Source organism: Pempheris klunzingeri, chromosome 4, assembly GCF_042242105.1.
Source record: "Pempheris klunzingeri isolate RE-2024b chromosome 4, fPemKlu1.hap1, whole genome shotgun sequence".
Classification (NCBI taxonomy): domain Eukaryota; kingdom Metazoa; phylum Chordata; class Actinopteri; order Acropomatiformes; family Pempheridae; genus Pempheris; species Pempheris klunzingeri.
Genome location: NC_092015.1, coordinates 22,774,748 through 22,846,836, shown reverse-complemented (window position 1 = coordinate 22,846,836; position 72,089 = coordinate 22,774,748). Strand labels below are relative to the sequence as shown.

Here is a 72,089-nt window from a genome sequence, read left to right as displayed (position 1 = left end):
GTGTGCCAAGCTTGTAGCATCATACCCAAGAAGACTTGAGGCTGTAATCGCTGTCAAAGGTGCCTCAACAAAGTACTGAATAATTTCAGTTCAAAATCAATTTAATTTATTTTTAATACATTTGCAAAAATTTCTAAAAAACTTTTTTCACTTTGTCATTATGGGGTATTGTGTGTAGATTGATGAGGAAAAAAAAGAATTTAATCCATTTTGGAATAAGGCTGTAACATAACAAAATGTGGAAAAAGTGAAGGGGTCTGAATACTTTCCGTACCCACTGTATGTGATAAGCTCATCAAAGTGTTCAGACTTAGTAGTTTAGCCTAAATGTAGGGTATAAACACCTTGTAGTGTGAATAAATTGGGGGTCCAAACCTCGAAATCATTCAGCAGAAATTGTTTCAATCATGCCAAAAATAAAGGGATTGCTTGCAATCACTTGCAAAAAAGGAAGCAATACTTGCAGCATAGATGGTGCATTTCCAGTAAGAAGTAATGATACAAAGAGCTGTAAATTCTCATCGAGATGGAGGAGAGAATCGGGTCTTAATTCCTGATTTAAACTGTTTTAGAGTATTATCATATTTCAGCAAGTACCTCTTCTGTCTTCTAATCTGCTTCGGTTTATATTTGCAGACTTAAAAAAGTCTCTTTGAGCCATACCACTGTTGGGCAATGGTAGGTAGCAGGTTTTGTTATTAGCGTCAGAATGAAGATGATTATTAAGAAAATCAATTCAATTATTAACATTAATGAAAATGTTTGATCGAACAGGACCCCACCCTGGAATCTTGAACCAATAACAAACCATAATTCAGTTTCAAAAGGAGCTCTGGTGTGATGGCGTGGGTGTGACGCCAATTTATTCAAAATTTAAGGCACACTTGACCAGAATGGCTACCACAGCATTCTGCAGCAACATGCTATCCCATCAGTTTTGTGCTTACTGGGATCATCATTTGTTTTTCAACAGGACAATGACCCCAAACACACCCACAGGCTATGCTAGTGCAATTTGACCAAGAAGGAGAGAGATGAGAGTGCAACGTCAAATGGCCTGGCCTCCACAATCACCAACCTAAACTCAACTGAGATGCTTTGGGATGAGAGTGAAACAAAAGCAGCCAACAAGTGCTCAGCACTTCTGAGAATTCCTTCAAGACTGCTGGAAAACCATCCCAAGTGACGACCTCATGATGCCGATTGGGAGAATGCAAAGAGTGTGCAAAGCTGTCATCAGAGCAAAAGATGGCGTCTTTGAAGAATCTAAAATATAAAACATTCTGGTTTGTTTACTACATAATTACATGAGTTCCTTCATTATTGTTCTTTATTTATTCTTTTTATACATGGTAGATTTAATGCAGTAAAAGAATAAATAAAGAAAAATCATTGAATGAGAAAGTGTGTCAACTTTTGGTACTGCACCAACACATTAACAAGCTGACTTATTTCCAAAGAGTAAATGGTAAAATGGTCTGTACGTGTATGACGCCTTGTACTTTACTTTCTATTTACCCATTCACACATCATTCATAAAAGAGGAATCTAACTTGGAGGAGACTATTCTTTCACACACAGAGGCTATGCTTCAGGAGTAAATTGGTTTTCAGCGTTTTGCCCAAGGACACTTGCAGACCGGAGGAGCCGGGGATCAAACCGCTGATCTTCTGATTGATGGGCGACCCGTACACAGTACACTTCCCCGATGAACTTAACTTTATACCACATCAGATAACACAGAGACTGCCGAGGTACAACACAAGCAAGACATGATACCTCAAAAACCATAGGTTGCATCGCTGAGTAGATTACTGCATGAGCATCAGGAGAGTTTGTCGAAGATCTGGGTGTGTGGTTTGTATGGATAGAAGTAAATGCAAAATAACGTGTGAATGAAAGTTAAAGTGATTTCTTGGTGCTTTGAGGCTGAAAATTCAAAAACTATTAGTGCCTTTCTTACCAGAGTTATATGTCTGTGGCTAACACAAAGTTTCCTGTGTTTTGCTGTATAAATTATGTATGTGGAATGAAAATTGTGGCAGTGTGAGCAAGTTTAATAGGAGATCTTTAAACAATTTTTTTAAAGCAATTATGTGGAAAAAAGAAGTCATAGCAGAACCCTAACTGAGCCGCAACTTTTGATGCATTTGTTGCGTCTATGCCAGCAATGTTGAGGGACAAGTTATCCGGTGAAAAACATAAAGAAGAATGAGGAAAATAGAAAGCATGATGAGTTAAAACAGTGTGCCCTGTGCTGCACATTAATGATGTTAGAAGCTTCATCGTTAGTTCTCTTCATCTCTGAACTGCTAGCCAACTCTCTTGTTAACAAGTCCACCTTCCTGCTTTTTGGGTTACTTAGCAGCGAAGACAGTTGCTGCCAATGCCGGAACAGCAGCTTTTTCTGCAGGACTATCTGCCATTCAATCAGACGGTCATCAGCATCTGAAGGGACGTGTACCCGCAACTGCATCTGTAGGACAGCCAATTTGGAAAACTGTCCCCCTGAGATAACCTGTGACTGTCCATGAAGCCTCCCATCATGGATAGATTTAATAAAGCTATTTCTAAAGTGCAGAAGTCTAGTTTTCTCTCAGACCACTTGAATTACAATATGCTGAAAGGTGATTGTTGCTTTTCTGCCCATGACACACAAACAAATTGCCTATCCCAGCATAAAACCCCAAAAATACAGAAAAAATAGAGCTCCACTGTTCCTGCCATATCAATTAGACAGCATTACAGTGGTTGTTCGTACATGAGCTGGCAGGGAGAGCAGCACACACTTTTCCTCATACACCAGTGATTTCATGTGCTCACACGAATGCATCGTGCTAGCCCATTCACCTCTCATTTGTTTACATTACACAGCTAGGCCTGCTAATGTTAGCTACCTAGCTGGCACGAGAACGATAGTATGCAAGTTCACTTGATAATCAAACGCTTTGTATTATGTGAAAGTTCAAACGTCCTAAGCCTGTCCCTTCATGGTGTATTATTTCGTAGTTGACCGACTAGGTTGATGCAAATGCCGGGACAAATGTGGGATAAAGCTGCTAATTGATCGTAAAGACGGCGCTACTTCCAAATGAGCTCATCTTCAGTGTTTTGTTGCTGGGACGTGAAATAGAAAGTGCTATCGGAAAAGCGAGTCTTCACTTCGTTTTTTTTAAAAAAGACCTCGTCAATGTTAGCGTAACGATGGCCGGAGTGGTGGGGCCTCAAGACTACCGAGCTTGCTACACCCATCCACTGAATCAACCCATCTTACCTGCTCATCAAATCTAGTAATCACGGCCTGGACCCATTCCACTGGTTTGTGAGCCGCCATGGCCGGGCGGATGGACACCGCAACGCTGTGCTGGTAAATCCAAGGTGTGAGGCCAGAGTTGACAGGCCTATTTGTGCGTGCAAATCTGCCCGGAATCGGTGGGTAAGGAGGAAAGGGGCGAGTATTTTTCTCTTGCTGTAGGTTTCACCATGCCACCGCCATGACACACCACCGGAAGTCTTCTCCAGAGAAATTGATGGGAGGTGTTGGCGACCAGGGTCAAGTTAGCCGGAATGAAAAAGACCACTTCCAGGCATAAGCTTGACAGTAACAATATTTTTTCCAGAAAATGTTTTCCACATTAATTAATGCAAATGCACTCGTGCACTTGGAAGGTTAAAGGGAAGGTCTGCACTTTTATTACAGAAACTACAACGTTTGTTTCTTTATTTTTAGCCACTTGCGTCAGCTGTTAGGAATACTATAACTGTGAAGTTGATGTTAAAACATTCAAATACACAGCAAGAGCCCACTTTAGTACGGAATTAGATAATCTGGTTCTCCAACTCCAACACAATTTGATGCTGTATGGGGTGGGTTTTTTTCGTATTTTATTTTGAAGTATGAATTTCTGTACTTCCGCTACTAAACTCTGACAAATAGGCAGCTTGTTTGCTGCGCATGCGTCAAGTAGGATCAGGCCTATCAGAGTCTTCTTAGTTCTAAGAACGGACTTTATTGTTTTCATCGACACGTTTATTCTCGTAAAAGTTTTTACGGAAACAAATGCCCGCAGCCTGGAGAGTTAATACTAGCAATTACAATCAGCCATTCAATCTTTTATATATGAATGTGTAAGAATTGAAAGGTTATTTTGACAACAGTGATACCAGCACTTGATGTCGGCTTGACATGGTGAATTAAAAGAAATACAGTTAAAGGCGTTTAGAGAATATTTAGTAGATGGTGGAAGAAACATCTCTCATGCTGATTGAGGTAAAGGCAATAAGCAAAGTTGGGTATATTTAAAAAACCCAGCATGGTGACTGTCTGGATGTTAAACTTATTTATTCAATGGATCATCACCAAACTTTAGTTTTACAAATATAGCCATCCAGTTTCATTCAGGTGACATGTCATCATGAGGACAGGGCACAGAGGTTATTTTCTCTGGGAATCAGGGAGAAAAAGTTTGCAGCATACAGATTCACACAAACTCTTGCTTGTTCCCTAATTCATTCTATTTTATATTAATTTATTTTAACACTCAATAGTTAACTCTATAGTGACCAGTAATTTGAGAAATCAGACGTTTAGAAATCAGGAGCAGATTCCTGTTTCAGTGTCAACTGCACAGTAATGTCTACAATCAGATGGAAATAACAGGTGTTTTAATGTTGTTTTGTGCAATGTATACAGTACTAAAATGCAAGAGACTTAAATGAAAATATGCGTTTCATACTGAACAATGCAGAATTCATTGAGGTTTTATCAGAGGTGTAGGTCATGACAACAAGAGACTATTTTTAAAGTCAAGGCATGGTCCACATGATGATTAAAATCTGTACATCTCGGCGAAAAGTAGCATAAGGGCTACTTAGCTGAAATTATTTAGGGGGTGTTGTCGAGTTGCTTTCCCTCACCCAAGCTCAGAAACAGATTACACATTTCAGGCCTCCTAATGAGTGAATTTTAGGATATGCCAGACCCTCAAAAACAGCTGAGGTGGATCTGATCAACCCCCTTGGACTAGTGCGTCAATTTATGATCCCCCAAATAGGCCAAAAAAGGGCAAATTTCACATTTAATTCAAAATGGCCAACCTCCTGTTGGATTTAGGCCATGGTACCAAGAGACTTCCTTGCCACACTCACACTCATAGACCACATCAGATTATCAATGTCAGGCCTCCTGACGTTTGTGACTATACCTAGCCCTTCAATAGCAACTTCCCGTTTCACGGAGAACATTGCGTTACCATGGCAATGGTGTTGGATGAAAACTCGAACACTTCATCATTTAGCATCGACCTGGTCTTAGGACATTTATGACCAAATTTGAGGTGGCTGTGGTTAAACTTCGGGGAGGGGTACGTCAAAGTAAAGGCAATGCCATCTCCTGTTGCCAGTAGGCGAAGCTCTGACTATGATTCAAAACTGGCCTGTAGATGTCTTCAGACTTCATCAAACATGTGAAATTTGGTAAAAAGTCTTACCATGTGAAGTTGTCTTACAACGGTTTGATTTTTCATGATAAAGCATTGAAATTTTGATGTATCACCATGGCAATGCCTTTCGACAAAAACCCACAATCTTCACGATCACCATCAAGGTCTCAAAGCTTTTTTGACCACATTTGAGGTGGATATGTCATCTGGCTCATTGGGGAACATCATAGCACAAACATCGCATTTCCTGTTGCCAGTAGGTGGCGCTTTGAGCATAACTGAATATTGACATGTAGATGTTTTCAAGGAAGGACCCTTATCAAACATTTTAAGATTTGATCATCTACAGTCCAGTTACGGACCACTTCCTGTTTCATGGTGAAACATCAATCATGGTTTACACAATCATGAAAAAAGAAAAACATGACATTCCATGAACTTCACATATTTATTAAAGAAACACTAGTTAAAAAACAGAAAATAACTAAAAAACCCAGCAACGCTTCAAAATTATTCAACCTCCATTGTAAATTAGGTGTATTGACAAAATTAATACACTTTCAGCTGTGTTCTGCTTCACTGTAGGCAGGGTGTTCTTTTCAGTATGTGCCTCATTCTCCCTACTCCAGACATACTCCTGATCCACAGACCCAAAAGGTTCCAGTTTTGTTTCATCACTCCACAGAACACACTCCTGAAACCTCTGTGGCTTATTTATATGGTTTTGAGCATAATGAAGCTGACTTGTCTTGTGCTTTTGGCTTAGTAGTAGTGTTCATCTTGGAGTTTGGGCATGGAGGCCCTCAGTGTTTAGTATGGACCTTACAGTAGGAACTGAAACCTCAGTGCCTGCTGCCATCAGGTCTTTTGCAGTCACTCAAGGGTTTTTGGCCACCTGCCTCCTCAGAAATCTGGTGGCAGACATTGATAGCTTCCTCTTTCTGCCACGTCCAGGTAGTGTAGCCAGTGTTCATTTAGCTTTGTGAGCTATGCTTCAAACAGTATCTCTAGAAACATTCAGTGCCTTTGCTATCATTCTGTATCCTTTTCCTTGTTTGTGCCAGACAATGATCTCCTCTATTAACTTTTTGGACAATTCTCTTGACTTACCCATATTTCTAACATGTAACCAAACGCCACTGTGAATAAACCCCTAACCAGTCTGGGTATTTATTGTGTTCTATGGGTTAGGGTTAGGGTTAACCCTAACACCTGATTTGCAACTGAGTGCTCTAATGATGAATTCTATTCAGAGGGTTGAGTAATTTTGAGACTGCAGCAGTAATTAAAACTGGCATATTGTATTGAATCACTCTCTCCAGTACAATATAACACACCATCTCATTCGCCAGTACCTGTATTAAAGGTATATCCATTTTTTTCCACAATATTTTTGTTGAATTTTCAACAACATTAAATACAACGTTTTACATTCATTTCATATATGAAACATGAATGGATTGCCAGATTGCAACAAAACAAAACAAAAGAAAAAAACACAAAAACACTCCTCTTTTTGACAAATGGCAGTCTTTGCAGAATTAATTCCTTTGTGTAAAATACCACAAGTAGGCCTATTAAGAATGGTAATGGTAATTATAAAAGCTCAGAACTGCACTGTATACATATGCTCTCAAATAATTGCTGTTTAGCTGTTTTAAAATATAAGTTATCCTATCTAACGGAAGGCTTGATAACATGTCTTATCCACTGAGTAGTGCTTGGTCTGTGACTCTTTTTCCACAACATGTTTTGACTTAAAGAAAGCTGAGATCTACAAGTGCTTGTTCATTTTTTACTATAATTTAGTTTCTCTGGATATAAACCAAACAGAAAAAGGTTTCGGTTAAGTAGGATTTGTTTTGAAATAACCTTCTTGATCACAGCTCTTACCTCTTCCCAGAACATTTGTTCCTCTTGTTCCGTAAATGTTATACATATACTACTCACAAAAAGTTAGAGATATTTGGCTTTCGGGTGAAATTTCAGGATGAACCTAAAATGCATTCTAACCTTTCCAGGTGAACTTAATGTGACCTTCTCTAAACCTTTGAATGCACATGTCCAACTGTTCAGTGTTTCAGTACTTTTTGCACAAGTTGCTGTTCTCTAACAAGGTGATTAACAGCAAAATTCACAAGAGGTTTGATCCATGAATCGACCAATACATTTCCTGCTTCAGTTAGAATTGGAATTTAAACAGTCCTCCTCATCATGCTGTTCACATTGTGACATCACGAGACCAAGACGACACCTAACAATTGATCAACAGCACCTCGCCATTGTGAGGCTTCAAACAGGAAGCCCTCAGATGGAAGTGTCCACTGAGCTTAGAGGGTCACAGAGTGTCATCAGGAGGTTGTAACAGTGATACAGAGTGACTGGAAGAGTCACAGAAAGGAGAGGAGTGGACGTCCTTTGGCCACATCCCAATTTATTGAGACACTGAAAATTTTTTGTTGTGGTATACCCACCACTGTAAAATGAAGAAATTACCATTGCATGCTTCTACTTAAATGCCCTACTTTCATGATATAATATCACTGTAGCATTAACTTTTTACATTTTCCATAAATTTCACCTGAAAGTCGAATATCCCCAACTTTTTGTGAGTAGTGTATGTCTGTCAGGTATGTCTTTGTTATACCGATTTAATTCCACTCTTGTCACCTAAATCTGCTTTAACCACTGATACTATTTTAGTTTAAGGCACGTGTTTATAGATTTAGTTTGAGCATCATGCTGCTTCCAGTCTTCATCTGAAATTTCAAATTGTAGATTTTCCCTCCAGTCACTCAATTTATACTGTGAATTTTCAGATGAGTAAGATATCAGCAGATTGTAGAGCTCTGATATGATACCCTTTCTTCCATTCTTAAACTATTCTTTATCATAATTTTTTCCAGAGGTTAGTGTGGGAGTCAGGTAAGGGCATTATTCTGATTTACTATAACAACATTTTTAGTCCATAGACATAGAAATTAGTCCATAGCTCTTAATAGCTCTGGGACATAATATCTGTCATATAAAGGTCTTGGATTGTTTTAAGTTCCCTAGAGTCCCATAGTTTGAATGTTGAATCTGCTCGTCTGATTAGCGCTATTGCATTGTATTGTGATACTGAATGTGGTTCTTATATATAATAAATAAATAAATACATTTTACATGATACCATGTCTTTATCATGTGTTTTATGAAAGGATTTTTAATGTGTTTCTGTAGGTTTTTTTGGTGTGTCTGAGCATCTGTATAGGGGAAGAGGTAATTTTAGACCACGAGATTCCATTTCAGTCCAATATGGAGAATGATTTGTTGAAAATTGAAACATTATTGTGAAACGCGACCTCAACCCACAGGAACCTGAGAGATGAGAAAAGCACAAAAAACTCCAGGGAAGATTCCAAGTTAGTAACAGACATTAAAGAGACATGGAGCGTAGAAATGGAGAGAAAGAAGAGGAGAGAGGAGCCCAGTGCATCATGGGAAGTCTCCCGGTAGTCTAAGCCTATAGCAGCATAACTAGGGGCTGGTCCAAGGCCTGAGCCAGCCCTAAATTATAAGCTTTATCAAAAAAGAAGGATTTAAGCCTATTCTTAAAGCCCCCTGAACCTAAAGTGGAAGGAGATTCCACAGGAGAGGAGTTTGATAGCTGAAAGCTCTGCCTCCTGCACTACTTTTGAGGACTTCAGGAACCACCAGTAGGCCTGCATTCTGGGAGCGCACTGGTCTAGTGGGGTAGTACCGTACTATGAGCTCTGATATATTGGTTAATAGTTAAGGAATTGCAATATTTCAAGCTGACATTGATAAAGGTGAGGACTAGTTTTTCTGCATCATTCATAGACAGGATGGGCCTGATTTTAACAACGTTACGTAGATGGAAAAAGGCAGTCATGGAAATTTGTTTTATGTACGAATTAAAGGACGAATCCTGATCAAAGATAACTCCCAGATTCCTTACAGTGGTGCTGGAGGTCAGAGTAATGCCATCCACAGTAGCCATATTATTAGACAATGTGTCTCTAAGATGTTTAGGGCCAAGCACAATAACTTCAATTTTTTCAGCAAAGTTGTCAGCAGAGTTTACAGCAAAATTGCTGGTCATCCAGGACTTTATGTCCTTAACACAGGCTTCATCTGGTTTCATTGATAAGTATAATTGGGTATCGTGCAATGGAAGTTAATTGAGTGTTTCCTGATAATATTACCCAAAGGAACATATATAAGGTGAATAACTATGTCTAACTTTAGCGTGGACTGAGGGCTCATTGTTAACATGTACAAACTGAAATTGTTCTGATAAATAGGACTTAAAGGTTCCTTTTATGCCAATTAAATGTTCCAGTCTCTGTAATAGGATGTATTGGTCAATGGTATCAAATGCAGCACTCAGATCCAACGAGACCAGTACAGAGAGAAGTCCTCTGTCTGATGCCATAAGGAGGTTGTTTGTAACCCTCACAAATGCTGTCTCTGTGCTGTGGTGCGCTCTAAAACCAGACTGAAAATCCTCAAATAGACAGCTAATTGGCTTCTGCTTTCTCAAGGATCTTGGAGTGAAAGGGAAGATTGGATATAGGTCTATAGTTGGCTTGATCTCAATCAAAAGAAAACTTTTTCAGAAGAGGTTTAATCACAGCTACTTTAAAGGACTCAGGTATATAGCCTGTAATTAAAGACTGGTTGATTATGTCCAGAAAAGACTTGTTAATTGAGGGTCGGGCTTCCTCAAGTAGCCTAGTAGGGATGGGGTCTAACTTGAAGGTTTGGATGAGAAGATCAATTGGAGAAGAGCAGTCCAAATGCACATCACGTCCATGGTTCCTAAATTTGAGGTTGAATCAGAGTCTGTTGAGGGTAGGATGTGATGAATTTTCTCTCTAATAGAATAGAATTGTAGCATTAAGAAGCTCATGAACTCACTACTGAGTTGTATAGGAATACAAGAATCAATAGAGTTCAGACTCTTTGTCAGCCCGGCTAACATGCAGACGGCTCTTGCATTGCATAGGGCCTTCCTATAGGTTTTAACATTTAACAATCTTGGCAGACTAAGCAGGATTCTTCCAATAAGGTGGCACGCCATATCCTTTTAAGTGTTCATGAAGTTTGCGGGTCTGGGAATTATACCAAGGAGCTTGTCTCTTCTGTTTTATTATCTTCTTTTTTAGAGGGGCGATGGAGTTCAACGTTTTATGCAATGCCCTTGACAGGATGTAGAATGTGAATGAATTTTTGTGAATTTTGCTCAAAACATCAACCACTATTCACAAAATTTGGTATGAACATTCTCCTCACCATCCTAGACATCCTAGACAAATTAGAAATCAGCCATTTTGAATTTACTATGACATTTTAGCCTCAAAATAGGCCCATACCTTTGTGAAATCCTCCTAGCAGTTGAGGTAGATCCAGCTCAATTTACTTCAGCAAAACCTTAAAGCTTTTTGAGTTTTCATGGTACTAAGTGGTTGTGGCGAGCAAACGATTGAGTGCTGCTTGATGAACCTATACTTATTCTATCTACCAGAAGAGGGCACTGCTGCCTTGGTAATGGATATAAATCTCTTTCGTACAAGCTGTAGAAGCTTCTCACAGACAGATGCTGTTAAAACACTTTCATTTCTATTCAAATGCCCAGTTTGAGTATGCCCAGTTTGATGATTTGATTCACATGAAATGTACATAGTGTGGTCTACATACATACACAGCAAAATTGAGTTGAGTTGAATTGAGAGTGGTGTCCAAAAAGCCACATTCTTTCTGTAATGGCAACAGGGCTGTTGCTCTCCCCCATGTGCATGGGTGCAAGAGCCCTTTCAATGCTGCTTGCAGCTTTGATTCCCCCCCCCCCCTTTTCCTGGCCTTCACATCCAGGCCCAAACTGTCCATAGAGAGGACTGAGAGAAGAAACCTGGTGAGCTGATTGGAAATTCAGGCCAGTGTTAAACTGCAATATGAAATATGTAAATCAACATTCAATCAATCAATCAATCAACACAACATTTAGTCAGTGTGCATGGCTGAGCAGTGTAGAGATAAAATGGACAGCACAGGATAAAGAGAAAAAGAGAGAGAAAGGGAGAAAAGCCCTGGAGGAGAATGCGGCTACATACACTACTCACAAAAAGTTAGGGATATTCGGCTTTCGGGTGAAATTTCAGGATGAACCTAAAATGCATTCTAACCTTTCCAGGTGAACTTAATGTGACCTTCTCTAAACCTTTGAATGCACATGTCCAACTGTTCAGTGTTTCAGTACTTTTTGCACAAGTTGCTGTTCTCTAACAAGGTGATTAACAGCAAAATTCACAAGAGGTTTGATCCATGAATCGACCAATACATTTCCTGCTTCAGTTAGAATTGGTATTTAAACAGTCCTCCTCATCATGCTGTTCACATTGTGACATCATGAGACCAAGACGACACCTAACAATTGATCAACAGCACCTCGCCATTGCGAGGCTTCAAACAGGAAGTCCTCAGACGGAGGTGTCCACTGAGCTTAGAGGGTCACAGAGTGTCATCAGGAGGTTGTAACAGTGATACAGAGTGACTGGAAGAGTCACAGAAAGGAGAGGAGTGGACGTCCTTTGGCCACATCCCAATTTATTGAGACACTGAAAATATTTTGTTGTGGTATACCCACCAGTGTTGTGAGCTTTTCTTTCAATAAATTGTTTAAAATGAAGAAATTACCATTGCATGCTTCTACTTAAATGCCCTACTTTTATGATATAATATCACTGTAGCATTAACTTTTTACATTTTCCATAAATTTCACCTGAAAGTCGAATATCCCTAACTTTTTGTGAGTAGTGTATGCTGTGAAATTACAAACATGTTGATATGAGTAAGGGACTTTGTTCATGATAGCAGGGCTGCCCTGAGCATGTTATTATATGCATCAACACTTGATCATACTACAAAAGTATGGAGGTATGGATATTACTAGAAACAATATAGAACTGTAGGATCTCCTCTGTGAGGTGAAAATTACAGTCAGCGGTACCAGAGCAGTCCAGTCAGAACTTGGAGGAAACACCAGCTGCAAAACGGCAAAATAATCATGATGAAGATGAATTCCAATGCAGTGTTAATGGTTTTGTCTGCATGGTGTCAGCCCTGTGAGTGTAGAAATAAGTTTAACAATTAAACTGAATTATTATCTGTCCAGCCCTGTTCACACCTGCACACAAACATGCACATAAACCCAGTCCTGCCGTGAACACACAGCTCCCGTTCTTAAGGGAATAAGATACTGTGAGAGTCTGTTTCATCCTTTGCTCCATGTATTTACAGAACTACGTAGTAGTGTGTCACTATCTCAGGGTGGATGTCATTGGGCCTTCGAACCATCACACAACACCGCTGTCACCAACACGCCATTGGTCGGACGCAGTGGCAATCAGTGAGCTTGCTATTACGTCATTGCGATGCGGTAGGTGATTGGTTGGCCGTCCTGCATAATCTCACCGCCGAATACCCACTGTTCCGTTCACCATGTTGAATCAACTGCTTGTTTTAGTTGCCCTGTGACCAATAGACTTATCATGTCAGCGGCGCATTGTTAGCTCAAAGTAAAGAGCTTCAACAGTCGTGGGGGGAGTTGGGGCGCGCTTCTTCTTCCCCAGCAGCTCATCGGCTCACTAACGACAACGGTAGGAATGCTGTTTTGATTTGGGAGACGGACACCGACCAGCTATCGGCTAGCTCCAAGCTGTCAGGTTGAACCCAACCGTTGTTGTTGTTGGCAGCAAGAGGTCCCGCATGAACAGGGTTTAACTTCCCTGCATCGTTTTTTTTGGGTCTCACTGAGCCGAGCTTATGAGCCGAGCAACCGAGCTGTCTATGGGGGAGTAACATGCCTGCTGAGCCGTCTGCGAGGATTTCTCTTTCATGAGTCATGGTCGACACCTCCTCACACAGAATGATGGAGGTTTGTTTCCAGGCGCGCCGCTCGTCGGATCAGTGTAATAATACGTGATTGGAGTGGATGGCCGAGGCCTGGGCCTGCCTGCCTGCCTGCCTGCCTGCCTGCCTGGGCTGGATACACCTCCTTAGCACCGATCAGCAGCATTAATTAGGACCTGGAGATAAGCTCGTTGACTCAGCTGTCTGGCCTGCGCACACACACCTGAGGAGAATTCCTTTTGAAATAATAGATGATATTTCCGAGCCGTGTGGAGGCGCCGGACCAGAGAGAATGGCAGACTTGGACGCTTGAGATGAATGCACTGCTCTCCAGGTGACATCCTGTAAATCACACTGTTCTGTCAAGACGGGAAAGCTGAACTTCATCAGAAGAGAGGGGGCGCTACCTCTATCATGAGGGACATTTAGGGCCACTGACTTTTTGATTTATTGAGGGGGTGCCGTTTTTTTAATCATTGTTGGTAGCTGTAAGATTAGGGCTGCACACATCGTTAGATTAGGGTCGACATTGCTGTCCAAGCTCATGATATGATTTTTGTTAATTGTCCCCAGGCTACATTTGGAGAAAGTGGGTCAGATCCTTGTTGGCAGTATGATGAGGCATGCCACAGTGGTTACGCTTCCTACTGATTGTTGGATCATTTAAAGCCCGTTTTTTCTGTTTGTCCAAGTTTGGTTAGTCGTGGTGTTGCAGCCTGGTGACCGTTTTCATCACTTTAGAGGCAGGTTCTGAAAGGAGGCACTTTAACATTATATGGCTCTTTGTGGCACAACGGCTACAAATGTTGCAAAGATGATGGCTGCTTACAGTGGTGGCTCCTCAACAGTGGCAGCCCATCACCCACATCAACACCACCAGGTCCAGCACCTTCTGCCTCCCCGCATGCACCACTACCACGCAGGCCAGCATCACTTGCAGCATCCTGGCTCTGCCGCCGCCGTGCACACGGTCCAGCAACACACCTCCACGGCTGTTGCAGCAGCGGTGATGCTGAACCCCGGCCAGCAGCAGCCCTACTTCCCCTCTCCTGCCCCCGGACAAGCCCCCGGGCCAGCGGCGGCTGCAGCTCCCGCCCAGGTTCAAGCAGCTGTTGCTGTCAAAGCTCACCAACACCACCATCAGCAGCAACACGCTCATCACCTACAACAGCAGCTAGATATAGAGCCTGACAGGCCCATCGGCTATGGAGCGTTTGGTGTTGTCTGGTAAGTGCACAACAATACGTTTCTTTAACATGGTACCAGTATCCATGCATGTTTCAGCCCATTTTAGTACAAGCCACATATGTCTAAGCTGTGTTGTGTTTTAGGCACATGTGGTTTGCCCAACTGCCAGGCAGCCATGGTTTGCATTCATTACAGTATATTATGAAAGTCAACCAGTAGTCTTGAGTCTAATTGAATTCTTGACAATGAAAGTCTTTTTCCGTCAATTTTGTCAGTTAAATTATGTTTGTGGTAATTCAGCTTAAATATCTGGAATTGCAACATTAATTGATAATCATGCTAACCAAATTAGGTTTATGTTAAATGTGATAACTCGGGCAACTTTCCAGTCTCTGAAGTTGATCTTTATACTGTAGTGATAGAAATGGAAGCTGATTGTTGTTGAAAGGAGGACAGCACATGTTAACCAATCTACATATATGACCAAAACACTAATATAGTGCAGCTTGCTGTAATGTTTACACAATGTGTAATAGGTGATGACAATAATCTGAGTTTTGCTTGAAAGCTACAAAGTTAAACAGAGCATGTAGGATTCATTGTTTTGGGAGCTTGACTGATACTTTTGACTAAAAGTCACAATATCTCAGCCTCTGCTGCTTTACACCAAACTAAGGTGGCAGTGTGTGTGGACACCGGTATGGATCTTAGAGCTTTGCGTTTCTAATAACTAAAAGGTGCTATATCAATTTGAAGTTTACCTCCAAAACATGGTCCTGCATTTGTCCAGCAGTTTTAAACTTTCTTCATATGACAACTTGAGAACAGGGCTGTCATGATGAGATGAGATTTGTTAAATCCAAAATTAGAGCAGTTTGTGTTAGTCATGAATAGAGCTCTTCAGTACAGTACAGTTAGATTACAGAATAGATATGTGGGAACTGGAGTCCCACTTTCCAAGTGACTCAAGAGAGATGCCTGTGATCAAAACAAACACGATCAATCATTTGATCACATTTGCTAGTACTGCAGTTTCCACCTCCGCAGCTAAGAACGGGCTTTAGGTTTTGATTGACTAAAGCCTGACATGTAGCTGCTAACTACCGTTGGTTTCACACAGTCCAAACCAATGCTGCTGTGAAGATTAATGTTACAAGAAGACACCGTAGTAATGTTACATTAACGGGGGCGTGTTTCAGTAAATATTGTACTGCAGCTGAAGCGTAAGGTAACTAACCCTATTCAGCATAAACTTCTCTGTGGCTGCAGCAACCTGCTGGTAATGTTACTTCTCTCATAACTGGAGAGACTGTCTTTGACAACAAACCCGCTAGACTCAGTCTCACACGCACAGGTGCAGCCAGGCTGTGGATGTCCTGACCACAGGGGAAGAAGTATTCAGGTCAATTATTTATGCTAATGTGCTAATACTCCAAAGTTCTGTATTCAAACCTTGACAAATTAAAAGTATCATAGCAAAATGTACTTGAAGTAGTCACATTACAGTAAAATGTTCCCTGTGAAAACATGACGATGTAGTAAAGCAGAAGTACAAAGTTACATAAAATGGAAATACTCAAGTAAGGTACATATACTTGAGTAAATGCACTTTGTCACAATCCATAAGTGGTGCTAACATAGCTTTTTGTCTAGTTACTGCTGCCACTGAGAAGTAAAATGTTAAACTTTATTTACTTTGATATTAATTATTCAGTCTATTCTGTAATCTTTTTTTTTTTTTTTTAGGGTTAGGGTCAGAAAATGTGTTATGTCACATTAATAAGTTGTTTCCTGTTAAACCCTGTGTTACTGGAACATTTTTCACTGTGCTCCTACATTTTTTTTCACTCAGAAGTACTCCTTGGGGAAAAAGTTGGCGTAGAGCCCTGATGTATCTTGGAATAATTGGATGCACCCTGTTTTTTTACAATGCTAGAGTCTTAATTCTGTAAAAGAATAACACAAGAGAAATACATCAGAAAGATAGTTGATGTTTCAATAATATTTCTTGGATATCTCAACACAGAATTCTCATAAAACACTGTTTTTCATTTACTACTATTTGTTGCAGTAGCTGGGCATTTAAAAAATTAGTTACTAGTGATGTGTGCTTGACTGGTGGGAGATTTGTTAGATTAGTAATCTCTGAAATATTTTTAATGTAAAATTTAAAGTATTTGAGTTATGAAGCCTTTTGTAAAATAGATAATTTTTTTAATATCATGACAATTTAAATGGAAAAAAATTTAAAATGTCTGACACAACCCCTGGACCCAGAGTGCTATGGACCCCTGGGACTCCCTGGAAACACGAAAAAATCCTTTTAGCTCCACTTCAGGCATCAGATCTCTGAATTACAGCACATATCGGCACAATAACGAGGTGGCTTCTTGTCAAGAACTTGTAAAGATGCACGTTTTAAAGGTACCGTGGGTGAATAAAGCTGCAAGAAGCAGTAATTTTGCCAAGGAAAGGAAGGACATTTGGTAGAAAAAAAAAAGCAAAAATGAGAGAAGTAAAGAAAGATAGAGGGCTCAAAGTCAAGAAACACTGATGGAAACAAAGGAGACAGAACTAAATGGATGAAGTGGCTGAAGTTTTCTTATAAACAAAGTTATATTTACATTCACTGTTTCTAACTAAAACATAAGTAATGTAATCTACCTCCATAAAACATTTCAAAGCTGTTTTTTTTTTTAAACAGGTGTCATCAACACCTCATGGATTACATGTTTACTAGCTAGTAGTCTTTTTCTTAGCTGCCTTTTGTTGGCACATTATAGGCACCTCTGAACCAGTGGAATAATGTGAAACAGTTGGCAGGAACGTGTAATAGTTGTCTAAAACTCATCAGGTCTCAATATGTCACAAGTCAAATTTTTTTTGGTCAAACCTCCGTTACCATTTTAACATTCTGACTCTCCCATGATTCTTTAAAAATGCTCCAAGCTGGATATTGCCAGTGCTTATATATGAAAACATCTCCGCTCAAGCTATAAAGAAGACAACTATGCCCCTCTACCCTGCTTCAGAAGCTTCAGGCAGAATATCTCTGTCCCACACTAAGCTAGTAGGTTAATAAACATGCATTACACCAGTATACACCGATACACTTCACTTTTGTTTACAGCTCTGTATTTTATTTATGACTTGTTCACAAGCTGTTTACCATCACAACAGTATATACTGTATACACCATTATTTTTTCTGTATGTATATGCTAAAATGTATTTTAACACTTGTCCTGTTATTATAATGTATTTCTTTACTTACATGTTTCTTTATACATTTGAGCATTTTACATTTGTCGGAGGGCGCCTGATATTTAAGATTTTCATTGCTAATGACTGCTTCACTGTAATTGTCGAGCACATGACAAATAAAGAACTTAAGTTTTGATCCATTGATGTCATACTACAGTCACAGGTTAACTACCTGTTGATACCATTGACAGTGACCTGAGTTACATACACGTCACAGCTAACTGACTAGGTTTACATGCACGCTAATAGTCTCTCATTATTCACTGTTTTCGATACGGGCCATGTAAACAGTATATGCTGTCTGGATATTCCGAAAATTATTTTGGATGTAGATCTTTCTGATTAAGAGATGTGGGATATAAAGAGAAATACTTATATGTTGAAGCTTTTTTGAAAGACTTGGATTTCAACTGGTTTTTGGCTATGTGTCTTTTCAAGAAGATGGTTGAAGCAATGAAAGTGAGGGGCTGTGTTCACACAGTTAAACAAGTCTGACACAGTTGGAAAACTCTGAAAAACAAATCCTACTTTGATCCAAAGAAGCAAAACACGTGAATAGCAATGGCACTTGTATTTCAGCAAATTACTGTTGCTGTTAACTTTTTTCACTCTTCCTCCTACTTTGGTGCAAACCCCTGTCACTTTTCCAGCAGTTGCCAGCAAAATAACTCCTGCAAGCTTTGTGTTGTTCTAGGGAAGGAGCAGCCATTATTCTGAAAAACCTGTGCATTTGTTGCTAAACTTGTCTGACTCGATGAACTTGGAGACGGATCGGATAATTTGGAGACAGTTCCTGACTTGAACCATTACTAGATTCCCATCGCAAGTAAGAATATTGTCTTTTAAGGATAAGGGCAAAAACCGGAGTATTTTAATGCATTTAAATGTGAACTATGTGAAATTTTCCCTCGCTACCATGAGCACGCACACTGAAGTACTAGAGAATCTGATGAAACTCCTTGGACTAGTTTGTCATTCTATGGCCTCCTCCAAATGGCCAAAAATGCTGGAAAATTTCACACTAAATTCAAAATGGCAGACTTTTTGTTGGATTTAGGTCATGGAACCAAAGTCTTTTTTTTTTTAAGTCTGGACCTGATAAATGTGCCCTCCAAATTTCATATACAGTGGGTACGGAAAGTATTCAGACCCCTTCACTTTTTCCACATTTTGTTATGTTACAGCCTTATTCCAAAATGGATTAAATTATTTTTTTTCCTCATCAATCTACACACAATACCCCATAACGACAAAGTGAAAAAAAGTTTTTTAGAAAGTTTTGCAAATGTATTAAAAATAAAAAACTGAAATATCACCTGTACAATAAGTATTCACACCCTTTGCTATGACACTCAAAACTGAGCTCAGGTGCATCCTGTTTCCACTGATCGTCCTTGAGATGTTTCTACAACTTGACAGGAGTCCACCTGTGGTAAATTCAATTGATTGGACTTGATTAGGAAAGGCACACACCTGTCTATATAAGGTCCCACAGCTGACAGTGCATGTCAGAGCAGAAACCAAGCCATGAAGTCAAAGGAATTGTCTGTAGACAAGGATTGTATCGAGGCACAGATCTGGGGAAGGGTACAGAAAAATTTCTGCAGCGTTGAAGGTCCCGAAGAGCACAGTGGCCTCCATCATTCGTAAATGGAAGAAGTTCAGAACCACCAGGACTCTTCCTAGAGCTGGCCTCCCGTCCAAACTGAGCAATCGGGGGGGAAGGGTCTTGGTCAGGGAGGTGACCAAGAACCCGATGGTCATTCTGACAGAGCTCCAGCGTTACTCTGAGGAAATGGGAGAACCTTCCAGAAGGACAACCATCTCTGCAGCACTCCACCAATCAGGCCTTTATGGTAGAGTGACCAGACAGAAGCCTCTCCTCAGTAAAAGGCACATGACAGCCCGCTTGGAGTTTGCCAAAAGGCACCTAAACGACTCTCAGACCATGAGAAACAAGATTCTCTGGTCTGATGAAACCAAGATAGAACTATTTGGCCTGAATGCCAAGCGTCACGTCTGGAGGAAACCAGGCACCGCTCATCACCTGGCAAATACCATCCCTACGGTGAAGCATGGTGGTGGCAGCATCATGCTGTGGGGATGTTTTTCAGCGGCAGGAACTGGGAGACTAGTCAGGCTAGAGGGAAAGATGAATGCAGCAAAGTACAGAGACATCCTGGATGAAAACCTGCTCTAGAGCACTCAGGATCTCAGACTAGGGTGACGGTTCACCTTCCAACAGGACAACGACCCGAAGCACACAGCCAAGATAACGAAGGAGTGGCTTCGGGACAAGTCTGTGAATGTCCTTGAGTGGCCCAGCCAGAGCCCAGACTTGAACCCCATTGAACATCTCTGGAAAGACCTGAAAATAACTGTGCAGTGACGCTCCCCATCTAACCTGACAGAGCTTGAGAGGATCTGCAGAGAAGAATGGGAAAAACACCCCAAATGCAGGTGTGCCAAGCTTGTAGCATCATGCCCAAGAAGACTTGAGGCTGTAATCGCTGTCAAAGGTGCCTCAACAAAGTACTGAATAATGGGTGTGAATACTTATGTACATATGATATTTCAGTTTTTTATTTTTAATACATTTGCAAAAATTTCTAAAAAACTTTTTTCACTTTGTCATTATGGGGTATTGTGTGTAGATTGATGAGGAAAAAAAATAATTTAATCCATTTTGGAATAAGGCTGTAACATAACAAAATGTGGAAAAAGTGAAGGGGTCTGAATACTTTCCGTACCCACTGTATCTTGGTCAAACTGAAAGGAGGGGACCATGCACAAGACCCATAAAACATTTATATTTCCCCCCCAATGTATTCCCTGATGTACGTGCCAATTTCCATGAGGTAGCCCTATTACCTTGTTTTCCCGATTGAGTAGGGAAAATGAAATTAATGATAATTAAAGTTGCAAGCAGTGATAATTGGGCCCTCACACCTCCAGTCCCTTTACAGACCACTTCCTGTTTCATGATGAAACATTGAAATTTGAGGCCTTGCCAAGCTCTTTTCTACACAGTAACTAAGTTTGAAGTGGATCAGAGCACCTTTAGCCTCTCACAAATGCAATTTATTTGTGATGATAATAATAATAATAATCCTCAGAATTACAGTAGGTCCTGGGTGTGCCACTCAGTGCTTGGGCCCTGATCTAATAATCTCTACAAAAATTATAGGTCAGCTGGGCAAATAGCACTGTTTGGGCCCTAATGAATATTTTGTTTACTTCATCAGTGTGATATGAGAGGGAGAGAGCGAGAGAGAGAGGTGCTGTGCGTCTAGGTCATTCACTGTCCCTTAAGTTGTGTTATGTTCAAGATAAGTCCTGTCCCGTCATAGACCATGGTAACAGACTGGGATGTCAAGATGTGCTGTTTAATTTCTTTTGAAGAAGCACAAAGAAACAGGGCAATGTCTCTCTCTCTCTGTCTGCATGCAAATCTGCTGCTGCAGTCTTTCCATTGATCTGATATCAATCAGTTCAGACTTGTACCAGGTTCAAAGTGATGCTTCTTGCCATTCCCCATATACTTTTCATATGCAGAAGGATTTTATTTTATTGGATTAACTTAGTGTAGACAGAATTGGAAGTCACACTGGCCAAGTAAGATGTGGGTTTCAGTTACAGTTTATCAGTCAGTCAGTTTATTAGATTGTTTGTTCGCTTACACTTGTTTATTTCAGTGAACTTTGTAAAGCACTATGAGACACTCTGTTGTGATATTGGGCTATACAAATAAAATTGAATTGAATTGAATTACTGACATAAATGTTTGTAGTGTTTCTTGCTAGTGATTTTTGGCATGTTATGGGTCATCATCTGGCCTAAATTGTGTTCGGGAAATACCTATGTTGTATCTTTTGTTCTGCTATCTCATTTGATTTTTGAACATTATTCCATTCAACACAAGCTGGTTGTAAATCAAAATGAAATATCAGGTGCAGGATATGTGAGGTTCACATAATGACGGCTTTGGGGTCTGAAGTTACACTAAATTTGACTAATACTCCTCTTGCCACATCTAAATAAGTGTGCTCTTTACTATAAGTCTGATGTAGTATCGGAGCTCTTGACTAACGTCTCTACTGGTAGCATTGATGCAACAAACTTTCTCAGTTTGGTTGCACCAGCACGATTTGGTTGCACGTTTTCTTGGGTTTAGTATTTCTGTGTAGTATTAGTCAATGACCATGCATGTTGATGAGTAGTTGTCTTGGTCTTATAAAAGTTTCTCTTCCACATTATGTGGCTGACATAATGGATTATATCCTACTTGGTATCTTTCCCGGAGCCTTTTGTGCTTTCCTATCTCTCAGGTTCGGGTGGATCGTGGTCAAGGTACACCTGGCTGCTGTTCTCTGGCTTCCATGGATCGCTGCTGTGAACTGTCTGCTGCTGCTTCTTTTTAACTATTATGAGTCATTATTATCTATTATTGGTCTTTTTATTATTATTCATATATTCAATATTGATATGTTTATTCACTCTTCATATTGGTCATTATTAGTCGTATTCCTATTATCAGTGATATAGTAGTTATACTGTAGTAGATGTAGTTTTTATCTATACATCTATACAAACATTTTAATGCAGGCCTTTTACTTGTAGTAGTTACCATAGTGTGGTATTACAACTTTTACTTAAAGATCTGAGTACTCCCATCACTGTGCTTTATCTATTGGCTGAAAGTTCACTCTCTCCTCATTTTTGCGTTTTAAAGTAATCAACTATTGACTGCTTCATATTTGGAACATGGTAACCTGTAAATGGATTCGTTTGCCATTACGTACACTAGCATCACACACGTTGCACTTCAACGCACACGCTTATCACACGTTGTGTGTAGGCCGCTAGGTGCTGACAGAACATCATGCAGTTGCATGAATGCGAACACATGAAATTTTGACATGACAAAAAATGGTTGCATGTTTTACCATTTTGGTTGCAGTCTAGAGCCATGGGTATTCCGAAGAAGATGAGCTCTTAATTCAAGTAATCGTGAATGTAATTATTTTTGTGTTGTCTGTGCTGTAAATTCTCAAATAAAAGCTTGTATTAAAGTTTTCATTCACTCATTAAACAAACAGAAAGAGCAGAGTTGTGAGTACAGAATAAAATGACTCAAGCTTGAGCTGTGGAAATGTAGATTACACTGAATTTGCCTAGTAAACATGGAGGTAGTGTTCAGTTTACAGTAAATATATACAGGAGCAGATCAGAAAACAGAGGATGCTCTTACTGAAATATGATGGGATGAATTGGAAATAAAGGCCTAATAACAGCTGGGTAGATTAGAAATAAATAAAGGCTAATGCAAGAATATTGGCAACTATTAAAGCTAACGACTGGGACACAGAGACAACTATTCTAGCTCAGTCACAGCTATAGGCAACTTGGAGTGACCAATTAACCTAACCTTCATATCTTTGGACCGTGGGAGGAAGCTGGAGTACACATGCAAGCATATGGGAAAAACTCTAAATGGAAACCATGTATGGCCCCAGCAGGCCAGCAGGTTTGAACCCTCTTGCAGTGCGAAACACTGCTATTGGCAGATTACCATTATAAGGTTAGAAGGGCCACCAAAACATTAAAAATAATTATCTGGGGACCATGGGTGCTTAGTTACAGTTAAAAGTGGGTGTTATGGTAAGGGACGGGCAAGGGGAGGTATGATAGGAACATTTTCATTTAATTAACATCTGAAAATGCCATTTCCTACAACACAGCGTATTATACAACGTATACATTGTGTGTGTGTGTGTGTGTGAGTGTGTATCAATAGGTTGTCAATGCTATTAGGAGGAAGATGATCATTCACATGCATACCATTTGGGCTTCTTGCCCAAGGACACTTTGTCATGCACACCAATCTTTGCTGATGCTCTGGTTGATGAATGAGGTTGGAACAATGGAACAAACGGAACTAAACTAAATTATTAGATTATATTCCTCATAAAATCGCCTTAATCTTAATCATGTGTTTGTTGTCTTTACCCAGGTCAGTGACAGACCCCAGAGATGGAAAACGAGTCGCCCTAAAAAAGATGCCCAATGTCTTCCAAAACCTAGTATCTTGCAAGAGGGTATTTCGGGAGTTGAAAATGCTGTGTTTCTTCAAACATGAAAATGTAAGTAAACAGCAAAGCTAAAATTTGCCATCTACAGTCATAAACACACATGTAAGATTTACAGGTTTGCACCCTGGGGGCATGACGATTACACGACACAAAAATGTAAAATAGTTGCCTACGAATAATTTGCATCAAACTGTTCTTACTTAAGGTACTTGTGAGGATACTCGCACCGCATCTTAGGAGAGGAGAGAGTTATATGAACCACCTTATGTCAAATCTGTTCCAAACTGGATGATTGATTGACAGCTACACACACACACACACACACACCTGGCAAAACATAATTTGCATTTGCATATGAGGTGGGTAAAAGGACCTGTGACAAACACGTTGCATCGATACCGTCATAGACTGCAATCTGCGTGAGGCCCGCACCGTGGGACGCTGTCATTCTACCAGACCGTTTAATCTGTGACACAAACATCTCATCAATACCACCAGACTCATAGTAGACTGTGTGTCAAAGCACTTACTCCTGAAAAGGCACAAGTATGCAGACATATGGTTAAAAAAAATGTGCCTTTTGCTAGAACATGATGAATTTGCCATCTAGTGAATTGTATCTAAATCATATAAAACATCCCTTGATCCCCTTGTGGGATTCAACTGAAAACTGAGGTAGTGAGATAGCCGGTGGTAATAACATTATCCGTTTATTCCCTCATTCTTTTTAGAAATAATAAAATTTTAAATCTATCAATCATTTTGTAGAAATTAAAGTTCGAGGGGACATTCACGCCCCTTCAATGAACACAGCCCCATTTCCCGGTAAGTGATGCCTATATTTTTATTAAATACTTTTTTATTGTATTTTTCCAAATACTTTATTTATTTATTTTAAAAAAACAATTTCTTTCTTTACGCAGTTACTGCTGATGAACTGGAAGGTATAAACATTACTAAATCAGAAATCGGTCTGTATAGTCCTCTCTTCATTTTTTTAATGCAACTGCGACAACTTTTACAAGACAAATTAATATTTGAAACGACTTACAGATCTGGTGGAAGTGTCGGCATGCCGGTTCCAGTGTGGAAACCCTCCCGATTTTCGCAATGATCCAGAGGCCGTCCTAGAGGAGAATGCTGGATTTCCACACGTAGAGTATCCAAGCTCCGCCGGTGGGGTAAATCCTCTGATAAAGACCGTGGCACGTCCATCATCAAACCGGCTAAGGAGAAAAAAGGCCGTATCTCTTGGCTAAAAGAGTGGATTTTGATCAGACAGCACAATAACATCCAGACGGAAGGCCCGGCAAGTGACCCTGTCACCGAACAAATTGAATCTGGTAAGTTGATGAAACATTTTTAAAAATGTAATGTTATCCTTTCTTCTTCATGTTGCATATCTTATAATGGGGTTGAACACCGAGCACACTGAACACTAATAAAACTATGTCATGATGCCCTCTACAGATCAGGGGGTTGTAGATTGTAAACTCTGGTGTTGACTCAATGTTTCTTATGCCATTTTATTTCTATTTAGTGAACACTAACACTATATACTGTTGTTATGAGTACTTATATTGTTCTGTTCTTATTCTTACTGTTGTAGTTTATTTCTAATTTTCTTACTGTACATAGAGAGACAAGTTTCACTGGAGTCAAATTCCTTGTTTGCTTGTACAAACTTGGCCAATAAAGTTGATTCTGAAGTTGATTCTGACATGAGAAACAAAACATACAGCGTGATGACTCAATGTTATCCGTCCGCTTGCACGATTCAAATAAGACCTGTTTTAGTAGTCTAGAGTCTAGAGTCTAGAGTAATGCAGAAGCTAGTCATAGCGTCATAAATAGGCAAAAATGATAACAATCACAACATTGTATTGTATGTAATATGATATTACTGCCTCGAAGTATCGATTGTGATAAAATCTCAACTCAAATCCAATAATAAATGACAAAAAGTAATTGGATTCATAAGTAGCATTACCAAATTGTGAAATACATTGTTACAAGTAAAAGCGTTTCATTCTAACCCTTACTAAAGATATCTGTTTATGGTTCAGTCACTGCTTTTTCCACTGCAGGGTAGTTTAATTCTATAGCAATGCAAATTCAACAATCACACACACATACACATACACATACACATACATACACACACACACACACACACACACAGATTAACTTGATATTTTTCTCGTCACAGAGGCACCACAGAGGGAAGAACTACCGTGCTGGTCTGACTTTTTGGGTTGCATCTTGGGATACAAGCTCCCTCTCAACGTTGGAGAAGTGAAAGAACAGAGACCTACAATTTGCAGCAGTTGGTTCTTTTCTGAGACATCCTCGGCTTAAGCCAGACCCTGTCTTCCTCCATTCTAGTGTTATGTGAGAAGTTGTAAGGTGTGACATTTTGACATGGCTGAAGAGGTAAATTTAAGGTTTGAACCACATTCCACCACATTTCCCACTCTCCAACTCCAATCTCAGAGGCCAGACGTTAAGATGTGATACAACTGGAATTGATTGGTGAAAACATGCGAAATGACTTTTCTGTCACTGTTAACGACGAGGATGACACTGTCCTGTCAGCCTTTCAAGGTTTAGTGGACCGGTTAGTACAATCATTTATGTCTGATGCTAACCTTGAACTCGTGCAGGTGGTACGGAATGCTAGAGGCAGAGAACGTGACCTCGTAAAAAAAAGAATGCTCAACATTTGTACGTTGTACACAATAGATGCAACCTGCTTTGCTTTTGCTCATCTGACCTTTCCTAAACTCGACGACACAGCATCACTCGCCATAAAAGGGGTTTTCAGTTGAAAAACTCGACACTTCTAAAATATTCAGAGTGGTCTATGACAAAAGATGTCTGTTTGCTGATGGGAAAACTTTAGCCTTTGGCCTTTTGGCTATTAGGATAGATGATAGAAAAATGTCACACCTCACCACTATGGAGGAAATCAATTTTGATCCTAGACTCTTATTTTGTAAAAGGTGTGTTGGAAAAACTGTGAACATGTGATGGATTGGAAACCGGAAAACATTGTTTGGATTTATACTTGTTTTCGATGTACAACATACGCTGAACTGCAAAAGATGAATAAAACAATCACATTTGTAAATGGCCTGCCTGATTCTTTTGAAGATGAAAACCTGTTTCCCTCCGAACAAAATCATTTGATCATTCTGGACAATTTTTTCTTGCTCCAGGTCTGGCTGCGTTAGGCTATCTCTGGCGCTCGAGGTTTGACTATCTCAGACTTTCTCAGGCAGGTAATCCTTACATCATGTAGAGGGCAGGGTGGAGGCGTGGCTGTATAGCTTTCTTCACCACAAGATCATCGCTGTGAAAAAGAGACAATCTTTTGTTTCAAGTCAGTGTGGCTACTTTGGTAAAAGGTCCTAACGTTTCACCTTCATCCAGCTGATAAAAACAGAGATCACCTGTTTCATACTTGCACACATAGCCCCAGACCCCACGTAGTCTGTGTTTCTGAAAACTGTTTTTCAGGATCACAGACAAAAGCTCCAGATCACAGACTGGCCCCTGTCAATGGGGATCATTAATGTAAACTGTTCAAAGACGTGATCAGAGAGTGATCATATGACCAAAAATCTCAGTGAATTCAGAGGGGCAGTCTACTTCTATGCTCCACACTGAAGATGAGACAGTGAAGGATAAACATTACAATCACTGTTGGAAATAAGAAGGCTTGGAAGGTGTTGCAACAAGTTGTAAACAGAGGCTCTGACTGTGTCCCAGCTATGGTTACTCTCCATTATCACTTTTTAACCGACACCCAGCTGCCAGTCAGAATCGAGTGTTCATCCAGACCATGGTGTAAGTTGCAGTAGTAAACAGACCATTGACTCTAGGCTATTAACCAAGAAGGAGTGTGACTGAAGAAGAGTCTGTCTACTGTGATCCACTGGACTAATATTTTAGCAGTCTAGCAGCAGACTGTTAGCCACATTATGTTAAATTACTGTATACACAACAAGAATGTAAAAAAAGAGACACCATTGCTTTGCCTGAAATTAATGACTGCCCTTCAATAGAATACTGGCACACATGCTTCTGATACTGAAATCATAACCTTTATGCATACCTCTATATATAGAGATTAATATAATTTATTTTTATCATTGATTTATAGTGCAGGCAGTCAATTAGTTTGAAAAAATACAATCCAGTGGCACAGATGAAGATCAAACTGTATTCTTCTGTGTTGTTTATCAGGCAAAGACTAACCCTTCCCCTCCCATCTCCCCGAGATTCCTCAACACTGGGGATTCTTTCACAACCATTGCCTCCAATTTCCGTCTAGGAGTGTGAATCGTGGCCAATTTTGTGAAAAGCACCTATGATGTCATCTAGGCACAACTGAGGGAAACACACATGCCAGCTCTGGAGGAACATAGACAGGAAATTGCATGAGAAATGGAATTTCCCAAACTGTATTGGTGCATTTGATGGGAAGCATGTTGAAATTCTCCGTGGTCCTCACTTTGGTGGATTCAGACTACCAGTTACTGGCTGTTGATGTGGGAGGTTCTGGAAGCAATAGTAATGGAGACATCTTAGCCCACTCCTCTCTGGAAAAGGTCCTTCAAGCTGGTACCTTGAATATATCAGTACCATGCCCACTCATTTTATCACCCGAGTTGCGGCCAGTGCAATTTGTGATGATGGCAAATAAGGCTATCCCGATGACAACCTTTCCCCTCTGTCTCTATGCAGGGAAATGCTTGCCAGAGGATGACTGGGTGTTAAAGTATTGCCTCTCCAGAGCTGACCACATTGCCGAGATTTTTTTTTGTGCATTCTCAGCCAGTGCTCAAGAGTGTATAAACGCTGGCTGCAAGTTTCACCGGATAGAGCTGATAGCATCATCAAAGCCACCTACATCCTGACAAACTACCTCTGTGGTGCAGATGGGAACCACAGCACTGATGTTATAGATGAAGGTGCTGATGATGTGGTTGGCAGCACAATGGGTGCCATTAGGAGTGCTGGAGGAAACAGAGCGTTAGCTAAAATATTGACAAGGGGGGATACGTTTCACCAGCATTTCACCTCACTTGCTAGCCAAGTCCTTTTGCAAAATGACCATGTGCGTGTTAGTCTCCCTTTAAGTGCTTCATGATTCAGACTTTTCCTTCAATCCTTTTGAAGTTACTGAACTGAACTTGTATATATTATCTAGCTGTGGACGTCAATGTTCATGTTGTATATATATATAATTTTAATTCTTCAAGATTAAATTAACTCTTAGTGCTTTAAATAAATACAACCAATAAATGCAATGTCTTGTTAAATTATTGTTATCAAATGTTGTGAGCGATTCATGCTCAAAGGAACATCAAATTAAGTATATTTAAAAGTATTATACCTATACAATACCAGTCAAAAGTTCAGACACACTTTCTCATTCAATGTTTTTTCTTTATTTTTTACTATTTTCTACATTGTAGAGTAATATTCAAGACATCAAAACTATGAAGGAAAACATCTGTAATTATGTAGTAAACAAAAAAAGTGTTAAGAATGAAGTGGCCACCTTATGCTTTGATTACAGCTTTGCACACTCTTGGCATTCTCTCATGAAGCTTCTGGAGGTAGTCACCTGGAACGGTTTTCCAGAGGTGCATAACCTCGATATTCCAAACTTTTGGCTTGTGCTGTATACAGAAACAGTGGTACATAATCTGAACTGACATGTGGCCGCCATGTACCCAGTCCAGAAATATCTCATCTCCCCTAATAGATGAATAGAGCCCCTTTACACCAATGATATAATGCCCTATAATGATAGTAGTATACAATAAAATCGTTTACAATTTCCACCTCCTCTTTTGTTTTCTAGCCTGCCCACTTTTTTGTCTCTTTTTCCTTCCTTTTCTTCCGTCTCGCGCTTGCATGGATTTTCTCTGGGTATTCCAGCCTCCTCCCAGTCCAAAGACATGTAGGCTAGGTCAATTGGTGGCTCTAAATTGCCTGTAAGTGTGAGCCTGAATGATTGTCTGTCTCTATGTGTTGTACCTGTGATTGACTGGCGGTCATTCCAGGAATAAGCATTATGAATGGATGAATGGATGGATGGATGACATTAATGTTAGCTAAATAGCTAATGTTAGCCAAATCGGCTATGACACTGTTGCCTTGCTACATCCTAAAGTAACCCCTCCCTCTCTCTGACGCCCACCTCTGAGCCAGGTTTTTCTTTGCCATTGTCGCCTGATACTTGCTCATGTGGGGATTCTTGAATCCTTAATTTTGAATTCTTGAATCGTTGAGCCTCTCTTAATTATAGAGTTTGGTCTAGACATGCTCTTTTGTGAAAAATCTGGAGCTACTCACTATCCTGATAGTATAGTTATTCTGCAATGTGATGCCACATGTGGTCCCTGAGTTTGTTGTGTTTATAATTGTTGTGTCCTTTGTCATATAGTACTGGGTAATGAGAAACACAAACCAACAGGCACACAGTCATGACAGTGTGACAGTGTCACACAGTTCTACACAATGGTGCAAAAGTATGAATAAATCTAATTCATTACAAAAACTAAAACAAACAAAATTAACAATGCTTCTCACTGCATAATATTCTCAGTCTGTGTGAAATACAAGTTTAAAATGATAAATTGATATACAAATTAGTCACATGAAAAAACCTGGTTATGTAAGACCTTTGGGTCTGCTGCTCATCGAAAAGCTATAGATGCAAGCCTACCGAAAAGTAGCTTGCAGCAGATTGGATCTCTCTGTTTGCCACATGACCCTCTGTTGAGAGTTGCTTCTCTTGACTTAAGACCATAATATGAGTGGAGTGTGAACAAGTGCAAAGCGCATACGAAAGGATTTTTCGATGTCAAACTTTAGCATAACTTCAGAGCATTACTTAGCCCAACAAGCCGCCCTTAGATGGTTGGTATTAATGGATGCCCTAGAGCTAGTGCAGAATGATATTGAGTGGAGTGGCCTGGAGCAGCTTTGGGCATGAGAGTGGAGGGAATGAACAGCTCTGAGAGCCAGGAGTGGAAATTCTCATTGCTCCACTCTGCTCACATACTCTGCTTGCATACTCTCATTGTTCCAGCTCCACCAACCTCATTTGCATATTAAGATTGGATCACGATGAGGGATATTGTGAATGCTTATTGATAACAAGTGCAAGTGCAAAGGTTCTGTGATCAGATACAATAATCCAGAAAACATATCCAGAAACGGATGCCTGGTCTTGACCTGGAAATCTAAAATAACCGTCTCTCCTTAGGTGCTCTCTGCTTTGGACATACTACAACCTCCACACATCGACTACTTTGAAGAAATGTATCCTTTATCATTGATTCAGGGATTCCTGCATTGACATATTTTACAATAATGTAGCCATTGCCAGACAGTATGGATTATTTCCAGGCAATGGTATGGTTCTGTAGTGCCTCATTCAAAGATAATTCTTTGAGCTAGAACTGTATTGTTAACGGCTTTTATTAAGCTTGTCGGGGTACTAAAACAGAGTGTAACAGCACACAAAATTTCAAGAGCAGTTTCCATTTGAAAGTGTAAAAGTTTATTCTTGATGTTCAAAATAGTAGTTCTTCATAGTGCTTCATAACAGACACTCATATTTAACAACTAAGCAGTCATGTTTAGTCTAAAATGTCTATTAGCAGTATACTGCTGTGGATGGATCCAGCAGCAAAACACATTTTAGCCACTTAACCAAAGACCCACCTAAAATTTAGAATGTTTTTACCACTTTACCTGCCATCAGACAGCACCTTCCTTTGGCACTACATTTTCTCAGCAATAGAACTTCTGTATTGCTATGCGTGCAATGCATTGCAGTAATATTAGTTTTGTTTTCTTTGCCTTTTCAGTAGACATGGAAAACGATAGCATTATAGAATGGTAAAACCTGCATTGGCCTATTCAATTGTTGTTGAAAAGGCCAATGAAGTTGATTCTGTCAGAGCCTGGGGGTGTGGTTAAGGCAGAGCTATGTTGTAAAAAGAAGTATATACTGTAATTAATTTTCAAAAGTATTTTATTTCTGCTATTTACTCAGTGGTAGTTGGGGATATGATGAGGGCAGTGAACAGCAACTAATGTGGCCTCAAGGCTACACATAGAAAAAAACTGTGTACACAACTTGTGACTGCTGACGTTGCACCCTACACACTGCTTGTGAGAACATGCTTATGTATAGTATATGTCTAAGGTCATTAAAGTCATGTGGCCACCCAGCGGAAATAGGAGCCTGGCTGATACTGAGGCTACAATGTAGGAAATAAAGTACAGCTGTAGAATATCAACACTATGTTCCAATATTTCTCAGTGAAATTTGCTCTTTGTGCCCTTGGATGTGTTTTTGTTTTTCTCTTAATTTTTCATTGGTCAGCTATGTGGTGACTGAACTGATGCAAAGTGACCTCCATAAGATCATCGTGTCACCACAGCCTCTGAGCTCAGACCACGCCAAAGTTTTTCTTTATCAGATTCTACGAGGTAGGTTCTCTTCTTGTTATTGTTACATTTGTTCATGTTCAGTCAATTAGATGCCCACAAGGTGTTCTCATTTAAAGTGGCAATCTCGAACATTTCCATTTCATTCTCTTTAAGATAAAATATTGCTTTAATAGTCCCATGGCGGGGAAATTCACAAATTTAGTGGAATCTATGGTGATAAGCAATAATTGCAGGTGTGTTCTTTCCTTTCCTTTGGTTCTTATTCCACAATCTATCTGATCCTGTCAGAGCTGGAGTCTGTAAATTGGACAGTTGTGATAGACATTAGGCAGACTTATATGATTAATTGGAATTTGTTAAAAAAAGAATGTAATATTCAATGCTGTTGTGTCCTCCTTCACCACCAGGACTTAAATACCTTCATTCTGCTGGCATTCTGCACAGAGACATCAAGCCTGGCAACCTCCTGGTCAACAGCAACTGTGTGCTCAAGGTGTGTGGAACAGGCTATGTGGCTTTTCATGTCAACTGAACATGTCAGAGAGAGAGACAAAAAAATCCACATCCAACCTGAGGATAATATCACAGTAACAGAACTGTATCTGTGTAATAGTCCTACAATAAATCTTATTTTGGAAGGTTTAAAAAATGTTCAATTCTTGTTCAGACTGTGTCAGAAAGAATATTATTTGGCACTAAAGTAATTTTACTGGCTATAGTTGTGGTGTACTGTATTGCATTTTATTGTAAGGTTTATTGTTATTAAGTCTACCATGGACACAGCACTACAAACTACGCTCTTGCACAACAGTTACTTCCCTGCTCATTTCATCAACAAAAACCATGAAAAGCATTCATTAACAAGCACTAAACAATACAGTGAAAGATGGATGAATGAAGTAATTAGAGTTTCAGTGCAGGCATGTTGAATCATGCATTGTTACTCCTGACTGGTCTATCAGTATCTAACAGAATCTGATAAGCAGCATCTTCGATTTCAGTAATATTATGCATCTCCCAGTAATGTCAGCGAACCCAATCGCGCTTAAAATTACATATTTGCGTTTGTACAAAAATCCCACAATTCAGTATGTGTGCCATTATTTAAATGGTGCAACATAAATGTAGGCAGCTGTTAAAGGCAGGGGATGCAACTTATTTTAGAACCAGTGCTATATTTGTTGAAATTTAAACAACCCAAAAAAAGTTTTTTAGTTTGTGGCAGGCCTATAATATTCCCACCCAATCATTTCTTTTGCGCTGAATGAAATAATTGGATGGCCGACCTGCCTGTTTACCTACGTACCTGCCTGCCTGCGTGCGCTCTGCCTATGCAGTCATTTCGCACGAGTCTTCCACAAGACTAGGCAGACTTCCAGCTAAAGCTAGCAAGCCAGTCACACAAGAATGCCAAGATGGCAGTGACAGACAGACAGAGTGACAGATCGAGACAGTGTCAATTTGTGTCCTGAGAAGAGAGACTGTCAGCCTACAAAATGAAAGCCTTCTCATGATTATCCTGGTTTGTCCTCCACCGGTCAGTCAGGCAGTGTGCATTCATGTGTTTTGAAGGAGTGGCTTTCGAAGGAGGCCTGAAGGGAGGGTATGGGACTTTTTTCGTTGGATACTTTCAAAGTCTAGCTTAGTGTTACTAATTTCTCCAATCTTACACACCCTGTCTTTAATATACATGTGATGGACAAATGAAAACATTTGCAAGAAATCCCTGATGGAAGGTTTCCAGGTCCTGAAAATTGGTTTTGGCATGTGTCAATCCCACATCTAGGTGGGACTACAGGTGTTTGGATTCCAGAGTTACCCATGTTCCACAGAGAATGGGCTATATGGCCTAATGGGTTAATGCATAATCTGTTTGTGGAAACAATGTCAAACTGTGCAACACTGGTGCCCCATGAGCAACGCAGACTGTGGTTGATTCCATGTGAACAGGAGAGACAAGCAATCTTACTAGTTACTACTATCAGTTGTCAAAATAAAGCTGCACCCAGTAAAAGGATTACAACAGTTGAACTAACATCTGAATCGTTGTCTTCTAGATTTGTGATTTTGGTCTGGCCCGAGTGGAGGAGTCAGACGAGTCACGGCACATGACTCAGGAAGTGGTGACACAGTACTACCGTGCTCCTGAGATCCTCATGGGAAGCCGCCACTACTTTAATTCCATTGACATCTGGTCTGTGGGCTGCATCTTCGCTGAGCTGCTTGGGCGACGTATCCTTTTCCAAGCCCAAACTCCCATTCAGCAGGTAACTCCTACTCTGTAAAAACTTCAAGTCAGCCTCAAGGGAACTTCTATGTTGCAGATGCTCAAAGTGAATTAAATATATGGTGTATAAATATATATTGCATTATATACAAAAGTACATACATAGTAAAATAAAATATTCATGCATACTAAAATTAACTAGAAATGCAAATTTTTGGATTGTGCTGGCAGCCCAGTGCCAATGCTAGGCATGTGGATTCGCACTGAAATTATATCATATCAGGTAACTGAGGACTGCACGTCAATAATTTCAAAATGAAGTGTACAACTTGTGAAAATGAATAGGAGATGTCACACATTATCTGTTGATTATTAGGGCTGAGCGTGAAAATGTCAGGATCTGAAACGTCCCTGGCATGAAGTGCGAGGAACCTATTGTTTATGTGGAGACTATTATTATTATCAGGGCCTGAGCATGAAAGTGCCAGGGGGGCAAATGGTCCCGAAATTTCACTTGCACATTCCTCTCATCATTGGTACAAATTTCCTATTGGCATTCATTGTCTCCACCCAACGGGAAGTTGGCCATTGTGGAGGAATTATTTGCCATGAAACCGCAAACTCTTTTTGAGGGGTTAGGCATATGAAAACCACACCAAGTGTGGTGCACACATCAAAGTGGCTGAAATGTGTCATCTGAAGTTGCTCTTGCTCTTGGTTGTGTCAAACAGACATAACATTGCCCTCTAGAACAATTTAAATGAAGTAGCTCTTGCAGTGCATTTCACCTAGATGTATGAAATTCAGTGTGGGCATATGTATCATCCATCCATCCATCCATCCTCTATGGGTGCACCGGGAGAACATGCACAGACCTGGAACATTATTGCTGTTAGCACCACTGTGTATTATGTCAAGACCTTAAAAAAGTCTCCTGGTGCCAGGATCTAAACCCAACAGGAAGTCACCCAGATGGATTAAGATTTAGTACAAACCAACCTTTGAACAGATTTAAATATTTTGAATAGTTTTAAGAGGATTAAAAATTGGAATATTACCCAGAAGGAGGAGGAATTGGAAAGCTGAAAAAGGGATGACGTGTGCAAAATATAGTGCAAGCTGGGAGCCAAATTGCATTGCTTTATGCTTTATTGATGGCTAACATTAAACTGCATTGGTGGCTTGTCGAAAAGAAGCAGGACACCCCTGTCTGGTACCTCGGTAGAGGGCAAATAATTAGATGTTCTAATACAAGCCTTTGGTGAAGCATTCAGGATATCAATCCAAGAACAAAACGTTGGGCCAAAGCCATATTGTAATGTAATGTAAATTCCATTGTAAAGCTGTGAGCAAATAGTTCTATTCTATTTGGTCAAATTGTGGGCGTCAAGAGAGATAATCACCTCCAGCGACAATGATCCATTGGACATATAAAGAATGTTAAATAATTTGCGTAAATTACCAGAAAGTTGTTGCCCTGAGATGAATCCTGTATGATCAGGATGTATTATAGAATTCATGACCATATCAAGCCTAGCTGCCAGGATCTTGGTTAGAAACTTGGAATTGTTTGAGAGTAAACTTACACGTCGATATGATGTGCACCTCGGAGGATCCTTGCCCTTTTTATGTAAAACTTAAGTAATAGCTTCTGTTGTGCTCAATGGTAACTCCAATGTTGCTTAAGATGGGAGCTAATTTCTTTAAAAATATTTTTTTTAATTTGATGGGGAACCCATCAGGTCACGGGACCTTACCACGTCTCCTTTGAGTGACTGCTTGCTCAATTTCTTTTGCTGATATAGGTCAATTAAGATTTTCTTGTTCTTGTTCACTGACTATTGGAAGTTTTAATTAATCAACATTTATTTCAGTTTTATCGCCGGCCTCTCTTGTAGCTCTTCATTGATGTCTTGAATTGGATATTGATATCTAATTGATCAGTGACCATGCCATGAGCTGTTTGTATCTCTGCTTTACAAGCAGCTTCAGTAGATTGTTTCAGCTGATGGCATAGCAATTTAGCTCGCTCTCTATATTCATTTTCCCTTTGCATTGATTTTAAAAACTCTGTTTACAGATCCACAAGTTTCATGTAGAGGTCAGCGGAAGGAGTCAGAGAGTTTTCCTGGCCTACAGCATTGATTTGAGAGATGAGCAAATTAACTTTTTCTGATTTTACCTTATTTCTATTGGCATTGTCTGGCCCCTCAAGAAGGCCTTCATGGCCTCCCAGAGCATCTGGACATTCACATCAGGTTTCTGGTTTGTGTGTAGATAGAAGTCTATTTACATGTTGTTTTTTGTTTTGTTATTTGGAAAACAAATCTACATGCAGACAGGGCTATGGTCTGAGATAGTTAAGCTCCATTATTCCCAAGATTTCAACAGATATCATTCTTTTGTCCACAAATAAGAAATTGATTTTAGAGTAGGACTGGTGCGCTAGTGAGAAAAATTAATACTTTCTAGATTTTAGATTTTTGATTATTATATCTCCATGCATCAATCGATCAATAAGTCTGGGAAAAATCTTTCAAGTAGTGAGCAGACTTAGCTAGTGCTCCAGATGTGGGTTTTGACCGACCGACCGAAGTTTGGATGTAACACAATTAAAACTTCCTCCTATAAGAAATTGCTGATTGTAGGGGTCTGGAAATTGTGCAAAAATATTACTTTTTACTTAAAGATTACTTATTTAACATTATACCAATGAGGAAAATACAAATTAACCAGTATGACTGGTAAATGCTGACTCATAGGCGCAGGGGATTGAGCCACTGACCTTCTGATTGATGGACAACCCACTGTGCCTCTGAGTAACAGCCACCCCATATTAAATAGTATGGAATAGTATCAATGTATCAGTATTGGAACACACAGAAAGACATGTCATTTGTATGGATAAAGTTAAAAATGACTGAGAAATCACAGTTTAAAAAGTCCAACATTTGTGGTTATGCTCAAAAAGTTTAGAACCAAAATATCATGAAAAGACATTTGAAGGATTCTTTGTTGCTTCGAGGCTGAAAATTCAAAAGTCCTACTGCTTAAATAGTTACATGGTGTAAAAGAGGACAAATTATCCTATGATGTACAAATTATGTTTGTGGAGTGAAAATAGATAAAATATTTTAAATATTTTAAAATGATTTTAGACCTCTGCATTCTGGCAATGATGTCACTGACTCGAGCTCTGAACATTCCACCACATACACTCAAATGTAAAAATCTCAGTAGGGATGAACATTGCATGAATTTTGACCTGCAACTGAATTAAAAGTATTCTTGAATACTTTCCTGGAATAATTTAATACTTACATAGCTTAAAGTATGTAGAAGTAGTAGCTGTATGGTGAAGAATAACAGTGTGCTTCTGCTTTCAGCACAGCTGGCACTCAATGATAAAAAATAGGTATAATTCCTCTTGTTTCTGCTTGGGATTTTGTTTGAAATATGTGCATGAAAGGTTGAGTTTAATTAATGGTAACTTGACTGAAAGAAGTAGAGTGGGAGCGATTAGAATTTATTGGTGGATGAAAAAGAATTGGTGATAATAAGATAAAGTGTGACATGACTCTGCTGTTGTATTGGAGAAAATAGAGCTGTGAAAATGGACATTATACTGAATTCAACATGGGACTTATTCCACCCTTCCCCCTGCTCTCTACCAGCCTTTGGTAGTAACTGGCCTGTATTTGTGTGTGCTGGACACATATCTGGCTCTCCTTTGCACTTATTTGAATACCAGCTTGTATCTGGGAATTTTCAGTAGAATAAAATGAGACTTAAAAGGGGGTGTAAAGGGTAAAGGGAGTGCAACCAATTGATAAATATACTGCACAGAAAGGTGCATAAGTATTCGAGATGTTACAAAATACAGGAGAGAAATGAGAAAATACTGAATGAATAAAACAGTAGGAATAGGAATAGAGACAGTGGAATGAGTTTGAGGTATATGGTAAGTTTTCATGATAAAAGTACTTGGCAGTGTCACTAAAGAGTAATGTTATAGGTTTCCATGAACCCGCATGGCATTTTTTAAACCTGCTAAGGGCCCTAATAGTGTCTAGATAAGAATTCAAGAAGGTCAACTAATGGGGCCTATGAGGTTTGTTTGGCCATCTTGAATTGATGTCCATGCGAGTGGCGAAAAACATTTTCATAACTCCTGAATCAGATGACATACAAACACAGATGAACCCATCTTTTTATATAATGTTGACACCAAGAATCAAATGGAAAGGTCATTGACATTGTACATCCACTCTTCATTGGTGAAAAACAGGAAAATAACAAATTTTTTGGGTCATAATATAATTTTTCCTGCAGCAGCTAAATGAAACGAATTCATTTTGTTGTGTCAGTTGCAAGGTCATTAAATGGATAGCAATCACTGTGACCAACATAGATGACAATCTGATAATCGTAGGTAATTGAAAGACTTAGACTGCCATAGATCAAATCAATGTCTGTTCTTAAAGACATCTTTAAGATCTTGTGAGTCATAACATGCAGAAACAAACATAATTTCTGTTTGTTGTCTGTGATGTGTGTGGGTGTGTATTTTTTTTTAATTGTTGGCTTGTAGTTGGATTTAATCACTGACCTGTTGGGGAGTCCTTCTATGGAGGCGATGAGGACAGCATGTGAAGGTGCTCGTGCACACATTCTCAGAGGACCTCACAAACAGGTAGGCAATCTAGTTTTGCACAGAGCATTTCCCAGCTTTTTTTTCTGAAAATAAATGAAATATTTCTTTTGTTTGGCAATAGCACCTGAACTGCTTGTCATTTTGACAAAAGCAAAACAGTGTGGATAGAGCAAGAATATAATCATAACAGCACCAAAGTTTCAAGATGGCAGTGGACACGCAAAGCATTTATAAATTGGATATATCCTTATCTTATTCAGTTTTATGTTTTTTAGAGAGATAAATGGATTGATAGGATATTTTGAATAAGGGAAAACTTGTAATGAATATTATTATATATTAAAATTGGATTTGTACCTTAAATGGATTTGTTTTCACTGACAAACAGCAGCCATTAGATGATATTACACTACAGACTGACTTCTGATTGCATGCGACAATTGGCCATCCCTAGTTCCCTGCCATGTGCAGCTGCAGCACAACCATGTTTCCCACTGGATTTTTTCAGTTCCAGCCCTGCCCCCACCATGGATCAGGCCCCATCCACAGTGGCAGTCCTCAGGGGTTTAGGCAAGCCTCTTTTTGGAAGCTATTTCAGTGATTTTAAACATTTAAAATCTAAAAATGTCTGTAAAAAGTTTTTCTATTATCAAACACTTCATGTTTACATTCAGTGTCTCTCATCAAAACTCTTTGTAAACCTGTTGGGTGTATTTGGTTTCTCTTTTAACAATTACAAAGACGGTAATTTAAGATTCAGAAACCATGCATCTTCGTTTAAATCAAGTCACAGTCTTCTTACCCAGATTCTTCCGGCACACAGCTATGTGTCATATTTTTAAGAGATGCAATACATACAAATTTGATATATATCATTTATATGTATATAATGTCTACCAGAAGCTGAAAGAGACAGGAAAAGATGATGTTGGGATGTATGTTTTGCCTGCAGCCATCCCTTCCTGTTCTGTACACACTGTCCAGCCAAGCAACCCATGAAGCTGTCCACCTCCTCTGCAGGATGCTGGTGTTTGATCCAGTGAGTCTATTATACATAGTTTTGCATTATGTTTTGTTAATAATGAAACCCATTCACTGAGTCACTTAAGTATGATTAAGGATATGTATTATAAACACAGCATACTCAGTAAGCAACAAAGTAAAACAGAGGAGACTGGCTTGGCGAGTATTTTAGTTTATACTGACCATATGCATGACAGTCCAAGGAATGAGATGAGTCTACTTTGAAAGAAATTTCCATGATTTGTTGGCAAAGGCACACTTAAGCCCCATATGGATAGGATTAACTTTACAGGGATAGGTGGAGATTTGAATATTCACTGTGCTCCTCTGTGAGTCATCGTATCAGAGACATTACAGGATCTGATCCATAATAGACATGGACATTCAGCTGGAAAACGACAGAAGATGAAGATAAAACCACCTTAAATGAGTTGTACCAATTCAGTAGTGCCATATTATATGGGAATATTGGGGAGAGTGTGTTGAATTTGAAGTTAACGGGAGCGACCAAAGTGATTAATAATGCTGGGGAGGGCTTTAGGAAAAAAGTGAAAGATTTTAAAGTATAGCCCCCATTCATAGCGGAACAAAGTTTTTAATGTGTTACTCTTTACATATAGTTTACATGTATTCGTCTTGTGAATCACATATAACTTGTATGTTTGGTCCCCAGTCAAAAAGGATTTCAGCAAAGGATGCCCTGGCACACCCTTATCTGGATGAGGGGCGACTGCGCTATCATACATGCATGTGCAAATGCTGCTACACCACATCGTCTGGCCATGTTTACACCAGTGACTTTGAGCCTGTCACTAATTCCAAGTTTGATGATGGCTTTGAGAAGAACCTGAGCTCTGTCAGACTGGTCAAAGGTATGTTTATCTGCTGAGCTGAGCTACTGACAGTTTATATGTTTTTATTTTATTAAAAGATATTTTAACACTGACAAAGCGGTTTGAAAAATAGCAGTAGTTGACCCATATAATTCTGTGATTCTTTCTACTTTTGAGAGTCTGCTTGGTTCACATTGACTAAACACAATCTGCTAGAGTGAATCTTAGGACATTATACCAAATGCAAGATCACTCTTTGAGAGTGTACTTTGAAATAAAGGGATAACAGAACAGTTTGGTCTAAACCAATAAATGCCAAAAATAGTCCATAGCAAATCTGACTTTGGAAATAAGACTTTTGGATTCTGGGAGCATAGTGCTCTAGTGGGGTAGTACGGTCGCGGTTCTTTAAGATATGATGGAGCCTGACCATCATATGGTCATATGTCACACCTACAAGAGCCTTGTAGGTGTGACATATGACTGTAGAAGTGAGGATTTTAAACTCTATTCTAGATTTTACAGGGAGTCAGTGAAGAGAAGTCAGTGTGGGAGAAATATTATCTCTTCTCTTAGTTTTCTTTTGTACAAGAGCAACAGCATTCTGGACCAGCTGGAGAGTCTTTACAGACTTATTAGGGCAGCCTGATAATAACGAGTTGCAATAATCCAACCTAGAAGTGACAAATGCATGGGCCAATTCCATATGTGCATATATACATATACATATATATATGCAGCTGGATAGCTCAGTAGGTAACACTGCTAACTTTGGCTCTGGAGGCTGGGGTTTTGAATCTCTGTCAGGGTAACACGTGTATCCAGTGTGGACCCATAGTAGACTCTTTGTGCTATTAGCCTACTGAGTGAAACAGCAAATATAAGCATCGTACCAGCTTGGACGACAAGGTCCATTTCAGGTGTTTGGGACCCAGGGCAACCTGATGAGCAAAAGGGGACAGCATAAGCCACAAAGAGCGCTTCCCCCCATGGAAAAGGAGACTGGTGGCAAAAATCAAGTTGACATGGGCTGAAGAAATACATAGGAGAAGCAGAGGCCAGGAGAATAAATAGGATATTCTCCACCAAACCATCCAAAGAGTAATCTCAGTGGCAAGGTAATACCACAAGAACAGGTCCGACCATGGCTGAAACTGACTGAACATATGGGTGAAGGAGGCATCACATAACGCAGATGCAATCTCCCAGAGACAGTAACCATCACAATGGCAGACATCCAAGAAAGAGTGTCAAGTATGAAGAGCTGGACAGCACCAGGCCCGGACATGATCTACACCTACTGGCTGAAGAAACTAACACTCCATGAATGCCTGGCAGCACTGATGAACCAGCTGCTGATGGATGGACCCATCCAGAGTGGTGAACCACTGAGGATCATCCTGATCATGAAGAACCCCCAGAAGGGCACAATTCCATCCAATTACCGGCCAGTTACCTGTCTCTGTACAACAAGGAATCTCCTGTCAGGCGTCATAGTGGCTAAGGTGAGTAGGCACATGGCCCAATACATGAGCAAGGCCCAGAAAGGAGTTGGTAACAATACCAGGGGAGCCAAGCACCAGCCACTGGTTGACCAGGAAGAGCAACCGCCTGGATTGACGACAAGAAAGCCCATGACTCTGCACACATGAATACTGGAATGCTTGGACATCAACAGGACCCTGAGAGCCTTCATCAAGAATTCAATGGGGCTGTGGAAAACAACTTTGGAGGCCAACTTGAAGCCAATAGCACAAGTTACCATCAAGTGCAACATATACCAAGGTGATGCACTATCCCCGCTGCTGTTCTGCATAGGCAGAACCCCTGAAGACGAGTGAATACCTCAGGCAGCAGAAATCTCATAGTACAGAAGAGGAGGATGAACCTTCCTGGAAGAACAAGCCCCTACACAGCATGTATCACCAGCAGATAGAAGAAGTGATGGATATCAAGAAATCCTACCAGTGGCTGGAAAAGGCTGGTAGCACAGCACAGAAGCACTAATCGTGGCAGCATAAAAGCAGGCACTTAGTTCAAGATCTATAGAGGCAGGGGTCTACCACACTAGACAGAACTCCAGGTGCAGGCTGTGCAAATCTGCTCCTGAAACAATCCAGCACAGGGTGTAAGATGCTGGCAGGAACAGCGGACGCCATAACCAAGTGGCTGGCATAGTGTACAGGAACATCTGCACTGGGTATGGGCTGGAAGTCCCACAGGCAGAATGGAAGACACCTCCCAAAGTCACTGAGAATGACCGAGCTAAGATCCTGCGGGACTTCCAGATCCAGACTGGCAAACTATTGATGACTAACCAACCTTACATTGTGCTGATTAAAAAATAACAGAAGAAGGCAGTGGTGATAGACATAACCATCCCAAGCCACAGTAACATCGGGAAGAAGGAACATGAGAAGCTTGGAAAAATACCGAGGGCTGAAAGAGGAGCTGGTCTCTCACAAACTGGGAGAGTAGCTCCAGCAGATTCTACAGATGTGCATCACTGTACATCAGACTTTTTTTTGTGAAATATATATATATACACACATATGTTGTACCTGGAATCTGGCCACACTCCCAGTTTGTGGGCCACTGTCCCCAATGCTCCTTAAAAAACTAGTGTAAAAAATTTTAAATTCTTGATCACCACTCAAACGAATGGCATAATTTTGCACATGTCCGATAACAGTTCAATCTCTGAGAATAGGCCAAGAACAGGCCAATCTCTGAGAATAGACAAAGCACATCATTCCCAATCGAGCTGCAACTTTTGACGTATTTTTTGTGTCTGTGCTGACAATGGTGTGGGAAAAACATACGATAGAGGAATAAGGAAACTAAGATGATGAATAACAATAGTGTGCCTGCACTGTGCACCTGGCACACTACATTTTTGTAGTAGAAAAACACCAATAAGTATGACGAATAACAATACACTAATAAATAAAGATACTAATATCTTGAACATCACAATTCATAGTAATCTACAAAGGAAACCAGTTTTTTTAACATCAAAACATATTTATTACATGGAAATATTAAAAATAGATTTGTTTATTGAAAAACAAGATATTATAGTACATAGTAGTATATAGAGTACATAGCCTACATATGCGTGTGTAAAGATTGAGTAATGATTTAGTACTATGTTTAATGCTTGTGTTTAGTGCTATATTCTCCCAATTGGCAGGTTGTAGTTATGGTAAATCCAATATGACATGACTGACTGATCGGTGATTCGTTGCTATGTTTACCGCAGAGCAGGAGAAAAAAGAGCACACAGAATCTACTAGCCGTTCACCGAAACAAACAGCTCATTCATTGAATTAACAGCTCTTCCCAGTTGGCAGGTGGTATTTACGGTGGAACCTCAATGCAGCATTAGCCTTCTCCAAAACACAAACTAAAGGTGGGTACAAAGTCCAACAGACTTTTGTTAATGGGAATAATTTTGATAGATGTTACCTGACACACACAGTAAGTGCTGTGGCAAGTGTTCATAATATTACACGCACTTTGGCTTCCTGTGAACTCAGCTAACCTGTTTATCAACGTCAGCTAACCTACTGTGAATTCCCAACTAAACTAATGCTAAGTGTAAGCTTGATGACAGTACAAGTGGTTATAGATATCTTATTTGTCAAACATATTAAGGTAGAATATGTAGTTTTTAGCACTCAGGGGTTATGGCGCCCACAGTCAGTTTAGCTGCACAGAAAAGCGGGAGGGAATCAAGCATTAATGCTACATTTCCATGTATCAGTCTCCATCTCGCTGTACATTTTAATGTTACCCTGATAATGGTTACTCCTACCTACCTAACTGGCTAACTTGCTCTGCAAAGTAATAGGGTTATTTCTTTGCTTGTTATCAGGTTCAAGTAGATAAACTATCAGCTCTAAAAGTACACAAGTATTACCAGTTTCATGTGGCATCACAATACACATGAAGTGTAGTGTAATGAATATTTGAGTGTATAACTAAATAAGTAACAAAAACAGAATAAATAAATGAAATAAATGAAATGAAATATTAAAGAACTTGAAGTGTTAATGAACCATCGCTACTGCTATGACATTTTAGACACATGATGAGGAAATGTGGATCAGCAAATGAATTTGACCTTAAAACTGGCCCAGTTTCTACAGGTGCCACTGCTTGTGAGTAGCCATTAGTAATATTACAGTTATATGATTTCAGTGTCACTTGAAATAGCCTTGGTAACCATAATTTTTTAATGGTTTGTGTTTGTTGCAGATTTAACATGAAACTAGGTTATGTTTTGGTCAGGACTAAACCTTCAAGATGCTTTCATTGTGATGACACCCAATATCATCAAGGTGGCTGCTGAGGACGGGGGCTAATAAAGATGGTATGTTACATGCACATATGCACTTGCACTCTCACACATACATGGTGTTCATACAATTATATGGTTTTATGCAGTCATCATATTTCTTCAGAACTTTAAGACCTTTAAAGGAGTGTGGCATCACATTTATTTTTCATTTAGAACCCACTAACATTAGGTGTCGTATTAGAGCAGCAGCATGTCAGGCCAAGACAAATGGAATTTCAAAATCTGCCCATAAACTATATTTATTTGAATCAGTATCATTGATGTTTGTCATTGTGCTTTTTAAATTATGTTGGCCAATTTGTATTTCTCCTTGGGAGAAATGCACCTCTGTTGTGAACAGCCAGTCATGGGAAGTCCCTTGGCAGTCTAAGCCCAAAGCAGCATAACTAGGGGCAGGCCCAAGCCAGCCCTAACTATAAGCTATATCTGATGCTGAAAGAAAAGGGTCAGATAAAATAACTTAAATACATGAGCAAAACAACTAACTAACATAACTAATAACCTACCTGAACCTTGCAAAATAATTAATTATTTAACTTAATTGACAAATTTAGATAAACATTTTTGTCATTGTGTTTGTTGTTTGTTGGTTTTCTTTTAGTTTTCTACACAAATACCACTTATGGGGTTTGGAGGACTGTTTTCACCATTTAGCTTCACTTGCTATGTAATTATGGTAATGCTGCTTTTAGATAAGGGCGCTGTGGTCTTGAGCTGGGCCAGGCTGGCAGAGGTGCAGGCTGGGGCCGGTGGGGAGTGAGGTTGCTGGGCCTAGCTCCCTCCTTCTTCCTTGGTGGCAACAAACTAATAAATCATTAAAGACATCAAAGAATCTATCTCCTCAGTGAAGACCTCCAAACTGGTGTGGAAGTGGTTCATAGCAAGACAGTATACCTGTAATGTCTGACCTGTAATTTAATTAACCCTTTCATGCATGAATTATGATTCAGTCAAGTGTTTTCATTAATCTGTAGGCATGAAAAACAAGATTTGAACTTTGAACTTCAACCCAAATTTAATAAAGATACATTTACATGTCCAGTACTTGAAATTTAGCTAGTGATGCATAATGTACAATTCAGTGGACACGTGATTAATCATAATTTCCTCCCAATATAAAATCATTACTTGGAAAATGTAGCAATTGCATGACTCCTTAGATGTTACTTCATGTCCCCATATTTTTCTTACCTGCAAGGGTCTCTTTTTATAGAAGGTTTGAACAGAAGAAAATGAGCAACTTGGTCTTTCTGGCTGGCTGTCGACCATCTTGGTTACACTCTTTTTTTTTCACTTGCAATGGCTTGGCACTGGTAGCAGTGTGTGAGATGATGCAATAGCATTCACTGTAGTGGCTGATGTGCAACTATGCCATCAAAACTCATGCATATACAAGAAAACTGCTTTTGAATAGCTGCACACTGTAGTGACCTCTATGCATGAAAGGGTTAATTATTAATGGTGATGGTAGTGATAATAGTGATGGAAATGATAATGAAACTAATGAGATATTATCAAACTGAAATGAATCTGATAAATATGACTTCAAATCAAATCAAATTCTTTTCCTTTCATGCCAATTAAGTGTTCCAGTCTCTGTAACAGGACGAGCGGGTCAATGGTGTCAGATGCAGCTCTCAGATCTAACAAGTGAAGTACAGAGAGAGGTCCCGTATCTAGTGCCATAAGGAGGCCATCTATAACTTTAACCTGTGCTGTCTCTGTGCTATGATGCACTCTAAATCCTATTTAGACAAACTATTGTTATCTGGAAGGTCACACAGCTGATAGAAAGGGAAGGTTAGGTAAAGGTCTTTAGTAGGCTAAAATGCTTGAATCAAGAGGTTTAATTACAGCTTACTTTGAAGGACTGGGGTACGTAGCATAAGAGTCCTCTGTTGTATTGAGACATGGCACTTAAATGCTGATGGAATTACTTCTTTAAATGTAGCTACAGTACTATCAGATTGACATTTTGTCTAATGGCATGTAATCCAGTAACCTGAGTTCAAATCTTATTAGGTAATGGTCCGATAAATAGGATTTTGTAGACAGACTACTGAATGTTAAATTTGAATGCCATATTCCAGAACAAGGTTGAGGGTGTGGTTAAAACAATGAGTATGTTTATCATGTTAATCTTGAGAGAAGTCTACTGAGTCCAATACTGAGATGAATGCAGTGCTAAGGCCATTAAGGTGTCTGTGTTACTGTGCTACTTAAGTGATTGCCAAACTCACATGCTCTAACATGCACGTGTGGTGTGTGGAGAAGCTCGGATTACAGCACTCTGCTTACAGCACTCTGCTCAGGGTTCCATCATTTCACTGTATCTTTACATAGCAAACAGTTGTCTAATGCTATATTAATGTTCTGAATATCGTATGAAGAACCTTTGAATTATGTCAGGAGGTTCCTTACATATGTTTCTTTTCTACAGGAACCAACAAGCACCATCATCCCAACCATCATCTACCATGATGCAGGGAATCCCCTTCTTGCTGTGAAAGCATCCATAAAGATGGATGGGGTTACCGTCACAAGTGGAGAGATAGATGTACCATGGGCTCTGCAGTGTCTGCTTCAGATGTATTTCCTGTTACACGTGGAGTATCCCAAACAAATGAAACACATATTCTCATTTACAGAAGAGCATCTCAACATGCAGCTCAACATGTACAATCAGCTTTCACAATTAACGATGGAACTGATTTCATTTGTAAATAGTATTAAACCAGTATTAAAGTATTAAAGTGTTTGCCAATATTGGAAATCTATAGTCTACTTTGCTTTTTTTCAGGTCATTATTACAGACATTATATATTGTGTTTATAAATGGTGCAATAATCAATACAGTTTGAAACCACCTCTCTCTTCTTATATATTATAGGTTATCTGTTGTTTTATTTAGAGTAGTAGTAGTAGTTAAAATAACTTCATATTTTGGTAATTTTGCAGAATTATTAAAAGCAATAAAAGGATTTGGATATTGATCGAAGGTTATAAGGTTCTATATAAGTTCTGTATAGAACTTTTAGCAACAAAGAACCCTAATAATTTTTTGAATAAACCCTCAGCAGTGGTTCTGTATAGAACCTTTGGAAGGTACCAAATATGTACCATGCTATAGAACCCCTAAAGGTTGTATATAGAAGCCTTTATTCTAAGAATGTTGGGTCATGTGACTCACTGTAACTCAGTGCAACAGACACCCATTATAAACCTGTTTAAACTTCTAATTGTTCTACATCAAAGTGTAGTGATGCAGTGTGGTCTCAAAGTGGGGTGGGCCTGAACACTTTTCATAATGATTCCCTGTTCATTTCGTTTCTTTGCATACTCTTTTGCGATTTGCATGAAAGCCATTAGGCCAATCCAAGAAAAGGCACAGTAACTGTATCCCAATTGAGCTACATGATTTGATGAGGAGTAGTGCAATTAAGAAAACATTCCCAAGAAAAGTAAGAACCACAAGTATCAGGATTAATAATAGTGTCTTTCTTTGACCACAGCCAGCACACTGTATGTATGTAAATAAGGAAAAGCCATAACGAAAAGCAGAGAATCTGCAAGAGCTATAGGATGTTCATCATCATGGCTATGGTGTGTTTAAAAGAGTCTACCACTAGGTACACTCAAAATTGTGTTTAGTACTTTGCAGCTTTCACTTATTTCTTGTGGAAATTGGTCCATTCAGATTTGGTTATTTTTCCTTCTTTGCTTTTTATTAGTTCTTCCTGTTTAAAATGTTCGAACTACACAATGATTGCTCTGGTTGATGGAATGCCAACACGGCATACTCGAGTTAGATGTGAGAAGTTTTTGACCTGTGACTTGGGGTTGTCTGGTACAAAAGATTGCATACGTGGAAATTGCAGGTTTCTTTCATTGTTTTTTTTTTTTCTCATGTGTGTTCAGTGTTCATTGTTCAGTGAGCATATTTACGGATGCCTGTAGTCAGGTGTTGACGTTTTCAATGGATGTGATGTGACTGGCTGTACACAGGATCTTTTATCTCCTTGTGCAGATCAAGAAGATAAAGGTTTTTATTAATGCAGGACACTGACCTTAATCTCAGTTGTTTGTCGGTTACCTGTGTTTGTGAATGACTCCGTTTTGTTGTTTTCACAAATGGGGTAAATGAGTTGCTGCTGTTAGTGTCAGTATTGTCCTGTTAGTGTCCTGTCGTGAGTAGTAGTGGTTGAAGGTTTCCAAATCTGATATTTCCCCCACTGTGACGATAATCCGTTCTGCGTAAAATGTGGGAGAGATTTCCTTGTGTGTAAATTAAGTTAGTGTGTTCGATGATCTCTGCCTGCAGCTGGAGACAGGGCGATGCCATGTTTGATCTTGTTTTATCTATGTTTTTGCTTTATATCTCTCTGTCTCTCTCTCTCTCTCTCACACACACACACACAAACACAAATTCTTGCTCCCTCTTGGTGTTTGCCTGGTTGCAAGTTCCAATCAAGTGCTGTACACTAATTTCCCATTTATCCATTCACACACCATTCCTATCATCAGATAGGGGCATCATGTGCCGAAACAGAAAGCAGTAGAAAAAAATTACATTCACTTACACACAGAAGCTATGCTCTGGAAAACTGTGATCTCTGTATTATGCAAGGGAAGAAATATTTATAGACATCGGATGTGGCAACAATTGAAGATTTGTTTATAACATCAATAAAAGAACAAATTAGGTAGTAATATGAATAACACAAACATCAGCGACAGGTGGGATAGTGGGAATTTGATGGTCAAAATTAGAGTTAACTTCTTTGGATTTGATAATGGTTAAAGAGAAATGATCTGACCAGGCTTACCAGAGAACGTGGACAATATCACCAGTTTATGAGGATTTAGATATAGAGTTAAAGGTGTTGGGGACTAATCACTAATAACTTCCAAAGAATTTCGATACATTTCAGAGCTTTACCTACATCGACTTTTGATCAGCATCAGCAGTTGTAATTGATTTCTGCCTACTTTTGTGAAGTGATGTCTCAGGATGAGGAGTTATTGGTGTCAGCACCTTGGGCTGTTGTTCAGCTTTGGCAGTGGTTACGGCTCCCCAATCAGGTCACACCAGCTGGGCGCAGTGGTTGGCTCTCAAAAGCTCAGACAGTGATGCCTCCTCGGCAGCTCCAGTACCCCTTTCGTGGTCCAACTTTGAGGCAGATGTGCCATGTCTTGCAGGTGGACAGTTGCTGTTCAGTCTAGCCTATGACATCTCAAGTCCATGGGATGGTAGCTGGATAAAGCTCTGATTTTCACTAATAAATAATGACTCATTTCTATAGACAAGGACGTTTGGCCAGAAGAGGTGCTGTGTTCCTCTTCCATTTTATTCAGAATCTGCTGTTTGGCCCAAAACATTTACAGCCACAAGATGGGTTCACACCAGCCTCAACGCCAAATCAGTGGTAATGGTGTAACACATGACATGAGAGAAATGAAAACAGGTGAATTGTTGCAGATTCATTCAATGTGCCAAAGATTTAAGAAACTTAAATTGTTGTGATCCCTAACTTTAGCCTTTGAAAAGTAATTTTCCAATTTCAGGCTGTGAATAACACTAAAACTTCACAACATATTATGCTACCATACATGAGGTTTTGTGAGGTGAGTGAGATCCTGCTAGGTTCCTGGGCACATTGCAATCTAACATGACAGCCTAAATGATCTTTACATAGAATTATTAGGTTTACCAACCCCCGTCACTGGCCCTTGCAGCCAAAAAACGACTGACACAACTGACAAATTTGTGCAATAAGTACATAAATTAAAAGTTACAATCACAAACAGCAGTGATTCTGTTTCCAGTGAATATTGTGGATCGCAGATATGCGAGCCAACTGTGCATTTCTGCTCTGCAATGTCTCCTGTATGAACTGTCCAATGGGTTAACATTGGCACCGGAAGGAAGTGGGCCATACCGCTGTGCGCTTTGCAGTGCTTTTGTGCCTTTTGACAAATGCTATAGAGATTGCGCTGTATCAGTGGACTGGAATGGTTGATTAAACTTTGGATACAGTGATCTGTGACACAAAACAAATGTAGGCCACATAACATTCACTAATTCCTATCTGTTTCTACTTGGAGTGCAATTCCTTGATATTGATCTCAATTACACATCTGTAAAGGTGACAAAATCAATGCATAGACAGACATATAAAACACACACAGACTCACAAGGTGAAAACAATACAGAAATACAGACACGTCAGAAACCAATATTGACAAAGAAGTACAGAAAAATGATGAACACTGACAGATTAACAATAAGTATACAAAAAGATGTAAATATCAACAATTGATAAAAGGCACTAACAATTGATATAAATATTTTTACAAATGTAATCATTCAGAAACATTTATTACACAGCTTGTTTGTCTGAGGCTGGGAACAAACAGTTTACCTCACCTCTGACCACGCAGGTGCCTTTGATATGCTCACATTGTAGAATGTGTCACATACATGACAAACCTTCATTTATTGATATTATTATCTGCTTATGTGAAATTTTTTATGAAATGAGTTAAAATACTTGATTATTATGAAGCAAACTCAGCAGGTTGCTGCCTTGCAGAGGTTAGTTAGGCTGTCTGTTCCCTGCCCAAGTGTATGACAACAGTCAATATATTTTGCAGCTTAGGATTCGTATCCATATAGAACCACTGACATGGCGATTGGCAGAGCTGGGATGAAGCATTTCTGCGGGGAGAGAAAAAACTCTGCCCATTGCTTTTATTTCTATGACAACATATCACCACTGCTGTTGTATGATAGACTAGCATTGCCCCTTTTATTAATTATTTTTGTCTATTTCTTGTTTGATATTGTTAGTTCATTATGAGTGCCAACCAGAGAACGCTTGTTCTCATACTTTGTAATGATGCTAAATCAGACAGCCGTAGAGCAGGGAAGATTTGGGTGCATGACACAATTTGTTGAAGTGAATGTGGTCAATGTCGTTGCCCGGTCTGCTCAGTGCTTCACAAATGGGCTTTCTATCTTTGTTGTGAAAGTTTCTGTTTGACATATCATAATTAAAGATCCAGGTAGACAGACACAGCCAGAACAAACTTATCTTCCATTTTCTTGGTTACCAGGGCGATGAGTCCCACCATATAATATATGATTGTTTTCTTGAAAAGTTAAGAGATCCTCAACTAGAAGCACTCACAGTGGCCACACAAAAAAGGTGGAGAGGCCTGAAAAAAGACACTAGGTGCGACGCCCTTTCTCTAGATGGCAGTGTGCAGGGGAGGTGAATAAACTCACGATACATATTATTTACTTATAGAAAACCTTTTTCTCGCAGTACAGTAGGAAGTCTCTCCCTCTGTCTGTCTTTGTCCCTCCATCTCTCTCTCTGTCTATCTTGGTCTCCTCTGGTTGAGATGCCTGTATATTTTGTGTCTTTGATTTGTCTTATTGAATCACTCTATCTCCTTTTTGTTTCCCATGAAATTATTTAATGAGTCCTAATGAATTAGTTTTTAATATATCTTTTTTACGATTGTAAAACTTTCAGCGATATTTTGAGTGTTTGATGAAGTAAATCTTTTGTAATCTGGATCATTATGTTATTGTATGTATGATAAGTACAGTATACCTCTTCATTGTGCTCTCCTTCAGTCATGATATAGAACCTGGAGGTTCAGCACCAGGATCAGTCCAGGAGCTGCTTCTTTGTAAATCAAACTGTAGCTCAGATTGCAGCAAACCATCTGTGGGAATCATGCTTCCTCATGCATATGCACAATACAAACAAAATGGAGACCAACATCTGTTAGATAGTGTCATAGGGCTTGCAGTGGTCAGAATCTCCTCTGGTAACCTTTAAAGTTCACTAAGCTCATTACTGGTTGTCCTTAGTGTACAGCTGAAAGATATGTTGTGACTTTATGTTTCAAGAGGTAACAAATCAAAGTAAGACTTTATGTCTGTGTTTTTCCCTCACAGAGATCATCCATCAGTTCATTTTGGAACAGCAAAAGGGGAATCGAGTGCCACTCTGCATTAACCCTCAATCAGCTGCTTTCAAAAGCTTTATCAGGTAGGAGGCTCTTAAGAACACAGCAGTATAAAAAAGTCTTAGAGCTTAAGATTCTGTTTGTGTTGATAACAAAGGATACAACATGTTAATCAGTCAGCGTCATAGTTGTACAAACCTGTACGCTTTAACATTTAATGGAGCGAGGTTAGCAGTTTCCTTGCTTCCTTTGTGTTAAACTGCAAAAACAAGCCACATATCCTTTGCACATACATTACATTGATTTGTGCTACCTGATCGCGGGTGACATGAAAAATTTGTTTTTTCGCAAATTTTAGATAGCTCCTTTGAAAGTTTCTTCCTGCTGCTACTAGTTTTTACTGCTTTCAAGCAACACTCTGTCATTACTAACACTAGTTCCAATCAAAGTATGAAGTTTAAAAGTGTAATAATCTCCCAACAGCACTACCTAATGTTGTTGTCCACAAAGATGGTTTTAAAACTTTAAGGTCATTCAATTCTAATAACTGTATTATCTGATCTAAGTACTAATCCAAGTACATTTGGAGAATCATAATCAGCTTCAGTGGCCAAGTATGCGGCCATTGACTCCAATTTGATGTTTCTTTCAATGTTACAGACATTTCCACAGGAAGATAGAAATAGGCATACAGCTAAAAACAAGGACAACAAAGCTGAAAACAAAGGTAAACATAAACGTAGAGCAATTGTAGGCATACAAGTAGGTTAAAAAATTAGTACATATATAAATATATAGAAAAAGCAACAATGCTCAACAACTTACAATGTCTAAATACAAGTCAAGTGTTACTGCAAATTTGTAAGCAAATACAAGTAGTACAAAGGAATACATATTGAACAGGTAAGGTAATAGATCACTTTGTATATATGAAGGGGTGGTATTCATGTATACATGTTTATATGCAGGTTTTTAACATTTGTGGACCAAAATTAATAACCACTACACCTAAACCAAGTGCCAATGTATTTTGCTGATAGACACATGAATAGCTTATATTAATGTCACCCTCTTGTTGCCTCCCCTTGAACAGTTCCACAGTGGCTCAGCCCTCTGAAATGCCTCCATCTCCGCTGGTGTGGGAATAGCTGCTGTTGTGTGTCATCATCTTTCCCAACTAACAAGCTGCTAACCCGGGTATAGACACATGTCTCAACATCTTCTGTTATCTGTGTAGCATTTCACTGGAGAGAAGCACTGGTCTGCTGTGTGTATGCTGAAATATGAAACAAATGAAGACAAATCTACAGATAATTGCTTTATGGGGGCGTATTAGAGGGGTTTGCTATGCAAATGAAAATGACAAATGCTCTGTAGACCAAATCTAAATGTGTTAAGCAAATCCATTTAGTCAATTTCACGTGGAAAAGTCATGATAGAGATATAAGGGAGGAAGAAGTCTACAAAAATGTAATCGCAATCAGGTAAATTTCCCATACAATCAGGCCACTCTGCAATAATCCACCTCCACTCCCACCATCACCTCTGCATTGGTACATTAAATCGAACTTTGCTTGTTACTCAGACGATTGATTGTAATTGTGTTGGTGGGCTCAACTGAAAGCTTCCCATATTTTCTAAGAAAATTCTCATGACCACATTGATATTGTAACTTATACCAATAGTTAGTGGTACTAGTTACTACAGACAGGTTCTTCTGTATGCCTCTATGCCCCCCTGCACATTTGTTCATTGTTTTTACTGTAACAATTAATTTACCAAAGAACAGGTACGTTGTGTATAAATGATGCATAAACATTAAGATTTCTCGCAAATTTGCAAGGTTTGGGATTTATAAAATGATATAAATTATATTTTATCTGAATATACATTTTCGATATTATGCTCAGTTATGTGATTGACTGTGCTTGACACAAACTAGCATGTAAAATGTGCAGTCTGATGATGTCTAAAGACAAAGCAGTTTCAAAGTTACAACTTTAAGAGGAGTCAGGCTGTGACTCTGTCAGGTTGTAGAGTTCCTCTGCCCCCCAGTTGTCAAAAATTCAGAAGCAACACTGATTGAATGACAGTATATTTATTTCATGCATAAGTGCATGATTACTTTTGACTTGTATTTGTACATGATGTCAGCACATGGACATGCAAGAGGCACATACCTGCTTTAGATCTTACCTGTGATTAATAACATAAGTTCTCATCTATTGACGGTGGTATCCTTCCATTCTAAAAATGCACATCTAATCAGTTCACAGTTCTTTACTTATACATCCACAACATGGCACTTCAGGGCAAAGTATAATGGAGATGAACGAAACATATTGTTAATATTAAACTTAATTTCCTAAACTTGGACATTTCAACTTTTGTATTCAAAAAGACAGGAGTATACACAGATCTGCAAATGTTTGGTGAAGAGGACATTTGTACAGGATTGTGTTTGTCATTTCTATATATGTCAAGTTTTGCATATGCGTATACTGTACATGAATTACAAGAAGATAAGACATGCATGTATCTGCTGTTTTGCGCATGGTCTCAGTAACTGATATGCGCAAACATTTATACAGGAGGTTCCACAGTACTTGTAATGAAGTTGAATCTGTTTTATTTCTAATTGGAACAATTGAGTGCTCTCAGTTGATTAGCATACTGTTGTGATGAAGTTAAACTGCTTGGGTGTTGCTAAGTGTTTTTTGTTGAGATGATTCAAAATTGAAAGTGATGGTCGATAGCGTGTAACATAAAGAAACAACTGAACCTTTCTGTGAATAGGAAATAAGTTCAAAAGCTCTCCTTATGGAGTAGGGGAGAGCGGGGTGAGTTGAGCCAGTTTTTACTAATGGCACCTTTTAAATAAGACAGTAATGTCTCCAACTAAAATATGTACATATATTTTAGGATGTGGTTGCATCCCTGTGAATAATTACTTTGGAACTAAAATAAACAATTTTCAAAATATAACCTTCTAAAAAAAAAGTTGTCTCTTCGTAGTTGGCTCAGCTACCCCCGATGAGGGGTAAGTTGAGCTTAGGGAAAGGATAAGTTGAGCAACAAGGGAACGGAGTGGGAGAATTGTGCCACTGGTTATGTTGAAGCAACATTTTCACCTCAGAACATCATATGTGAATAGGAAAATCACCCATGTTGATCCCATTTATTTCGGGATTGGTAGTGATGGCTTCGGCCTGGGACTCCAATAATAATATGAACAGTAAGGTTGATAAAGGGCACCCTTGCCTACAGCCTTTGTGTACTGGCCCGCAGACATGGCTTGACATGACAGGCCTTTTGTATTGACACTGGCTATTGGATCAGAGTAAAGAGTTTTAATGAAACTGATAAAACTAGAGCCAAAGCTACATTTTAATAAGACTGAGAACAGAAGAGACCAATGAGTCTCCCTATGAGGGTTAAAATAATGCATGACATTAATTGCATGATGTACATCATCTCTACCGTACCTTGATTGTAGGAAGCCTTTTTTAGGAGTAAGCTAATGGAAACATACTTTCCCGGAGGGTGGAATTTCACCTTTAAAGATATTATTAATAGCAGGCATAAGAATTTGCCAAAACCATGAAAGTATAGTAAAGTCTGGAGAGCAAATTTATTAGGATTTAATAAAACATTGTCTCTCATTTTAGGATTAATCATCAGCAGATGATCTCAGGTTTGCTCTGTTTGATCTTGAGTTTGCCATGTTTGGAGAGGATTTATCCAAAGAGGCACTCATTACACAATTTAGATTACCAGCTGAGAAACCCAGGCCTTTGCAATAATGATTAAAATCACTTGTGATTTGAAAATGGTAGAGTCATAATTTGGAGGAAAAACTTAGTTATGTGTTGTTTGAGAATCAAGCCTGTGATCAAGGTAAATTTGCCCTCTAGATCCTTTTCTTTGTGTGTCCAGAATGACACAGGAGGATAGCTGTACCTGTCATTTTTTGGATAAACAAATTTACGATACATGTTGTGGTGGGCCATTGCCTCCTGAATTAGAACTACCATGGAGAATATCACGCTTCTTTAGAGCTGCTCTGAGCACAGCTTCTCTTTCAGAATATTGCAAAAACCGCACTGAGACACTTCTCAGGGTCTTGTTCAGAGTTGAAGAGTAGAAGTGGGATCCACGGCTTAATTAGCACGTTCAACCTCCAGTGGGGGGAAGTCAGTGGGCAGGCTAGCTAAGATTGATAGTATTGTCTGAAGAAAGTCTGTGAGAGGTGTGCTGCCCTCCGACTTTTCCGCAAAATTAACAATCCTTAAATTCTTGCGCCGGCCATGGTTCTCCAGGTCATCAACTTTCAGCAGCTCCCCTGTCTTCTCCATGGCAGGTAGGCGAGACTTGTAGTTGCCATAGCAGAGAACCTGCCCTCTGTGTCTCTAGGTTGGCCACTGGCTAAACTGGTTAGAGAGTTAGCTCTCATCAGTTTTTGTTTGATTCAGGGCTCCATCAATTACATCCAGGCCAGCACTGATAGATTCATCCATGCCATTCACATGGGAGGCCACTTTACTTCAGCCAAAATCTGTTCCATAATTGCTTAGCCATTTAGTTCCGGGATGCTAGCTTTGTCCTGCTGGTCCTTGTTAGTAACACAGGTAGCCCCTTCTTGAGTCCTTTTACTCTTAACAGTATGAGGACCAGTCAATGAAAAAATTGGAAAGCCTTTGTCGCGATGGGATTTAGATATCTCTGCAGTAGGATTTATCTGGCAGATTCAAGTTTGTTTGGAATAAGTATATGTAGAGTGTAGAGCCACTGGCTCAACGTCCCTGAGCCTTTTGGCTCAAATTACCCCATCCCTGTAATCCAGCAGTTTAGACCTAATGTCATACCAACAGTATTGCCTGGTATTGTAATTTCCTGAAGCACTAACACACAAGAATCATGAATCCTTGAATACAAAATCAAAAATCAAACATAATTGTGCTTACCTCTTATTCCATGGACCTCTCTATTACAGGGTCGAGTAAGATTGATGACTCCTATAAAAGGTGTGGTGACATGACCAATATTATCTATCTATTATCTATCTATCTACTACCCATCTATTAATGGGAACATTTTACTCAGTTCGACTGTGTGGTGTTTGTAACGGGAGTGTTTCAGACCCTAAGCAGCACACAGTAAATCAGTGAAAAGTCATTTATTGTGCTTGGCAAGCAGGTGAATGCAGTTTAGAACAACCACCTGGTTCTGAGTCTTTGTGTTTGGAGGAGCCACATGACTCCAGATGGTGAAACTGGTTCAGCGAGCTGGTAAATGGAGCAAGGAAGGAGAGCTCACACTCAGAGAGGACAGTTGAGTTGGAGCTGGCAGTACTGGGAGGACTGCAGCAGGAGAGCAGCTCGGTGAAGCAGCAGGTCTGGAACCAGGTGAGCGCTGGGCGAGACAGATGAACCAGAAGGGAGTAGGCAGAGTAGGAGCCAGGCGAACAAACCGCCTTTCCGGGGAATTAAAGCAGCCGAAATCCAGGGAGCTACGAGTAGACAGGATCCAGGAAGGACAGAGACAAAACTCGTGGTCAGAGACTAAAGGCTGAAGTGATTATCGGGACAAAAATGAGGTGGGTTGATCAGAGACAGGCTGGACCGGCAACATCAGCATCAGTCCGGGAATGAGTGCTGAACAGTGTTGCATCGAGGAGTGAAGGACAATTTAGCAGTCAGTGAGTTGTGAAGGCTTAAATACTGGCTTAATGAGTGATCAGGAGGTGGGAGTTGGCCAATCGGTGGGAGTGGCTGGCAGGTGAGTGGAAAAATAATGAGACTCCTCTGAACTAGAAGTGTTACTCAGTGGTTATAGAATGTATTTATTTAGCATTTAGCATTTATAGTAACTTCCCAACCTGTCAAAGAACCATTAGATTAGCCATTCAGTCTCACCCAGCTGCTTCTTATTTAGGCCTGCTGTACTTACTGTAGTTGTACATGTGCATTTCAGCTGGTTCACTTCAGGTGTCATTTTTCTAATAAGTGATTAGTTAGCTAGAGTAGTCTAAGGGTTTACTTCAAATCTATCTGGTTGTCTGGCTGATATTTCTTTGAAATATCTTTGAAGGGCTTCAACATATAAACACCCTGCCAACCAGAACAGAACCAACATTAGTAAATACACATGCTCATTATTACAACAAAGACAATATGTGCATTATGGGTTCAGGTTATCTGCTTCCATATTTTGAAAAACGAACTGAAATATTTGCCATGCAGTATAGATTTTAGCACTTTCATCCAAACTGCTTTAAGAGACTTTTTGACACTCATTCACACGATGGCACAGAGGTACCATGCAAGGCGTTGTCCTGAAAATTGGGAATTAAACATGCTGACCTTGAAACAATAGGCACTCCATGACTTTTTGTTTATTTCAAAGAAAGTTTGATCATTTTGAACACATCTAACACAAGCTTAGCAGCGTAACTGCTTGTCAGCAACAGTCCCATATGGAACTAAGGTCTGGACCAACTTTGAATCAATTAAGCCCATGTGCAGTTTTTAACTGGTATGTTTAGACAATGCATTATCGTATTCTAAGTGTCCTCTGAAATACTGTATGATCCTCTATAGTTCATTTTGTGGTTGTATTGGTTGTAAAGCTGTTCTCATACACGTGACAGGGGTGATGGATAACACTATAAGAATCAGACCCATATTGCATAGAAATCCTTAAAAGCATTCTTGAATTGAATAAATAAAAAAGGGTGAATGTGATCGCTTAAGACTGGCAAGATCCTTGTGGCCATTGTGTAATGAACAATATATCAAAGTGAAAAGAAAAAGTACCAAGGTAAAGAAGCAGTTAAACCCGCAATATCTTTCTTGAAGAGTGTTAATCCTTTGTTCTGTGTACTGTGTACTTGAATATATCACCACATACTATTGACCAACATTTTCATCACAGTTGCATTTAAGCAGCTTGCCATGTGACGGAAATAAGTAGCATTTGAATAATGTATAAATGATGGCATGGTCTCATCAATATTTTGTTTTTCCAAAGGGTAATCTAATGCTAAAATGTACTCCTGCTTCTCCTTACATGTACATTGTTACCAGAGCAAAGAGCTTTGAAGTAAATTATTTAGTTCTAGAATTGTTTGTTCTATTCCTGTTCTTTGTGTCCTATTTCATACAACTGAAATTATGATTATGTATAAATGCTAATTAGAGAAGTAGATCCATACACTAACATGAAAAACAAATTGTATAGACATTTTATTAGCCTGCTCATCTCTTAGGCTGTGCAGTTAATTTCATTTTTAAACTTTGCATACAAATGTACATATTTCTTTGGTTTTTACTCTGCAACTTGGATCTGTAGAGGACATAAATCCTGTAAGGATTGACAGAACACACATGTTAACTGTATCTTGTGTATACAGCAGAGTTGTACATATATTCAAGGTGAAGCCTTTTTGTTATCAATTATTTCATCACAGCAGCACTGAGTGAATATGTATATAAAGGATTCACTGTGTTGGTCTCTACCTCTTGAGCTCAATAACTTAGCTTTGTTTACTCCCACAGATTTCTGATTTCATGTGGGGATGGAATGAAAACACTTGAATGTGTATTCAAGCTTTTATACTGAAATGATATATACTGCCCCTCTCCCAACTCCCCATGCAGACCTGTCTTTGCACTATCCAAGTGCAAAGCATTTACCTGTAATTTTAAATCATCAGGTATTTGTATTACAAAGTCCTGACTACAGCCAAGGGTTCCCTGACTGTTACTCAATTTTCACTCCTTGATAGGATAGAACCATATGGGGAGGGAAAGTCCCTACTTACACCACAGTGGCTGTGTTCAAAGTTCAGCGTCAAGATTTGATTTGATACAAAATTGATTCATGCAAAAAGTGTCTTCTTCTGACTTCTTCGCAGGCTACTGAGAACTAGACCAGTGCTTTAGTTGTTCTTTGATGGTTGTCATATGTGTGGTTGGGGTTCAATAACATTTCAGTGAATCAGGATCCACTTGTTGAATCTGAATCTTTACCAGTCCCTTACTGAAAATTATGGATATATATATAAAAAACAAAGACTAAATTTAGATCTATAATCACCTGCCTACCTCAAGTCATAACAGGTAAAATGTTTCAGAACCCAGCTCTAGTAGTGTATACATTGCTTTATACAGTTCTGATTGGCTGCAGGGTGGTTATTCTTCAGATAACTGCATGCTAAGGCTTCTGCTGCTTGTTGGAGTAATGTTTGTTCTAAGGTAACAAAGAGAGTGTTTCCAAAGTATATTGTATGGTGGCCCAGAGGGCTCAATATACTGCAACCTTAGAAAACCAAACAGCAAGCAACACAAGAGGTGATACTAAAATCCAATGATGTCTAAACATTCATTTTTAACATTTTCATTGTCTAATTGAGAATATGAATATGGCAGAAGCCTACAAGTTGCTTAGGTACAAGTTGCAAGTGTTTCTCCATATTCATAGTGTTTCATACTGAAGTTTAAGTGCATTGAGCTCTCTCACACACTGTACACTGTAATTACCTGGATGTTACTTCAGTTCTACGAGTACATGGGAAGCCATCTAATTGATTTTGCTATTGATTTACTCTGATGAGGCTCATAATTAGGCCATAGTTTTACTTGTATTATTTATCAGATCATCCCTTACCCATTCAACAAGGTCAATTCTGAAAAAAGAAAACAAGACAATAGACAAAACATTGCAGTGGGGATGTGTACGGGAAACTGAATGATAATTTTCTCAGGAATGAACACAGCTAACAGTGGTAAAAGCCATCACTCTCCTTCCCCATCGCCTGTACGAACTCTTTGCATAGATATAATAGTTTCTTAGATGTTTTATTTGGAATGAATCAAATGATCCTCACGTTGGGAGAGTAATGAATGACAAACTTTGTGTGAGACTCAGCAACAACTGAATTATTTGGATTCATACAATTTGCTGTCCTAAACAATGTTTGTATATTTGATGTTTCACTCAGATGCATTGTATTTTGAATAAAACTTGCAATATATAATGCACATAGATGTATCTATTAAACTTTGCGTTCAAGCACTGTAAGTCTAAGTTAAGGACAAGGTATCCAGTTGACAGTTGTCACTTTGGAATGTGTGAGTTCTACCCAAAAGGTTCCTATCTGGATGATGATGGTGAAAACATTAAATGTGACATTTAAAGAATGCCAAACCTGGTTGTCCATACTTCACTCTCATAATGCAAAACACTGAAGACAGCATCACACAGCACTGACCATACCATGTAACAACAACAAGTTGAGTTATTCTGGTAGACTGAATACCATATTTTTAGTTAACCTGAAAGATATTATCTTGTAGCTTAGACCGTGGATAATATCCGCCTCTCACCTTATAATGCTGTTAATAAAACATTAAAACATAAAACAAAAAATGTAAATGCCGAAAAAAATGATCAAAAAATTGGTCATGAAGACATTTTATTTAAACTAATACATGCAGACAGAGTATGTACATGTTACAGTGTATCATATTACATCAAGACCATAATGGACAAGTATTTAAAAATGTAACACTTCATACAGTATATAAGGATCATCAAAAAACATGTCAGGTCATGTGATCTTATTATAGACCATTTAGTTACATTTGCATTTTCCACATGTATATGCTTACTGCTTTTTCCTCTCAGTATTCATTCAGAAAGAGAGAGAGAGAGGGAGAGAATATGAATCTAAAACATTCAACAAAACAAGGACTTAAACAAATGACCTCCATCTCAGATTTCAAAGAACTTAAGGAGAAGGAGACAGGGTATATCTTGCTGCCGAGTATGCATCAGCATGCCACAAACTGAGGGACAGTGAATGAGATACGCAGACACACACACACACACACACACACACACACACGCACACACACATTTGATGTTGTATTTATGTTCATGTAATTGTATAGGCCTACTGTCCAAATTGTTGGACAGATTGTTTTCTTCTTACTTTTGATTTTTTGACGCTTTGACAACATTGTTAACATTTTCGTGCCAATAAAGTAAATTGAATTGAATTGAGTTGTAAAAATGGAGTGATACAGAGAGAGAGAGTTTGTGAGAGAGAGACATAGATATAAGATCTCAATTGATATAGATATAGCATATGCTGTATGTAGTGTATTTGTAATGAACTAATCATTTTACTGTCATAATGATTTTAATTGTCATAATATTGGGGGGGTGGGGGTGTAACCCTACAGTGTACCTTGCCTCCACGCTGACACCACAGACAACCATTGACGCTCACATTCATACCTAGATTCAGGTTGATTACAGTCCTCAGTTAACCTAACCTGCATGTTTTTGGACAGAGGGAGGAAGCTGGAGAACCTGGAGAGAACCCACACACGCACAGGGAGAACATGCACACTCCACATAAAAGGTTCAAGGTTCAAACCACAAACCTGCTAGCCAGTGGATTCGAACCTGGAACCTTCTCCCTCTGAGTACTAGCCACCGTGCTGCCCCAGTTAGTGTGAATGAGACTGTTGGATCGTCTCTGGTAGCACCATTTGGAGAAAATATATTTTACTCATCTGAGAAGACGTCTTTCAATGCAGTCTTTTAGTTAAGGAGTAATACAGAAATGTTTCAGGTCTGACCTGTGTGATTTCTTGCATTTTTCAGTATATTAACCACACATTATCACACTAATAGGTTTTCCTTAACGCAATAGGGATGTTTGTTGAAGTGAAATGGTAAAAAGAAGGGAAAGGTAAAAAAGGAGGGTAAGGTAAGGTAAGGTAAGGTAAGAGACTTGAACAGCTGGGGCCAGATGATTAAACCATGTGAATGTACAAAAACCAAGCAGGTGACAGTTTTCTCACCAAAACCGGTATTTATTAAAAGAATAGAATAGTGCATGAGAGTGATTTAAGAGAATTAGCGGCATTTGCTGATTTTCTCATATTAGAATTTGCTCTGGTCCAACCGATTGTAGCTGTTGTACACCTACTGTCATACTCTGTCATCTAGTATCCCTGTGACTGTCACATATTATATTAGTCACTGACCACTTAGCCAAACCGTATGTCAAATCATTGCATCCTCATCACATCTCTGCCACAGTACCACTCTTCTTAGGTGACAGGTCAATGGCATCTACAATATAAATATTCTATTTCTAGTCAGACAATTGTTTTGGGTCCACTATACAGCCTCTGCTGTATAGTGTCACAGAGGTGCACTTCCTTGTGAACAGGTCACATTCATCAGGCTGAAATGAATGATTTATGACTTAGAGAGTTTGGTGAATCTGACTTCAAACACTTGTGTGAACAAACCTGTGTGTATGTATTTATTATTTTTTTCACAGAATAAAAAATTCTCAATTGTTGGAATCAATGTCTTGGCAAACAGTAGGCAAACTCTTCTCCTGATAGTATCTAGGACTAGGTGAATCAGTGACTCCCCCTGGCAGGCAGGGTCTTTCAGTAACTGTAGCGAAGGCCTGTGTAATTCAAGTGAATGTGGGCATGGATTTGATATTGACAGATGTCTTAGCCAATCCTATTTTGGTTTGATTTCCCAACATCTTCACAATAAACACAATGAGCAGGAATTTAAGCAAAAAACAAACGTTGTCACTGAATGAGTTAGAGTCAACCAGCTAGAGCAAAGAGACGACTACAAACAATGGACACAAGAAATGGTGGTAGTTAGCAAAAAAGACTGGAAGGCTGGATTAATTGAAATTCCATTTTCCAAGATTGCCTCTGCTCAAAACGTTTGAGACATAGTCATTCACACTTTCATACTCACATACATTTTCCCCCTCTGTTTGTCTTTCTTTTGGGCAGTGCATTTTATCTCCACACTACTTGGCCATGCAGGCTTAATGTTATCTTGATGATCACAAGTGATAACATGCAGAGGTCATGCCCCCAGGATTAAAGCAGGTGAAGAGGCCACCCATGTTGTTTTGACTTTGGTTTACACATTTAATTTTGCTATTTGATACTGCTGACACTCAGGGCCAATTAGCTGACCAGGCCTCATCTCCCAGTGCTTCTTACGGACAGTTTGAGATAGAGAGTGGGTGGGTCATTATACTGCTCAGTCCTCAGCTGCAGTTAGAGGAGCTGTCCTCTGCTCCTATGTCCCGCTAGGGTGTGGTGAAGAGGGTGGCTGACATTGCCTATGATGGCCTGCAGCTTGCTCCGTGTGTGTGTCTCTTCACCACCATCCCCAGTGAATCCAGGTGCTTCCCCAGCACTGAGCCAGCCTTTTCAACCAGCTTGTGTAGCTGCTTGGTGTTCTCAGCTATCATGCTGCCTCCCAAGCAGATTGCAGCATAAAACACTTAACCACCATGCGATAGAATACGTGCAACATTTCACTGCAGACAATCAAAGGACCCGAGCCTGCTGAGGAAACATCCGTATTCAGGGACCAGTCTGGTTTGTTGTCCAAGTGCACACCTAGGTATTTGTAGGATTGCACCACCTCGATGTCCACTTCCTCCAAGACCATCTCCTGTGGAGTCCCTGTGTTGCTCACCACCATCCCAGAGACACATTTCCCCAGCCTGACGTAATGTGGTCGTCCTGTCAGGTAATCTGTGATCCAGGAACTGAAGGCGGGATCAACCCCTATCTTTTCGAGCTTGTCTCTAAGCGTGGAAGGTTGGATGAAAGCACTCAAAAAGACAAGGAACATAATCTTCACTACCTGGCTCATCCAAGTGAGAGTAAGCCCGCTGGAGCATGTAGAGGAGAGCATTTTCCAATCCCATATTTTCCTGGTACCCAAACTGTAAGGGTCGAGTACGTGTTTACTTGTTGGTTTCAGGATGTGGAGAAGCAGCCGCTCCAGTGTCTTCATGATGTGTGATGTGACAGCTATTTATTTAATACCTATCTGTCAGTCCTACATATTTTGGTGCCACTTTGGGTGTTTGAAGCTTGTCTATCTCATTCACCCATACAATATAGCTCTCTGTCTGGTAAATATTATGCCTTTGGAAAAATCACTACTGATGCGGTGTTGTTGTGGAAAAAAGGGAAAACTGTGTTTTATGTTAAATCATATGCTAGGTGTTAAAAAAAGCATACAATCTGTGAGTAAATAATTGTGCTCTGTGTTTGACCTGTATGGATTAAAGCACTTCAATAGGTTAATAAACTGTGTTGAAAGGGTGGCCAGAAAGTAGCAAGCTTTCCAAAGGAAAGACATAGAAGGTATCAAGTGTGCCAGCGAAAGATACTGCTGAGTCAGGAAGATAGCATTTGAAGATGAAAATTGAAAATGGAGACTCAGCTACACAGTCAGAATGATATTGTTTAAAAAAGGTGGGTGGAGACTAAGTTACACAAGCGAAACTCCACAAGAAAATGCATCTAGAAAATAAAAACAAATTCAGCAGTGGCATGAAAGGACAGCAGAAAGTATACAGTGGCCACAAGAAGGCAGTGTGGCGTAAAAGTCACTAGTGACAAGAGAGAGGACCTCAGAGCTCTGTTTCAGAGAAGAAGGGAGCAAACATTAGCAGACAGCTGAACCCAGGCAGGAAATCCAGAAGGACAACAGAGGAAAATCAAAAGGAAAAGAAAGGCAGTAGTGATGAATAGCCAAAGGCTGTGCCCTACTGCTCCATTGTGGCCAGTAGATCCACCACCTTATCCAGACAAAAGTGACCCCAAAGTGGGACAGTTCGTGCTTAAAGAGGAAGACAGAAGTGAAAGACAGAAGTGAAACAATGGAATTTCAAGGAAAATTCACTGACTCTGCAGAAACAGTGAAAACAAGTAAATAAAGAGGTGATGACAGATGGTGAAGCAGCACATCACTGAGACAAAAAGATTTTCAGGTGGCCAGAGATGATGACTACATAAATAGTACAGACGGAAGGACATAGAAAGATTTAGAAAAAAAGGAATTCCCACAAAACTTCTGAGGAAGCCAAAGGCATCCAAGTGGAAGCTCACCGAAGCCTCAAGTTTTAGCACTTCATCAGTCACCTTAAGCTTATTTATGAGCTTAGTGTGCCAACAGGAAACTGCCTTGTGTCTTCTTCTTCTTATGTCTTCTTTCAAAAGTCTTCATCAGGATAATATTGTACACTGAGACACGCAGCATCAACCAACAAATGAAAGTGCTTGGTATTTGTGAGGCTGTGGAGATTTTAGATGATGCTTTTGTTCTATCAGGTTTATAACATATATAATGATATATTGTTTGTCTTTATAAAGTGGTGAGGTGGCTCTATGTGATGAGTGTGTATACAGTGGGACAAAAAAGTATTTAGTCAGCCACCAATTGTGCAAGTTCTCCCACTTAAAAAGATTAGAGAGGCCTGTAATTTTCATCATAGGTACACTTCAACTATGAGAGACAGAATGGGGGGAAAGAATCCAGGAAATCACATTGTAGGATTTTTAATGAATTAATTGGTAAATTCCTCGGTAAAATAAGTATTTGGTCACCTACAAACAAGCAAGATTTCTGGCTCTCACAGACCTGTAACTTCTTCTTTAAGAGGCTCCTCTGTCCTCCACTCGTTACCTGTATTAATGGCACCTGTTTGAACTCGTTATCAGTATAAAAGACACCTGTCCACAACCTCAAACAGTCACACTCCAAACTACACTATGGCCAAGACCAAAGAGCTGTCAAAGGACACCAGAAACAAAATTGTAAAGACTGCAAAATTGTAGACCTGCACCAGGCTGGGAAGACTGAATCTGCAATAGGTAAGCAGCTGGGTGTGAAGAAATCAACTGTGGGAGCAATTATTAGAAAATGGAAGACATACAAGACCACTGATAATCTCTCTCGATCTGGGGCTCCACGCAAGATCTCACCCCGTGGGGTCAAAATGATCACAAGAACGGTGAGCAAAAATCCCAGAACCACACGGGGGGACCTAGTGAATGACCTGCAGAGAGCTGGGACCAAAGTAACAAAGGCTACCATCAGTAACACACTACGCCGCCAGGGACTCAAATCCTGCAGTGCCAGACGTGTCCCCCTGCTTAAGCCAGTACATGTCCAGGCCCATCTGAAGTTTGCTAGGGAGCATTTGGATGATCCAGAAGAGGATTGGGAGAATGTCATATGGTCAGATGAAACCAAAATAGAACTTTTTGGTAAAAACTCAACTTGTCATGTTTGGAGGAGAAAGAATGCTGAGTTGCATCCAAAGAACACCATACCTACTGTGAAGCATGGGGGTGGAAACATCATGCTTTGGGGCTGTTTTTCTGCAAAGGGACCAGGACGACTGATCCGCGTAAAGGAAAGAATGAATGGGGCCATGTATCGTGAGATTTAAAGTGAAAACCTCCTTCCACCAGCAAGGGCACTGAAGATGAAACGTGGCTTGGTCTTTCAGCATGACAATGATCCTAAACACACCGCCCGGGCAATGAAGGAGTGGCTTCGTAAGAAGCATTTCAAGGTCCTGGAGTGGCCTAGCCAGTCTCCAGATCTCAACCCCATAGAAAATCTTTGGAGGGAGTTGAAAGTCCGTGTTGCCCAGCGACAGCCCCAAAACATCACTGCTCTAGAGGTGATCTGCATGGAGGAATGGGCCAAAATACCTGCAACAGTGTGTGAAAACCTTGTGAAGACTTACAGAAAACATTTGACCTCTGTCATTGCCAACAAAGGGTATATAACAAAGTATTGAGATGAACTTTTGTTATTGACCAAATACTTATTTTCCACCATAATTTGCAAATAAATTCTTTAAAAATCAGACAATGTGATTTTCTGGATTTTTTTTTTCTCATTCTGTCTCTCATAGTTGAGGTATACCTATGATGAAAATTACAGGCCTCTCTCATCTTTTTAAGTGGGAGAACTTGCACAATTGGTGGCTGACTAAATACTTTTTTGCCCCACTGTATGTGTGCCTGTGGAAGGATGTGATTGATGTCATGTGTCCATCAGTGTCTCCTACCTCAAGTCAAGTGCCTGCCAGCTTCTCTTGTCTCAGCAGGAAGCCACACACACACACACACTCTAATAAACCACGTAATATCTGACTGAGGAAACTGGATTAATACAGTTCTATTAAGAGTGGAGTGTGTGAGTGTTGACATCATGACCCCATTGATCCACAATAGGCCATTTCCAGGGCAGACTCCAGCTTTCTCTGCTACAATCAGTCACTGAGCTCACCACATACTAGCCTTTCTTACCTCGTGATATATCAGTACTGTTTTCATAATGATTGATAGAGAAGTTACAGTAAAAGTGAATGGGAAGGTTTACGATATGGTAATGAGACCAGCTATGTTGTATGGTTTGGAAGTGGTGGCACTAACAAAAAGACAGGAGGGGTTGCTGGAGGTGTCAAGAGTTGAAGATGCAAACATTTTAGATGGAAGTGACGTGGATGGACAGAATTAGGAATGACTGAATTAGGAGTGACAGATCAGATAAGTCAGTTCGGGGGAAAAAAGCGAGAGGAAAGATTGAGATGGTTTGTGTGGAGAAGAGACACTGAGTATAGTAGGGGAAGGATGCTGAAGATGGAGCTGCCAGGCAAGATGAAAAAAGCAAATCCAAAGAGGAGGTTTATGGGGAGGGAGGATATATAGATGGTTGGTGGTTGGAAGATGCAGAGGATAGGAAGAGATGGAAACAGATGATTGGCTGAAGTGACCCCTAACAGTCTGTTAAGTTCAGTGGTGGATTTCGGACATGGCTAGCCCAGTTAAGAATAAAGAGTGGAAGCAGGGAGAAACAGTGTGTGTGTAAAAAAAGTATCTTAAATAGTTCTTCAGTGTTTTGTTGGACCACAGTAGTCTAGTTCTGACTGGGCCTGAAAGCTTGGCTGTGAAGTTAGCACTAATGGGAGAGAGGACTTTTTCTCATAAGATAAAAGCCACTTAAAAACAACCACAGCGTATTTTTGCATCATGTCCTGCCCCTTGCAGCCCTAACCTAAACCAGTATTTCAGTAGGTGATAACACATCTGACAGCAACTCCAGATGTCTGGACCCGATTCTCTGGGAACTGTCTGCAGTTTATATAAGAAAATGGCTTAGGTAAGGACCGGAAATGAATTCACATGCTACATATGACATGGACAGATATGACTAACTACTTTGATCTAAACTTGCTAAAATGTTTAGAAATAACAAAGTTGTCTGATCAAAAAAGTGGAGGTGCAAAAACACACGTTTTCTCCCCAAGTCTAATAGTGGGGGTGGCTGCAGGAGCAAAGAAGTTCCAGGGACATGGATGGAACTACCAGGGGCACGAAGTGTCAGAAGGACTACAAGGGCGTTTGGCACAGACCGCTAGATAAGGAGTAGCACTAGCACACACAGTTGGAAGGAGTACCAGGGGCATGAAACTCTGGCCTGGGGAGGGGTACTTAGTCATGGGTCCTCAGGATTGCTTGGTGAGCAAAGTCCAGAGAAGGACTGGTCCTCAGGGGGGTGCTGAAGGTTATTTAGGGGCTGTGGGACAGAGCCAGGCCACATAGAGGTCACCCAAGGCCCACAGAGAATCAGCTGACCACAACCTGAGTCTGTGGAGCATTTAAGTTGCTGGGTACTAGAGGGATAGCTCAGGTTAGACAGTCTGGAGACAGACTGCGAGAGAGGAGTCATGGTTACATGGTTAGCTTAGCTTAGCATAAAGAAGCAGTCCAAACTTAAAAGACAGAGCTACCAATACCTGAAAGCTCACTGGTTAACATGTATTTTGTTTGTTAAATCTGTATACACGCAAGCACAAACATTTCAATTTGTTGTTTTAGGTGATGTTACATACTGGAACAGTATGGACAACCAGAAATTGTGTGAAATACTGATGTGATGAACTTCTATCACTACACAATCAGGATTATCTTTGGCAAAGGACTCCCAACATCCTCAGGTCAATTAAAGCAGAATTTCCCTCTCTCTGCCCTGGGCACTGCTGGGTGTCCAACTCCAGCTTTGCATCTCTATTTTCTTACCACTTTGGATTTCTCATTTCAATTTTCATTTTTCACAGCCATGGTTGGCCTTTAGGATGTGCAAAAACTCACAGAGCTTTGCTCCCATGTGCAGGGAAATAGTTTAATCATATCACTATATTTGGGCTTGGGCATGACATTTTGCCTCTACAGCACCTCCTGGTTACTTTTAGCATTTTCAATGTGTTAGGGGTGCTGTAAAACTCAAAAACAATTTGCACACATCAGGAGTGGCAAAACGATTGCCATCCGCTATCCCTACCATGTAAGTTTATTAAACTACCTACATGTCCTACCTGATTGTGTACACCACTGAGTCAAAGTCACACCTCCACTAATCAGCCAATCCTGGCACACGTCTTCTTAGGAATTAGCACAACTGGTGCTGCGCAGGCAGATGATGAAGATTCGAACGTACTCATTTCAAAGTTGGGGTAGCAGTGGTAAAACTTCTAAGAAAGGACTTGACTCACCAAGATTCAACAAGGTTTCAGTCACAGGCAAGATGTCCAATCTACAGGAAGTGAAGAAATCATTAAGGATAAAAGTCTTATTTGCTAGCAATAGCACATTTACTCGTGCTATCCTGGTTGGAGCCGAGCCCTTTGCCATCCGGGGTGCCCAACCTAGCTACTGAAGCCTGGGGGGATTCATCCTACCTCTG

The 72,089-nt window shown here is 39.8% G+C and overlaps 2 protein-coding genes and 1 long non-coding RNA gene across 4 annotated transcripts in view; 2 read left to right on the top strand and 1 right to left on the bottom strand.

Annotated features, from left to right (window-relative positions):
• nf1a (neurofibromin 1a) overlaps positions 1 to 3,488 on the bottom strand; it is a 133,858-nt gene extending 130,370 nt beyond the window's left edge. Inside the window, exon 1 of the mRNA XM_070828767.1 lies at positions 3,275 to 3,488. Within this exon, the coding sequence (XP_070684868.1) occupies positions 3,275 to 3,334 (60 nt within the window). The 5' untranslated portion in view covers positions 3,335 to 3,488. The remainder of the gene's footprint in view (positions 1 to 3,274) is intronic.
• Positions 3,489 to 14,068: 10,580 nt separating this feature from the next.
• On the top strand, positions 14,069 to 54,812 carry nlk2 (nemo-like kinase, type 2). Of its 2 annotated transcripts, XM_070829209.1 has the most exons (11): positions 14,069 to 14,582; positions 23,820 to 23,949; positions 31,184 to 31,239; positions 32,312 to 32,418; positions 32,787 to 32,872; positions 34,437 to 34,646; positions 39,198 to 39,299; positions 40,213 to 40,299; positions 40,957 to 41,155; positions 53,452 to 53,545; positions 54,556 to 54,812. In XM_070829209.1, exons 1-11 carry the CDS (start codon positions 14,131 to 14,133, stop codon positions 54,608 to 54,610), a joined length of 1,578 nt encoding a protein of 525 aa, XP_070685310.1. In that variant the 5' UTR covers positions 14,069 to 14,130; the 3' UTR covers positions 54,611 to 54,812. The 2 variants fall into 2 exon arrangements, with proteins under 2 accessions (XP_070685310.1, XP_070685311.1); XM_070829210.1 differs by lacking the exons at positions 53,452 to 53,545; positions 54,556 to 54,812 and adding an exon at positions 44,379 to 44,525.
• LOC139199988 (uncharacterized) lies at positions 24,594 to 26,973 on the top strand. The gene is made up of 3 exons (XR_011584159.1): positions 24,594 to 24,723; positions 24,822 to 25,241; positions 26,108 to 26,973. It is a non-coding gene; the product is annotated as an uncharacterized lncRNA (long non-coding RNA).
• Positions 54,813 to 72,089: the final 17,277 nt, after the last annotated feature.

What these genes read in the sequence shown, in the direction of transcription:
- nlk2 (XM_070829209.1), top strand. Translation starts at nt 14,131, where the DNA reads ATGGCTCTTTGTGGCACAACGGCTACAAATGTTGCAAAGATGATGGCT. An exon ending in ATCGACTACTTTGAAGAAAT is followed by an intron (nt 31,240 to 32,311) that starts GTATCCTTTATC and finishes TTCATTGGTCAG; the next exon opens with CTATGTGGTGACTGAACTGA. An exon ending in GCTTTCAAAAGCTTTATCAG is followed by an intron (nt 53,546 to 54,555) that starts GTAGGAGGCTCT and finishes CCCCTTGAACAG; the next exon opens with TTCCACAGTGGCTCAGCCCT.